The sequence below is a fragment of the Antechinus flavipes genome, chromosome 2, assembly GCF_016432865.1.
Source record: "Antechinus flavipes isolate AdamAnt ecotype Samford, QLD, Australia chromosome 2, AdamAnt_v2, whole genome shotgun sequence".
Classification (NCBI taxonomy): Eukaryota; Metazoa; Chordata; class Mammalia; order Dasyuromorphia; family Dasyuridae; genus Antechinus; species Antechinus flavipes.
The window spans coordinates 519,250,779-519,322,867 of record NC_067399.1 but is presented as its reverse complement, the minus strand read 5'-3'; the positions used below and the strand labels follow the sequence as shown (position 1 = coordinate 519,322,867).

Sequence of the window (72,089 nt, the reverse complement as noted above, 5' to 3'; positions counted from 1 at the left end):
TGCTTCAAACCACATTTAATCTCCATAGTTCTCTCTCTGGATTTGAATTGCTCTTTTCATCCCAAGTCTATTGGAAATTCCTTGAATCACCTCATTGTTGAAAATAGACAAGTTCATAACAGTTGATTGTTACATAATCTTGGTTCTCTTGGTTCTTCCCTCTTTGCTTAACATCAGTTCAGGTAAGTCTGTATAGTTTTTCTGAAATCAGCCTGCTCATCATTTCTTATAGAATATTTAATAGTCCATCATATTCATGATGGGCATCCACTCAGTTTGTAGTTCCTTGTCACTACAAAAAAGGCTGCACATGTGAGTTCTTTTTTTTTTTTTTTAATTATTTGAGATATACAAACCCACTGGAGACACTGCTGAATCAAAGAGCATGCATAGTTTTATAACCTTTTGGGAATAGTTTCAAATTGCTCTCCAGAATGATTGGATCAGTTCACAACTCTACCAACAATGTATTAATGTCCCAGCTTTCCCACATTCCCTCCCAATATTTATCATTATCTTTTCCTGATATCTGAGAACTTTGAAGTGGTAACCTCAGAGTTGCCTTAATTTGCCTTTTATCAGTAATGATATAGAGTATTTTTTCATATGATTAGAAATGGCTTTAATTTCTTCATCTGAAAATTATTCATACCCTTTGATATTTATCATTTGGGGAATGGCTTGTATTCTTATAAATTTGAGTCAATTCTCTATATTTTAGAAATGAGGTCTTTTTTAGAAACATTGAATGTAAATTTTTCCCTGTTTTCTGCTTCCTTTCTAACCTTGGCTGCATTTTAATTTATTATAAACAAAATTATTCACTTTGCATTTTATAATGTTCTCCAATTCTTTTTTGGCCATAAATTCCTTGCTTCTCCACAGATCTGAGAGGTAGACCATCTTTGGTCTTCTAATTTGCTTATAGTATCGCCCTTTATGTATAAATTATGAACCCATTTCGACCTTATCTTGGAATAAGATGTTAGGTATTGGTCAGTGCCTAGTTTTTGCTGTACTGTTTCCCAGTTTTCACAACAATTTTTGTAAAATAATGAGTTCTTATCCCAGAAGCTGGAATCTTTGTGTTTTTCAAACACTAGATTACTATTATCATTCACTATTGAGGCACTTAATATTTAGTGATTTGTTGCTGAAATGAAAATACTAATTAAAAAATCGTCTGCATCTTATGCCTTGACTTCCTCATTTCTCCTCAGTTATCTTGCAGTTTTACTTATTTGCCACTTTTTCAATGAGCAAAATTGCTCTTTGAATTACTTATGAATTACCAAATCCAAAAATCTTTCATATTTTTCAGTTTCCTTGATAATTTTTGTAGAATTTGAGATTGCTAACCTAACTGATACCCCAAGAAATATCCTACCTTCTATCTCCAGAAATATTATACTTTCCTGGCTTCCTTCTCATCTCACAAATTACCCCCTTTTTACCTCTCCAGATTTCACATTCTTTATCTAGCCCTTTAAAATGGTTGTTTTCTGAGATTCTTTTCTTAGTCTCTCTCTATACTAGTTTCCTTGACTTACTTTGATTTCACTTTTACTTCAATGACTTCAGCTAATACAGCTAGGCTGCTGTGATTATACCTTTTGAAATAAATATTCCTTTGCAAAAGCTAATCTGACTGTTTAGTGGCTAAATGGAACTTGGGTCTGGGCAACACTCCCTACAATCAAGGGAACATTATCAGTGAGGGACAGGCTAGTCAATGTTACACATTTACTCAGAAATGAATATGATGTAAAAACAAAAAGCTTCAATTTAAAAAATGATGGGAAAAGCAAGAGCTATATAGAGGTTGATAAAGTTTGGTAATTATAATTTCTGGGATTTAATGGTACCTGGGAGAAAAGACAAAAACTAAGGCTAATATCCTTAAGAAAACTGGGAGGCTTAGAATTTTTTGAAAAGGAATGGGAAGGAAGCAAGAAAAGGAAGAAGAAAGGGGAGGAGAAAAGAAAGAAGAAAAGAAAAAAAGAAAGGAAGAAAGAAAGGGAAAGTAGAGAAAAGGAAAGGAAAGGAAAATAAAGGAAGAAAAAAAGAAAGAAAAAAGGTGAAAAAAGGGAAAAAAAGAAAAAGGAAGAAAAGAGAAAGAAGAGAGTGAATGAAGAAGAGTAGCTATGACTTGCTCTATTGCTCTCCTTGTTTTTAAAGAAGGTGCCAGGTGTGTTGTCCAGCACGAAAACTGATATAATGAAAGATAAATGTGTCATGATTACATACTACACTCACCAGGCTAGTGAAAGCTGTAGCAGGGAAATGGAAATCCCTGCCTTCTTTTAGGACAGGACTTTTAGGACACGGCCGTGTCCTTCAGAATGCCTTTCCTGAGGTCCCTAATTATCACTGCCTTTATTGTTTTCAATCATGTCCTTAACCACTTATGTTTACATGTTGAATCCTCCCAATACAATGTACAGTAGACTTTTTCATTATGTTGCAGTGTCTCTAGGATTCCCATATAAGAGATATTTAATAAAATGCTTATTGGATTGAACCTGAAGGCAGAGTCTAGATTCTAAGCAAAACAAATTTACATTAAGGATGTATAAGAGAGTATTTTCAGATCTCTTTCTAGCAAGTATCTCCACATAACCCTGCATATCAATGCACATCTTAGTAAGAGCATTACCTTTGAGGATCCCAAAACTTTGTCTCTGGCCTTCTCATTTCAAGGAAGAAAAGAAGCTGAGTCGTTGCTGGCCTGTTCATAAGAGACAGTAGCTTTCTCAGCCTGGTCTGCTGCCTGCAATATTGTATTGCTCATTCTGGAGGTCTTCCTGGAATATATATATAAAACACGGAGTGAAAAAAATATATATATAACTCAAGTGCTCAAGTTTTATAAGCATGGAGATGAAAATCCTAGTCCCTTAGATGGCCACATGCAATAAAGTTATTATAATCAACCCATGGCACTGTGATTTTGAAAGGGCAAGAGGTAGGGAAGCCTCCTCAGACAATCCAGGTTGGATCAGATCTCAGGTTTGAAAGGAAGAAGTTTTAGGATAGAAAATTAGTCTCAAGAATACAAAAGAAATAAGCAATCTGGATTTTGAAATTTTTTTTTTTCAGAGCCTTAGGAACAGAGAACCTTAATCCATTTTGGACCATGAGCATTATAAGTCTCCAACATCAGCCTTGTCTTTTTCTTAAATCTGTATGAGATAGAACCCGAACCTCCCCTAATTTTATAAATAACATGCTAAGTAACTCCCAGATCCAAACTAACTCAGCTTAAGAGAATAGATCAAAATTTAATATATCTTCGTGAGAGATAGAGCAGTGCTCAAAGTCAGGGTCATTGGTAGTCTGGCAGTAAAAGGAGAGAATGGAGCTGCATTTTGACCTAAATCATCTTGGTAAAGCCATTGTTGAGATTATATTTTAATCATCTGCCAACTTGTCCCTAAATAATCACTACTAATACCTACTAAGAGAACCAATTCATTTTGGACCCCAATTCTATTCCAATCAATATTAATCAGTTTGAGAGAATCATATCAAAGTTCTGTATAAGACCCCAGTTGTGAGCTGCAGATTCTATATTCACTTGCCTAATTATAAAATGTTAACTAAAGGCCATCCATCCTTGTTTCACCTTGAGATGGTGACCAAGCCCAATTTGGCAGAGGTGACAAATACATGGGAAGCTCCCCAAAATATTTTTATCGCTCCAGACCAATCCTTTGTCCAGTAGGAGTAAATGACCATACTATGACCATTTGGGTCACTGACTGTGATGGCTTGTACCATTTCCTCCTGTCCAAATTAAGGAGAAGCTTGCCTCTGGCAATGTCTATGGGATCCTGGGCAAACTTGTGACTCTGCTGACATATTGCTTATTCATTGGAATTGTTCTATATTTGGTATAGCTGTTCGAGAATGATTGGACTTCTAGCCCTATAAAAATAGGGCCCTGGAAGGAGGTGGCATTTTAGATCCTGAGGAAGATCTGAGGTCCACTACATTAGAGGAGACTCTGGATCTTTTAATAAAGTGCCACTGGCTCAGATCTCTGCCTCAGTCTCTCTTATTGAAGGTGGGATATTTTTAATTTCCCCCCTACATCTAGCAAACTCCCATTACCTATTAGTGTCTTCCTCTCCATGATACTTAATTGCTTTACTATCTATGGGCATAACAAATCCCTTCCTGAACTCAAATTCCTGTTTTCTCTCATGCATTCACACCTTTCTAAGTCCCACTACCCTCACATTCCACTCTATCCCTGCCCACCTCTCCTGTTTTGTCCTGTAGAATTCCTATTTCATAACTAACAAACTCCCCTTCATTTGGGATCTCTTCCTCACCTAGCTCTTTCTGACTCCTATCAAATGTCATCAGTTCCCTGACTATTCTGTCTATTAATAGCTGTATCATCTCTCATAAGTTCCTTATCACCCTCATCATGGAGGGAGAGGAGAAGCTGAAAGATTGCTTGCTTCCCATTACCTTGCCATGAGCACTTCCATTCTTCCATATTTGTGCTGTTTCAAAGACCGAATCTCCCAAATCCACAGCTTCCTCACACTACAAAACCTTCTCCACTTTTTCAGCCACTTTGATGTCTACCTTAGATCAGTGCTTCCTGAGCTTTTTCCACTTGTGGTCCCTTCTTGCCTGAGACCCTCACTTGCATCTGAGCCATGGTGTTTCTGGCAGTGTTTGTGCTTGCACAGTGCAATGTGCACGCAATGTGTGTTCGGAACAAAGGCTGAAATGAAGTTGCACCATACATCTTGAGCAAGCTGCCAGAAACACCTCGGATTCATTATGTGTTTGATTTTGAATTAATTTTTGATGATTGTGTTTAGAAACTTTACTGTTGCCAAGTTTTTCATGATCCCCACAGTCAGTTAAAGAACCTTTGCTCTAGATCCTGCTGTCACAAGTGATTAGAATGTGAGACAAGTTTGAATGAAGAAGGAATAGGCTAATTGTGTTTTGGCTTTTTTCCCCTACAGGGCCTCAGAAATATAAAAGACTGCACCCAATTCCAGATCATCACCATCCAGAATATCAATATGAGTCCTTTTTCTTGTTATTGCTATTGCTGAATTATTTCAGTCATGTCTACCCCTCTGTGAACCTATTTGGGGTTTTCTTGGCAAAGATACTCCAGATCCAGCACTATGTGCACTACACCACCTAACTGTCCCTTCATTGCTGTAAAGTACAGAAGTTAAAGTCAGGTTGTTTCCTATTTTCCTGTTTGTTTTGTGATTACATGTAATTCTATAAATGTGTAAGTATGGTGTATGTGTATGTGTGCATAACACATGTATACATATGTATGTATATGTGTATTTTCAGAGCAACATTTTCAAGATATATTCCATGAAACAAAAGTATTCAGTCAAAAGATATAGCAATTTCCTTATCTTTTACTGTGTTTTGCCACATTGCTCTCTCAAAACATTCAAATTCTACCAACAGTGGATTAGTGTACATATTCCGCCATAATACTGCCATTAGTAAGTTTTGTTGTTACTTATTTTTGTACATTTGGTGGGTTTAAGGTGATACCGCAGGTTTATTTTGATTTTTATTCTTTTGATTATTAGGGAGGTTGAGCATTTTTCAAATAATCATCAATAAATTATATTTTTAAAAAACCTATTCAAATTATTTGACTATTTATCATGGACTATGAATGACCAAAATAGCTTTTTAAATAATTTCTTAAATAGTTTAGATGTCAAGTTTTAATCTATCATGTGTTCTCCTTTGATTTGTAATTGAGATCCTCTTTTCTTCTCTAGGAACAAGAGTCAATCCAGCAGAGGACAAATAGACCAGGATTGCTTATTATATCCATGTCAGGCCCATGATAAGAGTGGCAGTGAAATAGGAAACTGAGCTGAACTTCAGCCAAGTAGGGTTTATCTAAAGGAGCAAAAGGGAAAAACTACCATTGGACCTGCCCCTTGAACAGGATCATCCTCACAGATAAGCAAATCAACACCTAGCTTGCTGTGAAAGTTTGTGAGGAAGTCAAAGAAGATAAACTAACAGCTCTTTAGACCCTCTCAGAAGAATAATAACAATATATATCTAGCATTTTAAAGTATTATCTTCTTTGATTCTTACAACAATCCTGTGAGGTAAGTGATATTTTTATCCCCATTTTATAGAAGAGGAAACTGAGGCTGACAAATTGATTTGCCCAGGATCCCATAGACATTGCCTGAGGCAGAATTTGAATACAATCCTTAGGGCTTCCAGGGCCAGCACTACAGTAACATCTAATTCCCCAGACAGCACAGAACTGAACTGCTTGGTGACAACTCATAGTAGGGTCTACAGCATCTGCCATGTTTTTGTTCTGTTGGGAGTCACATCCAAGCAGCTTTGTGTCTCCTGGATCCTTTAATGGGCAGATGTAGTTGTAATAATCCTATGGTGTCACAGTCTTGAAAGGATTAAAGCCAATAGAATCTCAGCCAGGCAGAGTAACGTTGACCCTCTTACACAACAGTCCTGGTCCTTGGTTTCCTCCCTTCCCTAACACTATAAGCTACCCCAAATCATATAACTGTTGCATCATTGCAAACCTTCGTGACTACTGAGCTCCCAGAAGTCTCAGGATGTGAAATCAGTCTTAAAATGTAAGGAACAATGCTGTATAGTTGCATTTTCTCTCTTTTTAAGGGTTTCTTGAAAAGAGATTTCTTCCCAGCCTCAAATAAAATCCAGAAAACTCATTGCTAGACTTGCTCCAATTCTAATTTTTTATGAAGCAGAATTTCTCCTTAGCCCCAATCTCTTCCAGAGGCAATTCAAAGAAAGGCAAATTTGTCAAGGTTGCATGATACACCCATGTGAGGACCATGAAAAATGCCATAGGGATGTGGGAGACTGAAACTGCATTTCTGCCCTAATTAGAAGGTGTGGGTCACAAAGAACTTTCAGGAGAAAGCCCAATCAAATCTATTCTCAGCAGCAGGGGCCCGACCAAGTACAGGGATGACTTGTCCTGGGAAGCCACAGCAAAAGCAACGGCAAAAGGGAGAGGAGTCTGAAGTTTTTTCATGGAATGAGCTGTGAAACTCTGGAGGAGCCATGCCCCTTCTCTGGGTATCAGTTTCATTTTCTGCAAATTTGGCCTGGAGCTCGGTTAAGGCTTTTGTGGCTCTCAAAATCCACTAGTCTATTCTTTTGGAGATACAAACAACTAAGTCCAAAGTCTGCACACTGTCTTTTTGAGGCACAGAATAAGAATGAGAGTGTTCCTCAAAAATTTCCTGCTGGACCATGTGTTAACTCTCTTAAGGACTGCTCTAGCTCCCTAAGAATGGCAGAACATTTGGTCATCTTGTATTATACTGCTCATAACAAACATTTTCAGAATGATCATCTTGAAAACAATTGAAGGTTGTGCAGTATCTGTTACTGAAAATGTGGATGTAAATAAATTCTATAAATAAAATTGATGAGGTTTAGCATAGGGCAGAGAGTTGTGGGAACCCCTTCTGGTCAGTGCAGAAGTTCTTCATGAAAGAATTAATGAACCCAAAAAGTTAGACTAGCAAAAAGTTTATTGTTGGCCCTGAGAAGTCAGCCTTTACTAGGAAGACTGACTTCCTCAGTGGCAAGGTCCCAACAGAGAGAAAGTTCCTAGCAGAGAATCTTGGCAGAGAGAGATAAACAAGGAGTGTAGAGAAATCCTGGCAGAGAGATAAAGAGGGGTGTTAATACTGAGAAGAGGGAGTCTCTTCTCAGCTGCCAAGGAGAGGTCCCTTGGCCTGGCCTGACTCCTGCTTTTGGCCCTCTTCAAGGTCCTCTTAGGGAAATGGAGGCTGACACTAAGAAGAGAAAGCCTTCTTAGCAGGCAAGGTCCTGGAAGCAGAGCAAGCTACTTTGGACCTTCTGCCAGATCCTGACAGAAAAAGAAGTGAGAGAGATAAAGAGGGGCTAACCCTGAAAAGAAAATGTCTTTTCACTGAAATAGAAATTTCAATTGAATGAGATTACTGCCCTCAGGCCTAGATTTCCAGTAGAACAGGATAGCTTATTGGGAGTGGTTCTGAGCCAATTTTCAGCTCAATAGAGATCTAGATCTGAATCAGTAGAAATGTAGATCTCCAGCTAAATGAGACCACTTAAGTTCAAGCTAAGTAGGAGTGGTCCTGGACTCAACTAGTTCCACCAAGATAAACAGAATGAAACTACTTTATCTTGATTCTCTGGGGTGGGTCTTTCCCAGAGGGAAGAGTTCAAGGAGAATTTCTCAAGAGTTCCCTCCAAAGTCAGAACAGTAACAGGGTTCCTCCATCAAAATCAATATATTCTTTAATAGTCAGTGAATTTATTGAAAAGATGGGGGAAGATGTTAGAAAAAAACATAGCGACATAATTATTCATCACAGTTTTCATTTGCATTGTTCCTATTTATTTGAAAACTTTTTTTTCCCATAGTCATTAATGAGTTACATTTCTTTTAAAAAACAGAGTCTATACTTTGAGCATGAAGTATTAAAGAATGGTTCTTATTCTTAAAAATTTGTGTCAATTCCATATATGTGTTGATTATTAGACCTTATCAGAGATATTTCATTAAAAGAGCTTTTTTTCCATTTTATGGTTTCTCTTCTTGCAGTTACATTGTTTTTGCTTATGCCAATGCTTGTCAATTTTACATAATCAAAATTATCTAGTTTATCTTCTGATAACTTCTCTCTTCTTAGTGTGGTTATAATTTACCCCACAACCATTGATTTTTAAGGTTCCATTTGTCTTTCAGTTAAAAAACCTTATCTTTTATATAACACTCACTTAGACATTCAGAACTTATTGTGATGTGAATTACAGAATGTAGTTGTAAACTTTTCTTTCAAACTATTTTAGTTTTCACAGAAAACTTTTAAATTTTGAATCCTCCAAATTTCACTTACACATTCCAGATTTTTCTATTAAAAAAAAAAATCTCTATGTTTACAATCAACTAGGTGGCACACTGGATCTAGAGTCAAAAAAATTTACCTTCCTAAGTTCAAGTTTAGCCTCAGACATTTATTAGATGTGTGCTTCTGGGCAAGTCATTTACCCCTGTTTGCCTCAGTTCTTCAACTGTAAGTGAGCTGGAGAAGGAAATCATGAACCACTACAGTATCTTTGTCAAGAAAACTTCAAATTGGGTCAACTAAGAATTGAACATGACTGAAATGACTAAACAATGAACATAAAATCATTTCAATAATTATTGTTTTGACATAATTTGGAATTTGATAATTCTAGGTCCCCTTAAATTCCAATGATTTCTATATATATTCTTACCTTTCATTTCATAAAAATTAATTCTGTTCTCTTCCTATTCCTATAAAGTAGTGGTTCCCATTAAGTGATATATAAACCCTTTGGGATTGTTGTGTGAATCAAGTAGATTACACAGAAAGTTATTCAAAACTTTAAAAATGTTATAGGAAAGTCAGCTTCAATGATAATGACTTCTATTTATATAATTATCAAACTGTGTCCTACTGGTTATTGAATCTTAATCTTGTATATTTATACCAGTTCCATTCCATTCTGGAATATCCCTTTGTGCTAAAAACAAAACAAAACCAAACCTCATAATTCCAATATCTTAGAAATTATATTTTTAACAGAGATTTTATAGAAATATTTCCCCATTTGATTAAAATAGTTTAGCTCTTCTTGCTCTTTTTTTTTTTTTTTTTTTTTTTTTTTTTTTAAACAGCATATTCTCTAGCTTCCTCTTTGGTTTGCAATTATGTTCATAAGTTGGGTTGGGTTTCCAGAGGCCAACTGCTACTGAAAATTCTAAGATAGTCTGTAAGTCCTTACTCCAAAAACTAAGTACATGCTATGCTCCAGATACACTACTTAGTGCTGAAAATACAAGAACAAAAGGCAAAACAATCCAGGAGCTTTCTCTAGTAGGCTTTCCATTACAGTTAGCTAATAAACACAATTAGCCCAAAGCAAAGACATTTACAGAGGTGGCATAGCATATATATATATATATATATCCCTCACAAATCTGGGGTGCCCTTTAGTTTAATGTTTGTGGGAAAAACGGGCACCAAGTACCATGGTAGTGAATGTAGAATGTGTAGAAAACACATGCCCAAGGAAATTCATGCCCCTGGTATTGAATAGCCTCCATATTTTTTTTATCCTCATGGAGTCTTCATGCTGCTCCTCCATAGATGTCAGTATTCAGGCTTCCTCTGCAATTTAAAGAAGTAAAACAATAAGTAAAATGGATCCTGGACATAGATATATCTTTAAATGCCTTTCATCATATTCCCCTTATTGTAATTATTTTCTGAGCTCTGGGCGAAAGACCAACTTCACAATAGTTATGTAAAGCCTTTTTAATTTCACACAAGTCAAATTTACTTTTACCTTTTGTGACTTATATTATGTGTTTAATGATGAATGGTATCAGAAATCAAGGACATTGAGGATTTCTCCTCAGAGCCATGATAGAACAGTAAACACTTAGCTGAATTCTTCCAACATTTTCCCCCTAAACTACTTTAAAATAATGACCCAAATCAAATTATGTAACATCAGAGTCAGCAAAAGGTATGAATGAGACATTCTTCTAGATCAAGACAACTAAGAAGACAAGACAAGACAATTTAAAAGAAATTTATAACATGGAGATGGAGAATGGCCCAGAGCCTATGTAAATAAAACACCAGTGGTGTTTCCACTTCCCACCAAGAGAAGCAGCATAAGTATCAGAAACTCTCAAACCAGAGATGGCAATCTAGAAACTGGTCAGAAAAAGATTAGAAGGGATTGGGGATGCCTATATTAATACAGATATAGAATCAGATGCAATTTGGCAACTCAATTAGTTCCTCCTCTGAAACATAAGGGAAGAGAAGAATACTTTTGGTTAAAAGGGAGCAGAAGCCTGTAGAGATAATTTTGGTTTTGGTGATAAGGAATCAGGACTCTGAGAAGAAATACTGATTGTAATCCAAGAGGCCAAGGGCTTTTCCTGGATAAGGACCAGAGTGCAGACCAAGAGAACAAATAACCACACTTCTCCCTACATCCTATAACCCTGGAAGCACCAAAAATTTTCAAATCTCTAGAACTAATTCTGAAAACAATGTGAAAAAGCCTAAATCTTGAGACTGTCCCTCTCACTATATTAGGGACAGTACCATATTAACATAAAATTCAAAATCTAATAGGATAGAAAATAAGTAAAGACACACAAAAAAGAACCTGATTATAAATCATTCAATGGTGATATGAAAGCTAAAGGAACAAATTCAGAAGAGAAAATCAAAACAGCAAAGAGCAAAACCTCAAAACACTGAATTGGACTCAAGTCCAACAAAAATTCCTGAAGAGATAAAAATTGATTTTCAAAATTAAATTGAGTGGTACAGAAAAGTGGTTAAAAAAATGAAAAGATAACTTTTGTCATTCATCAATAGCATGGTGAAAGAGGCACAAAAAATGTTGAAAATACCATAAAAATAGAATTGGCCAAATGGAGAAAGAAGTACAAAGGTTTACTTAAAGAAAGCAATTACTAATTATAATCAGGCATTTGATATCTAATGACTCCATGACATATCACAAAATAAAAACAAAATTCAAAGTATGAAAAAATAGAAGAAACTGTGAAATCATTACAAAAACAACTGAATTGGAAAATAGATTTGAGTAGAAATAATTAGAAGTATTGGATTTCCTGAAAGCCATAATCAAAGAGACTAAAGACATTCAAGATATCAAGGAAAAAGTGCTCTTTCATCCTAAAAAACAGAGCATAAAATAGAAATTAAAAGAATACCAATCATTACCTGAAAGAGATCCCAAAATGAAAGTTTAACAAATATTACAACCACATTTATGGCTTCTATGTCAAAACAAAAATACTTTAAGCAGCCATAAAGAAACCAGTCAAATATCAAATAAAAGAAGACAGTGCTCAGAAGGAAAAAACGATTTTAGAGGAAGGATATGATAAAAAAGATAAACAAGAAAATAGAATGGAAAGAAATGCATGGTGATCATAACTGTGATTGGGAATAAGAGCTTACCTATAAAATGGAAGTGGTTAGCAGTATAAAATAGAAATTAGAATCTAATAATATATTGTTTGCAAAAAAATAAATCTAGTGATTAGCAAGGAAATTAGATATTGCTGAAATGAAGCACAGAAAATGAAAAATATCAATACTAAACACATATGCACCAAATGATATAATATCCAAATTCTTAAAAGTTAAATGAGAAAATAGTAAAAGTATACTAGTGGGGACCTCAACTTTCTCTTTCCAGAGCTAGATAAATCTAACCATAAATAAGAAAAAAGTCAAGGAGATAAACAGAATTTTAGAAAAGATATGATAAGCCCTGGGGAAAATGAATAGAAAAAAGTTTATCTTTTTCTCAACTGTATTTGGCACCTTCATAAAAATCAACCATCTTGTAAGGCATAAAAACCTCACAACCAAATGCCAAAAAGTAGAAATATCAAATGCACTCCTTTTAGACCATAATGCAACAAACATTACCTTTTAAAAGTCAAATTTTCTATTCAGCTCTGGTCTTTTCATCAAGAATCCTTGAAAGTTCTCTATTTGATTAAACATTTTTTCCCTGAAAGATTATACTTAATATTGGTTGGTAGGTGATTTTTGGTTGTAATTCTAGCTCCTTTGCCCTCTGGAATATTATAATACAAGCCTTCCTATCATTTAATAAACTACCAAAGCTTATGCCACTTGAGTGACTCTGTGATATTTGAATTTGTTTGCTCTTTGGCTGCTTGTAATATTTTCTCAACCACAAAGCTCTAGAATTTGACTACAATATTACAGAAATTTTCATTTTGGGATATCAACAATATTTTATGATGATCAACTGTGAATGATTTTGCTATTCTCAGCATTATAAAAATCCATGACAATTTTGAAGGATTTGTGATGAAAAATGCTATCTACCTCCATAGAAAGAAGGGCAGCATTGTATAAGGGTTGGAATCAAGATGAAAAGGCAGAGACTAGCTTTAGTTCTTCCTCAAACTCCTTCAAAAATTTTCAATAATGCCTCAAAACAAATTCTAAAACAGCAGAACCCACAAAATGATGGGGTAAAAGAAGTTAGGAAAATAAGAAAAGCCTGTGTCACTGGTCTTAACAGTAACGTATAGTCCAGCACAAGATGTGCCCTGCTATGAGTTCTGGGGGGACTGAATTAGTGGCAACATTGGCAATTTCAAAATTTCTCAGCTCACAAACATTAAGAGGATCAGACAACTGGTCATAGGTTTATAAGGGTTCCATTGGGACAGTTGGGGCAGAACTCTGTTGCGTTGCCCATATTTGGATCTGGGTAACAGTATAGGGCCACAGTCCTGAGACTAGGCAGACGGATTTACATGTGAATTCTACCAAACATTTAAAGAACAATTAACTCCAATGCTATATGAACTATTTGAAAAAATAGGGAATGAAGGAGTCCTAACAAATTCCTTTTATTACACAGACATGGTACTGATACCTAAACCAGGTAGGTTGAAAACAGAGAAAGAAAATTATAGACCAATCTCCATAATGAATATTGATGCTAAAATCTTAAATAAAATATTATCAAAAAGAATACAGAAAATCATCCCCAGGATAGTATACTATGACCAAGTAGGATTTATACCAGGAATGCAGGTCTGGTTCAATATTAGGAAAACTATTAGCATAATTGACTATATCAATAACCAAATTAACAAAAAACATATGGTCATCTCAATAGATGCAGAAAAAGCATTTGATAAAATCCAACATCCATTCCTATTACAAACACTTGAGAGTATAGGAATAAATAGACTTTTCCCTAAAATAATCAGTAGTATCTATTTAAAACCATCAGTAAGCATCATATATAATGGGGATAAACTGGAACCATTCCCAACAAAATCAGGAGTGAAACAAGGTTCCCCACTCTCACCATTAGTAGTCAATATTGTATTAGAAATGCTAGCTTTGACAATAAAAGTTGAGAAAGAGATTAAAGGAATTAGTAAAGGAATTAGAGTAGATAATGAGGAAAGCAAATTATCACTCTTTGTAGATGATATGATGGTATACTTAGAGAACTCCAGAGATTCTACTAAAAAGCTATTAGAAATAATCCATACCTTTTCAGGATACAAAATAAACCTACATAAGTCATCAGCATTCTTATATAGCACTAACAAAATCCAACAGTTAGAGTTACAAAGAGAAATTCAATTTAAAGTAACTGCTGATAATATAAAATATTTGTGAATCTATCTGCCAAGGGAAAATCAGGAACTATATGAACAAAATTATAAAAACACTTTCCACACAAAGTCAGATCTAATCAATTCGAAAATATTAAGTGCTCTTGGATAGTGTGAGCAAATATAATAAAGATGATAATACTACCAAGTAATCAATTTATTTAGTGCTATACCAATCAGACTCCCCCCAAAATATTTTAATAACCTAGAAAAAAATAACAAAATTCATCTGGAAGAACAAAAGTTCAAGACTTTCAAGGAAAGTAATGAAAAAAAAAATCAAATAAAGGTGGCCTAGCTGTACCTGATCTAAAATTATATTATAAAGCAGTGGTTACCAAAATCATTTGCTATTGGCTAAAAAATAGACTAGTTGATCAGTGGAATAGGTTAGGTTCAAAGGACAAAATAGTCAATAACTTTAATAATCTAGTGTTTAACAAACACAAAGATCCCAGCTTTTGGGATAAGAATTCACTGTTTGACAAAAACTGATGGGAAAAATGGAAATTAGTATAGCAGAAACTAGGCATTGACTCACACTTAACACCATACACCAAGATAAGGTCAAAGTAGGTTCATGATTAAGGCATAAAGAATGAAATTATAAATAAATTAGAAGAACATAGTATAGTTTACCTCTCAGACTTGTGGAGAAGAAAGGAATCTATGACCAAAGAAGAACTAGAGATCATTATTGATCACAAAATAGAAAGTTTTGATTATATCAAATTGAAAAGTTTTTGTCCAAACAAAACTAATACAGACAAGATTAGAAGGAAAGCAATAAACTGGGAAAACATTTTTACAGTCAAAGATTCTGATAAAGGCCTTATTTCCAAAATATATAGAGAATTGACTCTAATTTATCAGAAATCAAGCCATTGTCCAATTGATAAATGGTCAAAAGATATGAACAGACAATTCTCAGACAAAGAAATTGAAACAATTTCTAGCATATGAAAAGATGCTCCAAGTCATTATTAATCAGAGAAATGCAAATTAAGACAACTCTGAGATACCACTACACACCTGTTAGATTGGCTATAATAACAGGGAAAGATAATGCTGAATGTTGGAGGGGATGTGGGAAAACTGGGATATTGATACATTTTTGGTGGAATTGTGAGTACATCCAGCCATTCTGGAGAGCTATTTGGAACTATGCTCAAAAAGTTATCAAACTGTGCATACCCTTTGATCCAGCAATGTTACTACTGGGCTTATATCCCAAAGAGCTCTTAAAGGGAAAGGGTCCTGTATGTGCAAGAATGTTTGTGGCAGCCCTCTTTGTAGTGGCCAGAACTGAGTGGATGCCCATCAATTGGAGAATGGCTGAATAAATTGTGGTATATGAATGTCATGGAATATTATTGTTCTGTAAGAAATGATCAGCAGGATGATTTCAGAAAGTCCTGGAGAGACTTACATGAACTGATGCTGAGTGAAATGAGCAGAACCAGGAGATCATTATATATTTTAACAACAATACTATATAATGATCAATTCTGATGGACGTGGCCCTCTTCAACAATGAGATGAACCAAATCAGTTCCAATTATGCAGTGATGAATAAAACCAGCTACATCGAGCAAAAGAACTCAGGGAAATGAGTGTGAACCACTACATAGCATTCCCAATCCCTCTATTTTTTTCTGCCTGCATTTTTTATTTTTTTCACAGGTAAATTATATACTATTTCAAAGTCTGATTCTTCTTGTGCAGCAAAATAACTGTATGTATATATATAATATTGTATTTAACATATACTTTAATATATTTAAGATGTATTAGTGTACTTGCCATTTGGGGGAAAAATTGGAACAAAAGGTTTTGCAATTGGCAATGCTGAAAAATTACCCATGCATATATCTTGTAAATAAAAAGCTACAATAAAAAAGTAAAAATATGTCAATGTAAACAAAAAGTGACTAACAACAAAAACCCTAATTCAGAAAAAATTAGAGAAAACATGACAGATTATATAAACCTAATTCTCATAACTTTAAATGTGAACAGATTAAACAATGCAATAAAATAAAAGAATGATAGATTTGATAAAAAACAAAACAAAACAAAACCATAATCTATTGCTTAAAGAAGCACACTTAAAAAGAAAGGTCATACATTGAATAAAATAATGGGCTTAAATAAAACTTATTTTGCATCTGATGAAACAAAAATAGCAGGAGTTGTAATCATGTTATGTAGCAAAATAAAAAGAATAGTAATTATAAAACAGCATCAACAGATATAACCAAGGAAACTACATTACTTTGAAAGTAATACTGAACAACAAATCAATATTGTATTAAACTTGTATGGATCAAATCCCTTAGCATCTACAATCATACAAAAATAATTAACTAAATCATAAGTAGATAGATTATAGATAGTAACATAATGACAGCAGGATATTTTAATGTTCCTTTTTTAGTTTTGAATAAATCTATTACAGAGATAAACAGAAAGAAAAATATAAAATCAAACAAATTATTGAAGAAACTAGAGCTAAATGACTTATGGTATTTTCTAAATTGGATGGTTAAAGAACATATACATTTTTGAGTACCACACGGAACATTTCCGAAAACTGATCACAGATTAGGGCACAGAGATACTGGAAATAAATGGATAATGGCAAAAATAGTAAACATGTTCTTTACAATCCACAATGCAACAAAAACAGTAATCAATTCAAAGAGCACAAACAAAAGACACAGACCTAAAAGACAACAATATGCTATTCAATAATAAGTAGATTTTTAAAATCATAGAAATAATAATTATGTGAAAGAAAACAATAATGATGAAATGAAAATAATAATGTTTCTAGAATGCAGCTGAAGTACTTCTCAGGGGAAAATTACATATCTACAAATATATATTAACAAACCAGAGAAAGTATATTAACAAATTAGAAAAGGAGGTTAATAAATGAACAATAAAAAACTGAATATGCATTTAAGAAGTCAACAAATAACCAAGTTCAAAATAACCACAAAACAAGAGGTTAAAAATTAGAGAAATAGATAAATTAGAAACTAAAAGGACTAAAGCAATGAGCAACACAACTATAAGATGTTTATTTGAAAACAAACAAACAAAAAGGACTGATAAATTTTTAGCTCACATGATTAAAAAGAGGACAAAAATTCAAATCAACAAACTAGAAAATAAATATTTCTGTACATTTTTTCTGTTTGTTATATGTTCTAAGAATGTCTATCAATCTTTTCCCTCCTTTTTTGTCAATCTTTTTTTAATTTCCTTAAAGATATTGGTTCTGGGTATCCTTTAATATTGTATAGTTTTTTGGTTAGGCTACCCAAATTTAGTACGATCCATTTTATAGTGTTGAAAGTATGTGTTTTGTAATGTGTAGGTGGAAATTGCTTTCAAGGTGTTCTTCCATTTAAATTCTTATTTCAGGATACCAGTAAGACATTTAATGTATTCATCCACAGTCTTCTTTTTGATATATTTGTGCTTGATGCATCTCCTCCAGAGACCAAAATATTTATAGTCAATTGGGATCAAAGTGACCTCTAGATTCAAGTTCACAGTCTTAAGTCTCTATCTTTCCTTGATACATGTGAAGAATTGTAACTTTTTTGAGTCTAGATAACATTTTTAGATAGGTGAAGAAAGACTATACAAGAGGAAGCTTTAAAATTTGTTTTTCAGTTAAGCTAGATAGCTTGATATCAACTATATATATCAAGGAATTAATAAAGTGTTTTGTTTCTACTTTTTTAAATTTGGAAGCCATACTTAATTGTATCTGAAAGAGACAATAATGGATTTAAGGCTAGATAGCATTATAATAGGATTAAACTATCTTTCTGAAAAAAATGTTCCATTATACACCAATGATTCTGCATGATGCATTTTAAATACAAAACATTTTCCATGGGTACATCAAATATTCAAGTGACATAACTAATTCATGAATCCATGAATATGGAATTTTCAATAACAAAGGCAATATAAAAACCTAGGAATGTTTTTTGGATAGCTTGTTCAATAATTACTGAGTCTATAAATTTATTTTATTCTTCCTGAGATTTTTCTTTTTTTAGTACACACTTTTTGCTCCAAAGTAAATGTTATTTTATTATACGTTTACAAATTTTTAAAGTGATATAAGTGATACATTTTTAAAGTGCTGTAGAAATGCACAGCAACATACAATTGGACTATTTTTGTAGGGATTTCTTATGTTCTCTCTTTCTCTTCTTTTTTTTTTCTTTTAGTAATAAGCAAGCAAAATTTTCTTTTAAAAGGTGGGATCAAATAAGGAGAAAGGGAAACTGGTAAAATATGTTGCAATTCTTGGGCCACTGTATAGCATTTGAACCAATCAAGAGTGTTTTTTTATTTGATCTCAGTACTTTTTAGTTTTACAGAGAAAGTAGTTTTAGTTACTTCCTTTGACAGTCATTCTGTTGTTAATTAAATTAACAATATGCAAACTTTTGTTTCTTTTTTGATGCAACTTGAATTTTTGTTGGACTTCTTGATATTAAAAGAAAATTTTAAATCCTTTTTCTTTGAATGTTTTTCCTCTGATTTCTTTACTACGCAAGCCCTCTTTGTAGAATTTTTGAATGATGTAGGGTTTTTTGTTTGTTTATTTCTTGTGCTGTTATAATTATTTGTATTTGAAAGCCTTGACCTTGGCTTTCAATTCTAATTAAGACAATCTAAAACTTCTGATATTCTTGAGTTGCCTAGAGTTCTTTCTGCATCTGTTAGTTCATGAAAGAAAGCAATCTTCTAATCTATAATTCCAACTATGAGGAGTTATCTTTCTAAGTATTCAGTTGTTGCCCAATTTTTATTATGTGTTGCACTGTCTCCACTGTTTCCTTGCATAACATATATTCATCAATATATATAAAGTTGATCCTTTAGTTTCTGGGGATTATCACTTGGTCCTAAATTGCCATAATGTACAATTCTCTTTTCTTGACTCTTGACTCCATATACATTCGTAATCAAGCAGAGAGACCTAGGAACTGGACACTGGATGGAACACTCTTCTTACCCAAAGCACTATGGCATTTTAACTATGTTTTATGTGTTATCATTTTCTTTTAGAAGATAAGCTCCATGAAAGTAAGGGTCATCTTTCCTTCTGTTCATACTCAGCATAGTACCAGGCACATAGTAAGTGATTAATCAATGCTTGTTGAAGTCTTCAAACAAATCCACATTATTCAGCTATGTATTTCATGTTTTTTTGTTAATATATTATTGATCGAGTTTATGTGAATATACCTTTAAAGGGCTTTTTGATTCTTGGATGTTGTCATTTTGTAGGCTCTATCTTGAGCTGACATGATGGCATTTGACAAATCCAGAGTTCAGTATCTATATTGTTCAGTAAAGTGATTCTTATTCCATAAGTATTTCTGGAAGTTTTCATCACCTTTGTCATGTGCTATAATAATGGATATCAATCTTCTTCCTCCCTTTTTAAAGGAATCATTAATCATCATTTTATTACTGCTTTAAGGTGATGGGTTCTGTGTAACGTTAATATTGTACAGGTTCCACCTTTGGTGTCCACCCTCGCCAAAATATCTGGGTTCAACTATTTGGAGCAATGGCTTCCAAAAGCTGCAGAGTGCACAGAAGCCACACCCTGGTAAACTGTCTCAGCAGATGATCTAAATCAAATTGAGGGTAACCAACAAGTTTCAAAACTGATGATGAGTAAGAGGGATGGCAGAATGGCAGATGAAAACAGCTTGCTCTAGTGGCCAAAAAGGCCACAGACACAGGTACTGTGCAACATTTAGAGCCTGTTCAGACATTAAAAATGCCAAGATCATTCCCTGGATCCCAAGCCATCACCAGCTGTCTCTGGACTTGCAATGCTTCAGGAATAGTGAAGTGGATAATTTTTATATTTCATCCTGGAGGGTATAGATATTTATTAAGTAGGGAAGTGGCATAGGAAGGATCATTTTGGCAGCTGAGAAGAGGACAGGCTAGAGTAAAGAGACAATTCAGAGGTCAATTAGAAAGCTTTTACAATAGTCTAGGTTTGAGGTGACAAGAGCCTGCATGCATATTGTGTTGAGAGGATTATGCAAGAAATGTTTGGAAGATATATTTCTACCATATATAACATATAGTGGACTACTTGCCATCGAAGAGAGGGGATGAAGGGAGGAAATTGGAACACAAAGTTTTGCAAGGGTTAATGTTGAAAAATTATCCATGTATATGTTTTGAAAATAAAAAGCTTTAATAAGAAAGAAAAAGAGAAATAGAGAGAGAGAGAGAGAGAGAGAGAGAGAGAGAGAGAGAGAGAGAGAGATGTTAAGAAGGTAGGATTAAACCTATTCTAATGCAGCTTTGATTCCTGGGGGCCAGGAAGTCTCTTAACAAATATAGCTCCACTTTTCTCTTTGTTATCTGTATTCTAGATGCTTCTTGCCTGGAAAATTCCAATGTATTTATATATATAACCTTCATTTATCATTGGCTCAGTGTTATCTACTCTTTCAAACTCTAAGCCTTTAGTTTTTTTATCTTTCTTTGATTTTAGTTAAGAATTTTACACTTAATGAGTTCAAATGATTTTTTGATATTATTAGGGAAAAATTCCATGAGATGAGGGGGGTTTTTTAATTTGTTTTTTAGTGGAGTCATATAGTCAGATGTCATCTATATACATTAAGTAGTTAATAAGATGTTTTGGTTCAACTCCTTTAATTTGAAAACCATACTTAGTTCTATTTAAGAGAGATGATAATGGATTTAAAGTTAGAACCATAATGTGTTTAAACTGTCTTTGAAAAATTACATATTTTATATCAATTTTTCTTGACAATATTTTGCTGATGGCACAGTTTTAAATAGAGAACAGTTTTCTAAGTGAGCATAAAACTTTGCTGTTCCTTTCCCTCACCCTTCTTTTGACACTATGCATTTGAGAAGTGGGCTTTAAATGATCATTACAGTTATTATTTACTAGATATTCAAGTAAGTATAAATGAGGCAAGTTTGGAATTTCTGTCCAGAGCTCCAAGTAAACTCCAACTGCCACACAGAACATCTCAGAAATGAAAATTAATAAAACAGAGTGAACATGAAATGAAATCCATATATAAGACATGAAATATACAGATCTTAGAGATTCAAAAGGCAATGGCACATTATACATTATTCACTAACCATAAGCAAGTGTCATAGAAAGTAGGATGAACTCTAAAAAAATAGATGAATTAATTTCAGCTATGTATATACAACATTAGCTGATATAGAGATGTCAAGTATTATTGTTGCTGCTGCCGTTGCTGTTTTGTTGTTGCTATTGCTGTTGAATTATGTTTTTTGTTCAGGCATCTAAATGACACAGTGGGTAAAATGCAGACTCAGAGTGGAGAACACCCAAATTATTCTATACAAAGTCAAGGGCTCCAATCTATTGGAAGCAGTCTATTATATGAAAGACATTGGATAAGTCAGTTAATAAGGATGGTGAATGACAGAAAAACTAACAAATGAAATCCCTTAAAGCATTTAAACTAAGGATTCAAATAGCTGAGCCAAAGAACAAATTATCTGGATTATGGAGGAAACAGCAAGGGTGGAATTGTCAATTCTGATGGCAGAGGATATGTATTCACATTCTAGTGAGGAATGGTAAATTTGAATAATCTAATAAGAAGATTAATTTAAAATTTAAAAATGATAATAGTTTGGTGTTAAAATCTTTCATTATTATTGGTTCTCTAATTCACTTTCTACTTAACTTTTTCTTTATGAATTTAATTGTTTTGTCATCAGATGCCTAAGTGGCAGATATTAATAATCTCTATCAGTTTTAAGAATGATATCATTTCTTTGCTTATCACACTGAATTATTTCTCAGTTTTCATTGATAGTGTTGGATTCTAGATTCTCTGCTATGGATTATGATTCATCTGGAGACAACTTGTGGACAACTGGGTTTTTGGCTTATTTTTTTTAAATCCATTTATGCAATGACCGTGTATTTAAAATCAGCCGGAGTCAGGAATTCAGGTTAAGGGAAAAATCTTCAATCTTTATTGAAGTGAAGAGGTGAATAAGGATTGTGATAGCAATATGGGCAGCGACAGGAAGCCAGCTAACAGAGGGGGATCTGAGCTGAAAAGCCCGCGCACTGGCAATGCAAGCAGTCTCTCCTTCCCCTTCCTTTTCCAATCCCCTGACTCCACCCACCAAAATCGTCATTTCCTATACAACACATCAGGACTTGCACAAAGAAGGGCAGGGGCCATTCTTTCTCCAAGCTTATATATTAATAGAGTATGGTCCAATTACTATTTAGCCTCATCATGTGCTTGGGACCTCAGTGCAACAACTCAAGCTTCAGCCCATTACACATTTAAATCCATTTCTTTTTATATATTTTAAAATCCATCTTTTTAAAATAAGGGGATTCAAATTACATACACTTAATATTAAAATTGTTTGATCTTTCTTCTATTGTACTTAGCTAATTTATTAGTGTTCCCAGGAATAAGTACATTCAGTTATTTTCTTAGAGGTCATTCAAGGTCAGTCTTTTGCACACAAATAGGCATCTAGTTAAACATTTATTTACCTATAAACTGCTTTTGACTAAATACATTCCTCTCTTATCTTTGTCTTATTCAATATGAAACATCCATAATTGTGTTTTTGAAAAAGTTCCCTCTTTTTAGTCCTCTATTGGAATCTTTACAAATTGTTAAGTCATTAGAGTTGACAGAGACAATAATTAAATAATTTAGCATGGTTCAGTATCATTGATCTAATCCTACAAGGAGATGTTTTGGGCCAGAACCTGAAACAAGGTACTAAGTAGAACTAATTGATACAATGCTTGTGTTCACACCTTTAGAGAACTCATATAAGCAAGAAGTATGTAAGAACTCATTGGAGTTCACAAGTATGGGAGATTCACAAAGTAAACTTTGTAACTTTGTGAATTCACACCTTCCTTGAAGCTCTTAGGGCCAGAGAGCACTATGGGAGAAAATGCATAAATCCCAGTCAAGAGAGTTCAGCTGAATTAGCTTGGAGAGGAGCATGCTGGGACAGACGAGAGCCAGAAACCCACTCTCAGAGGCAAGAGAGATTCATTCCATTTTCCAACTGGCTGGCTGGAGGCTGAAGGACAAACTTTTGGCTTTGGACACAATAGGAGGGCGCTCTTGAAACCAAGCAGAGAGATAAGCCTCTAAGCTAACCTGGCTATATTGGAGGCAATAAAAAATCTGAACTTTTATCACTTGGCTGCATTTTGAGGTGATTATTACTTTCAACTGCAACTAAGGCTGCCTCCAGAAAACCTCCCCTGAGAAACCAATCTTCTCCCAGAGAAAACCATTATATATATTTTAAAAGAAGAAAATCACCACAGTCCTCCATTTTATTTTTTGATATTTTGTTTTATTGTATTATTATGTATTATTGTTTTATGTATTGACTTTCCCCTTCCTTTTCCCCAAGTCCATCTGTGATCTTTACTTAGTCAAAATTACTGGGTCACTTATTGATCAAGTCATAGATTTTGTTGCCATGTTTTCCTCTATCATTCTAAATGATAACTACTTTTGTGGTTTTTCAATCTCCCACCTGCTGAATAATTGCAAATTGTAACAACCTGCATAGTTTTCTTATCCTTGTATAAAATATAAATGAATTCTCTTCCTCTTGCCTAACCACAAATTCTTAGAAGTCACTGAAAATGAGAACAAGCCTTTCTGTATTTTGCTATGTAATGGTTCTATCAAACCTCCTTCCTGGCTCTGTTTTTCTATTTCTTTAAACATTTTCAAACCATAATATCCCTTCTGTGGCTTTGATAATATTGTATTATTACATTTACATTTTAATTTCATTTTAGTATTTTAGTATCTTAAAGATGGTCTAACTAAAGCTCGCCAAATTAAAGTTCACCATTGGTTTCCTACTCAAAGGCTGGCCTGTTCCCTCTTAGTATTACCTGGAATATTATTCTGGGATGATTCATATAGAAAAAGTCTAATCCAGTTTTTTTTTTTTGTTTGTTTGTTTTCCTACAGAAATGTTCAGAAATGTTATGGAGATTAAAAATTTACATTTTTCTAAATCTATAAACAATATTCTGCATATATTTGGGAAGAATATTCTGTGATGCAATTTTACTTCCTTTGACTTTGGACAAATTGTTTTCTGGATTTTCTGAGAGTAGATTAATAAACCTGTGCAATTTGACATCAACTTCCTTAATAACTAACATATTTTCACTTAGCTGCAGGAAAAAAGAAATCCTTAGTTTATTTATTTATTTTTAATTTTTTATTATAGCTTTTTATTTACAAGATATATGCATGGGTAATTTTTCAGCATTGGCAATTGCAAAACCTTTTGTTCCAACCCCTTTTCATTTTTCAGACTAAAACTTTGATCTTCCTCTTTCCTTTTTCTAATCAAATTAACTAAAGTTTTATCTATTTTGTTGTTTTTTTCCATAAAACCAATTTTTAGTTTTATTTATGAATTCAATAGCTTTTTTTTACTTTCAATTTTATTAATCTCTCCTCTTAATTTTAGAATTTCAAGTTTGATATTTGATTGGGTGTTTTTAATTTGTTCTTTTCCTAGCTTTTTTAGTTGCAAGTTCAATTCATTGATTTTCCCTTTCTCTATTTTATGCAAGTAAGCATCTAGAGATATAAAATTTTATTTTTTTACTTTATTACTACTTTGGCTGCATCCCACAAATTTTGGTATGTTGTCTCATTATTGTCATTCTCTTGGATGAAATTATTAATTGCATCTATGATTTGCTGTTTCACCCATTCATTCTTTAGGAAGAGATTATTTAGTTTCCAATTACTTTTTGGTCTATTTTCTCCTGGCTTTATATATTGAATCTGATTTTTATTGCATCATGATCTGAAAAAAATGCATTTACTATTTCTGTTTTTCTGCATTCGATTTTGAGGTTTTTATGTCCTAACACATGGACAATTTTTATAGAAGTTCCATGAACCACTGAAAAAAAAGTAAACTCCTCCCTCCATTTAATCTTCTCCAAAAATCTATCATACCTAACTTTTCTAACATTTTGTTTACCTCCTTAACTTCTTTCTTATTTTGTAGTTTGATTCACACAGTTCTGAGATCTCCTAGTAGTATAGTTTTGATACCTATTTTTTCTTACATATCTCTTAACTTCTCCCCTAGGAATTTCCATGCTATACCACTTGGTGCATATATGTCTTAGTATTGATATTGCTTCATTATCTATGGTACCCTTTAGTAAGATAGAGTTTCCTTCCTTATCTCTTTGCTTTTCTATCTTTGCTTTTATTGATCTGAGATCAAGATTGCTACCTGTGCTTTCTTTTCTTCACCTGAAGCATAATATATTCTGTTCCAGCCCTTTATCTTCACTCTTTATGTATCACTATGTTTTAAATGTGTTTCTTGTAAACACATATTGTAGGATTCTGGCTTTTAATGCAGTCTTCTATCTGCTTTCATTTTATGGAGGAATTCATCCCATTCACATTCACAGTTAAACTAATTAATTCTATATTTCCTGCCATCTTATTTACCCTAAGTCACACTTTTCTCTTTTCTATCCCCCTTCTCTCCTCCCAATATTTTGCTTTTGATGACCACCTCCCTCAAACAATCTTCACCTCTTAGAACCCCTCTCCCTTCTTTTACACCTTTTCCCTAATTCTTCCATTTTCCCTTTCTTTTCTCCCTTTCTCTCCTACTTCTCTATAAGATAAAACAAGTTTTTTTGTAATACCAAATATGTCTGATATTCTCTATTAGAGTCAAATCTGATGAGAGTAAGATTCACACAATGCTCATCTCCTTCCTTCTTTCCCTCAATTATAATAGGTTTTCTTTGCCTCTTCATGAGATATAATTTCCCCTATTTTACCTCCTTTTTCCTCTTCTTCCAGTATGATCTTCTTTCCACTTCTAGGTTTCTTTTTTATATTATCATAATAAAATCAAATTATACCTGCATTCTTTAAGTACACCCATAACAGAAATATAATTCTCAAGAGTTCTTTCCTTTGTATCTTTTTATGCTTGAGTTCTGTGTTTGGAGATCAATTTTTTTGTTCAGTTCTGGTCTTTTCATTAGAAATAGGTGAAATTCACCTATATCACTGAACATTCATCTTCTTTCCTGAAAGATAATGTTCATTTTAGCTGGATAGTTTATTCTTGGCTGTAATCCCATTTCCTTTGCTTTTTGGAATATCAGATTCCAGGCCCTTTGATCCTTTAAGGTGGAAGTTGCTTGGTGCTGGGTAATCCTAATTGTGGCTCCTTGGTATTTATATTATTTCTTTCTGGCTGCTTGCAATATCTTTTCCTTGGTATGATAGTTCTGAAATTTAGCCATAATATTCCTTGGGATTTAATTTGGGGTCTCTTTCAGGAGGTGATCAGTGGATTCTTTCAATGGCTATTTTATCTTCTGATTCTAAAATATCAAGACAGTTTTCTTTTATGATTTTCTGTAGGATAATATCTAGGTTCTTTTTTTCATCATGGCTTTCAGGAAGCCCAATAATCCTTAGATTGTCTGTCCTAAGTCTATTTTCCAGGTCAATTGTTTTTCCTAGGAGATATTTCATATTCTATTTTTTCATTTTTTTTTTGTTTTTGTTTGTCTGATTCTTGAAGTTTTATTTAGTCATTCACTTCCATTTGTTCAATTATAATTTTGTGTATTATTTTCTTCAGTTACCTTTTTTTAAATTCCTTTTGCAATTGGCCAATTAAATTATTTTGTTCATTGCACTCTTTTCCCATTTTTTCCATTCCTTCTTACAATGATCTGATTTCATTTCCCCATTTTTCTTCTCTCTTTTAACATCTTTTATGTAATCTTTGAAGAAAGCCTTGTGAAATGGGGACCAGCTCATGTCTCTCTTTGGAATTTTTTCTGGAGTTGCTGTGCCTTTAGGAACCTCAGGATTTGAGGTCTGTTCTTTTCTCTCTCCATAAAAGCTGTCTATGGTGAGAGTTCCTTTTGTGTTTTATTCATTTTTTTTTTTAAGGCTTGAGGTCTGTTCAATGCAAAGGAGAGACAACTGTTTTAATTTGCCCTGCAGCACTTCTGCTGATTGATTTCCAGTACTGGATAATGGCTGCTAGGCCCCTTCTTCTGAGGCTCAGTGGTTTACAATTTGCCTTTTACAAAAGGTAAATCTGCCAAACTATCTTTTTTGCAACCAGGACAGAGTGGCCTAAGTGGCTCACAGAAGCCAGGTGTATGCAAGCTACAATGCTCTGACTATCCTCTCTAACTTCTTGCCCCAGTCTCCCTATGCTGTGATCTGGGTTCAGTAGATTGACCCCCTGCCCTATTTAAACAGATCTGTTCCGAAGTTCTTCCAAGGTGTCTTCTTTTAGAAATGTGTTGTACTCCAAATATTTGTGGATTCTTTGACTTGAAAATCAATTTAGAGGCTTAATCTGCTGTTGGTTTGAGAGATGTTTAGAAGAGGTTACAGAGTCTTGTCTGCTCTTCACTATCTTGACTCCACCCACACTGAGGATTTTCTTCTGCTTGTTCACATCTCCTTATTTGGTAGCTGTTTCTTCTTCTTTTTCTTCCTCCTCCTCCTCCTTCTCTTCCTTCTCCTTCTTCTCTTTCTTCTCCTCCTTCTCCTCCTTCTTCTCCTTTTCCTCCTTCTCTTCCTCCTTCTTCTCCTTTTCCTCCTCCTCCTCCTCCTCTTCCTCCTCCTTCTCTTCCTTCTTTCTTCTTCTTTCTCCTTTTTCTTCCTCCTTCCTTCTTCTTTCTTCTTCTTCCTTCTTTCTCCTTTTTTTCCTTCTTTTTCCTTCTTCTTTTTCTTCCTTCTTCTTCCTTATACTTCCTCCTCCTCCTCCTCCTCCTCTTCCTCCTTCTTCTTCTATTTTGGCTGACTTCATTTGTACTTAACCTTTGCCTTTAAATGTATTTTATTTGGGGCTAATTTTAAGCACTGTTCCTATAGGGCATATTGATGAAATGACCTTTTAAAATTGCTTCTAAGTTCTGTTTTACCAGATCTCATTCAGAATTTCAAAAAGAATCAAATATAATGAATTCTTGATTACTGGAATTGGTAATAATTGATGATGACATGTATGTTCTTTGAATGAAACATTAGTTGTTAATGGCCTTCCCTTTTCTTAAAAACAACAACTTTCATTTTTGTTGTTGTTGTTGTTGTTGTTTTTCTTTAATGTCTGAATGTCTAGTTTCATTTGTATAGACTATTTCCAATAAGGAAATTCCTCATTATAAACAATAGTAATCATAATACAAATAGCTACATTTGTTTTGTAATTATTTATGGAAAGGAATTTTAACAAAAAAATGCCTCAATTTTTAATTAAAAAAAAAATCACCATTAGGATTATTTGCTTATTCATTATCATTCACTTTAAAAATTTGATTGTGTTAAATTTTGGTTATGTGGTTACTCTTTTCTTCTGGTTCTATTTTAAAAATATTTTATAAACATCTTTTAATTTTTTTTATTCTGCAAGCATGTTGGCATTAATTACATAACAGAATTATATTACACTAATATATCATATTTCACATCTGATCTCAGATAATTCCTAGTTCTATGATCCTGAGCAAATTACACAACTTCTATTTTTTTATCTCTTTATTTATTTATTCTCCTTTTTGTCTTTTAGTATAGTTTTATATAACCTATGCATCTTAGTTGATAGACATAATAATATTATATTAATTCTGAAGTCATTTTGAGTGGAATTCCTATTTGTGTCATTTCCTCTTTTTGTTTCTTAATATTATATGGAAATTCTGTATTAATAGAAATTAAGTATCAATTATTAAGAGTAATACTTGTAAAATATTATATATGCAAATATATACTTTCAGATATATTTTTTGCTTTGTTGTTGTTCAATCATTTCTGACTTTTCATGATCTCGTAGGGTTTTCTTGGCAGAGATACTGGAGTGCAAGGTGAAGTGATTCACTCAAGATACACAGCTAATATGTATTTGAGGCCAGATTTGAACTCAGGAAGAAGTATCTTCCTGACTCCAAGTCTAGTGCTAATCTAGGCCTCATCCACTGGTCTGTCATGTGTAAGTATATGTAAATGTCAGATATATAACATATAGATACACATATATAATATACATACACACATTTTTTAATCAATGATCTTTAATGAAATACAGTTTCTTGTTTATGCTTCTTAAGATTTTTTAACTTAAACTTATGCTAACGATTTGAGTTCCTGAGTTCAAATCCCATCTCAAACACTTGGTTTGCTAGCTGTGTGAGCCTGAGCAGGTTTTTTAACTTCTATTTGTCTCAACTGTAAAGGGAGGGAAAAATAACACTTTTCTCACAGGGTTGTTGTGGGGATTAGCATTTAGCCTAGTCCCTGAAACACTGCAAATACTATATTAATGCTTATTCCTTTCCCCTCTTTCCTATTCTGCCAAAGGCTCATTTTGCCTTTCTTGATATAGTCATATGGTTTTATTGTTTTTCTCACTCATATGAATCATTATGCTAGTTTCTTAATCTTGACTCATTCCTGCATGCTTGGTACAAATCTAACTTGGACATAGAGAATTGCATTATTACGTTGCTATTGCTTCTGGTGTTGTATGTCTGTAAATTATGGAATACAACATTGTCTCAGGAATTTAAATTGATGACCTCCCAAAGGACATTGTAATGATGCATTGTTAAGCACAAGCAGGCTTTGACACATTAAATAAGTAACAAATTAAGTGTGAGTAGCAGAATAAAGGAAGTCACAAAGAAAGGAGATAGGCTGAATATGTGAAAAATGCAACAGAAAAATTATATATAGATCATGTGTTTCACTGATATCCTTAAAATACCAAGATAAAGTTAACTTGATTTTTAAAAAGAGAAAAAGGGAAAATTAAATTAAGAAATTAAAAGTTAAAAATGAACAAAGTGAACATAAAATGAACAGAAACAACAAGAAATATAAATTCATGGAACATTTGGCAGTCTTATATTTGCAGTCATCAGTTAACTAATATTTAAGTGTTTACCTTGTTTTAGGCACTGTGCTAAGTGCTAGAGATACAAAAGACAACCTCTATTCTCAGGGAGCTCCCAGCCTAATGGACAGAAATTTTTCAGGAATTTATATATATATAATTACATTGCATTAGGACTTAAAATTTAGAGGAAATAGTTATTTATAATAATATAAATATTCAAATTAATGAAAAATAGAGATTATATTTATACAATTTCAGAAAGAAATAGAACAGGCTATATATAAATCGGCTAACAAAGGGGGAAAGTCTCAATTGAAGTAGATTTACAAATGAATTCTATCAAATGTTTAAAGAATAATTAAAAATTATATTACAAAAATGATACTTAATAACTAACAAAAACACTAGCAAATTCCTTTCAAAAGGCCCTATACTTTAATTGAGGAAAAACAAAGATAACTATAGAATCAGTCATATTGAAATTTATATAAAACTGTAAAATAAAATCCCAGCAAAAAGGCTGTAGCAGTACTCAAAATTACTTGTAATTTCAGTGGTTTAATTATTAATTCCAATAATGCAAATTGCAGTCCATCCATGACTGCCAAATCTGAAAGATTCTTTACTATGTTCTCTCACAAAATCAAAACTGGGGAGGCACTCAGTATTTTAGGGTCTTTCTTTCCTTTCTTTACCTCTCTCTTCTCTGCAATATATGTTGCTACATAAGCTACAGTTATTTTCACGGTGATATTTTTCAAGTGTGAAAATATTTTCACACAATCTCAAGTCCCTCTTCTCATTGTATATCTTTCATTTGGTGATGACATCCCATGGTTTCATTGACTGTCTCCTTTAAGAAAAATATCAACTCTACTTGTCTGGCCTTAATTTCTCTTCTGATCAGCCACCAATGGTCTCTTGGATGCCTCGAACTGGATGTCCCACAGACATTTTAAACTCAACAGGTCTAACCTCACTACTGAACTCATCACCATCACACCTCCAAAACAAAACAAAACAAACAAGCCTTCTCTCTTCCGGCATCCTTCCAGGCACACAGGTGCCCTGGGTGCTCCCAGCTGGCGAGCGCTATTAGGGCTATCTTCAGAACCTCTCTCATCTGCGCTCTTTCCTCTGACACTGACCACTCTGACTCAGGGCTTTACCCCTCATGTCTGGACTATGGTGACAGGGCTTGTGCCTGGGTCAAACTTTTTCCCTGGCTGATGCTTCTAAAGCAAAGCTCTGATTATATTGTTCCCATGTTCAATCAAGTCCAGTGACTCCTGATCACCTGGAAGCTCAGCTCTAGAATTCTGCTGGGCTTTTAAAGGCACTTTCCCCCTAGTTAGCCTCAGGTACGCTGAAATGCAATGACACAAAGCATCTCATCTCCTGACTGACCATGTCTGCAAAGCTTTCTCCCCTCTCCTATGGTTTCCCTCATGTCAAAGTCTCAGAGTGTGAAAGAAGTCTTTTCTGGTCCTCCTCGATCTTACTGCCTTCCTTCTCAGACCTTCCCTGCTTCATCTTGGATAAATCCTATCTGTACACAGTTGTTTTTCATGCTATTTCCTTGAGCTCCCTCAGAATAGTGGCATCTTTGTATCTCCAACACTTAGCACAGTGCTAAGCACTTAAGGTAAGCACTTAAATACTAGTTGACTGATGACTGTAATATTGCCAAGTGCCCCATAAATTAATATTTCTTGCTGTTTCTGAATATATCGTAAAAATAGATTCTATTAATGGCTAGAGAAAAACAAACTGCTATAGCCTTTTTGCTGGGATTTTATTTTAGAATTTTATATAAATTTCAACATAAGACTGATCCTATAGTTATCTTTGCTTTTTCCCCAACTAAAGTATATAGGGCCTTTTGAAAGGCCCTAGTATTTTGTCATTTATCTATAGCTTTACAAAGGCAAGAATAAAAAAAAAGATCATAAAAATTAGGTGAACTCATGCATAGTGAAATAAACTGAAGTAGTAAAATTATATGTGTAACAATAATGTAAATCTTAGGAACAACAGAAAAAAATTGAAAGATGAATAATTAAAATAACTAAGTTTAGTTTAAAAAAAAAAGAAATTTCATCTGTCTCTATTCTTTGCAGAGATAGTGAATTATAAGCATGGAAACTTATAAATACTTTTAGACTTTTATTATTTTAGTTGGTTTGGGATAATTGCTTCATATTCTTTTTTTTAATTATTCATTACAAGGAATGGTTTGATAGCTAGAGGAAGGGGAAAGAATATTTGGAAATAAAGGTTTTAGAAGGACAAAAATAGCATTACAAATCAACAATTTTAAAAAGAAATCTTAGAAAAGCAGCTTCTCCATTTACTCAGTTCATTTAGTCATTCATTCATCTTCAGATAAGAATTTCACATTTACTGAGCCAACAGCCTATAATGGTTATATACAATCTAAAAACTGTGATTTTCAGACCCTCTTTTGCCACTGTTAGGAAACCACATGGTGCTGAGGACAATTTTGTATTTTCATTGGTTTCATGAAATTCCAAGACCCCCAGAATCATTAGAAATCAGCCATAGCTTGTTTCCAGAACTACTAGCATATAGAATCTTCAAGAACTTTTAAATATGCTGGCATAGCCTTTCAGAACCCAAAGTTATTTCCAAGTCATAAGAAGGAACTGTAGAGAAAAGGGAAAAAACAGATAAAACTATTTTAAGTACTGGAAAATTAGGACTGAAATGCTGAACAATTTAAGAATCATTCCTGAGTCTATTTACAATGATAGCATTGACTTGTTAGAGCGACAATCAAAATTAATTTAAAACAATTTATACAATAACAACATTGAAAAGAGAACTTCAAAAAACTGAAGAATATTGCGTAATACAATGGCTAAGCACAATTCTAAGGGACTTGGGATGAAGCCTCTTCCCCATTTTCTGACAGAGTATAATGAATTTAAGGAATAAAATAAGATTTTTTTTTGGATATAGCCAATGTGTTGATTTGTTTTGTTGACTATGCTTATTTGTTACATTTTATTTTTTCTTCTTGTATTGGCAGGGGAAATTGAGAGAGAGGGGAACTAGTTATTAGATTGTTTAAAAAAGGAAAAGAGAGATAATAAGCCACTGCAACATTTTTAATAGTGAAGAGAACTGCAGGAAGTTCAGAAGGAAAAATAGACAATCAGATGACTTTGAAAGTAAAAAGACTGCACTTATTACACACTTAAAAAAAAGCAAACTATAGATATTTGAATTTCCAAATATAATCATTGTTATTCTGCTTTCTACATGAAAATGATAAAAAATTTTTGTGCCTGTTAAATTCACACACAATAAAGGAAAAAAAAAATCTAAAAATAGAAGACAGAATCAATATGACAAAAGAATGTGGTATGCAAGTAAGATAATTCCAACCTAACTTACTTAAATGAGCTATGGATGCCTAAAAATAGGAAATGAAAAAAGGAATGAGCATTGGCACACATTATACCCATTTCCTAAAGAAATTTAAACATTGCAAATCAGTTGTCATAATGTTCTGGTTAGTTTTCTGGAGGTCTCAGGACCAGCCTTCCTTTCAACAGAGTAATCACCATGAGAATAGCCAGGTGCTAAAGTCCAAATTCATTATTATCTCCTTCAAAGTCTAGTTTCCTTGTCTGGGGCCCAGCTACCTTTCTCAGTGGCCTTCAGCAGGGCCTTAGTTTGAGTGGAGAAATGCAGGAGGACAGGCCAGCCACTATGAAGTGTTTTACTATTTTCACATTTCTGAAACTGACAGGTTGTACTGTCATGATCATCATAATGTTTTTATTTTTGCTTTGGCAATTTCTGTAAAGGTGCAACACAATGCTGAAAAGCAGGTATATGCATTCAACAATCACCAAATATTTATCATATCTAATATTTATACAAAATATATTATGTACCAGCTACTGTGCTAAGCTCTTTGCAAATATTATCTCATTTGATCCTTACAATAACTTGAGAGTAAGGCACTAGTATTATCCCAATTTTACAAATGAGGGAATTGAGGCATATAGAAATTAAATTATTTACTCAGGGTCATCCAACTAGTATCTGTGGTTAGATTTGAACTTGGGGCTTCTTGACTCTACTTTCAGTGTTTTATCCACTGTAATCCCTGTATTTTGTGGATGTTCCCTAACATTCCATACAGATAGTTTGTCTAAATCTGAAAGGGGGACAATAAAATCACTTGTTTGGGGAATAATTTAGTTTTGGTATCTTTAAGTACAATACAATGTTTTGCTTGTCTCTTTTTTTCATATCTGTTTTAATTTAAATTTAATTGGAATCCCTCATTTTAACTCCCTAAAATTTTGTGTTTTAAATATCCTTTATAATCCATTCATTCACCTTCTTCATTTTTTCACAATGACCATTAAGATCATTGTTTGTTTTTACCTTTGAGATCTTGTTAACAATTCTCTTTTCCCCATTTTTGAAAAACAAGTCATTATTAGGGTTCTGCTATTTGCTCCCCCCATCTTCCTATAGCATAGGTTCAAATAACTGGTTTTCTATCTTTTCCTTTTTATTTTTTTTTAATTTTATTTTGCTTGAGACAGTCCCTTCTTATACCAAATCTTCATATTAAATAGGATTCTTTTTTTTTCTCCCCATGGGATCAACTCTATCACCTTTTTGAGTTTATTTCTGTGATTTCTTTTTTACTGATCTGTATAAAGATAAAGCTTATGAAATCCTCTTTTCCTCATCCTCTCTGTGTTTGAATGATCTTTACCTGTTTTTTTCCCCCAATTTCAAGAAATTAGTTACTTCTTCCTTCTTTAAGCAATTTCTTTTTGAACACCATCTCTCTTTGTTTTCTCAGTGACCTTAGAAAGAGCATGACTCCCTGTGGAGATCAATCTTTTCTCCCTTTTTGATTATATAAGCAATAGATCCTCACATAACCTTTTTGACGGATTTAAAGTTGTTTGCTTTTCTTAGCTCTCTTTTATCTAATATCCTATTTCAAAGGTCTAATTCTGGTTTTCCAAAGTAATACTTAGAATTCATTAAAATGCATTCTGGTTTACTATTGTACAGAAATGCTGATGATTTGTAAAAAGGGAGCAGGTGGGGGAGATTTATTTTCTATTTTGCTACTCTGCTGAACCTAATCATTTCAATTAGTTTTTGGAAAAATGATATAGTTTCTTTCCTAGGACTTTATTTAAAATTTTCTGTTTATATTCATTAATGAAATGAAATGAAATAATTCTTTCCCTCTATTTTATCCTTCCCTGAATTGTGTTGCAAGATCATATTTCTTTCATAAAAAGATCTTATGTTTTTTCTTTGTTATTGAGAACAGTTTTCATAGGCATTAATTTTATTCTTTCACAAGGTCAGCTCCCATTGTCTTTGGTAGATTATTGCTTTTTCAATTTCTCTTTCTGAAATTAATTTTTTAAAAACACATCTATATTTTATTTTATTTATGAATTTTATATGTTTTTAAAACTAATAATCAATTTCCTTTCAATTCTCAGGTTTCAGGCATTTTATTGTATATTATAATTTCTGATAATTTTCTTTGTGCCTTGACTGTGCTCCCTTTTCATTTTAAAAATTAATTTCCTCCCTGAAATTGTTCAAAGCATAAGTTTTGTTCCAACATTTGTTTATGCTTTATATATGTTTTTATGCTTTAAAAGGGAAGGGGGAAGAGCAGTATAATGAAAAGATGTGTGTAGCAAGTTATTGGTATTTTATTTTCTTATCTAATCTTTTATTCTCTTTTATTGAGGAGTTCAATAAATTCACAGTTAGGCATATAATCGTTTCCTGTGTTTAATTCCTATTAAATTAAATTCTTTTAAAAATTCTTTTAGAATAGTGTAGTTTTATGCTGTTAAACCCTTTTGGGACATATTGTATATGTATGTACCAAACTGGATGACATGAAAATTACTAATGGAAATTCTAGTTGAATTAAAAAAGGCATTAAAAGTAACATACCAATAATGATTTTCAATATTCCTTAAACACAATTGAATACATCCACCAAAAAAGGTGAACATCATGAAAAATAGAGATCTAAATAGATTTCTTTCAAAAATTATACTTGCAAGGTTGATAGTCTATGTTGAATGGAAAGGTCAAGAAATATATATATTTCTCAGTTTCATATGGAATCGTTCCACAAATTGATCATGTTCTGGGGTATAAAGAAAATATAACATTAAAAAAACAATAAATGAAGGTCCTTTACAGGCTACAATGCAATAAAAATAATAATAAAAAGCAACCCTCAAAGCAGAAAAAAAATCTGAAAATATTTTCAAAAAAGGATGATTAATAAGCTAAATATGCACTTTAAAATATGAAAATACTTAAACAAGTAAGGGAATTATATAACTTGTTCTTTAGGAACATTATTAACCATTAGAATTCATCTGAGTTCAGCTATCCTTTAGTCTGTTTTCAACTTTATTTTAATAATGAATAGGAACCCAGGAACTTTTTTCTTTTTTTGTCCTTGCATCTTAGGTGACTAATACATTGCATGGCACATAGTAAGTGTTGAATAAATATTTGTTGAATTAACATTGTTCTGGTTTCCCATCATTTGTTCTAAATCCTGAAACAAGTACATTGTATTTATTTTTTGTCTTTATATTCTAAATATGTAGCACACAATAAGTGTTTAATAAATGATTGTTATATTCATTGTTCTGATTTTCTATAATTCTTATTTTTTTATTTGCTTTTCTCTTATCAAAGTATTCTTTAAGAATTCTAGTTTCAATCCTAATTTCCTTCATTATTTCTACTTTTATTTGTTATATTGATCTTAAGAGTTAGATTAGATGGTCTTCAAGGTCCCTTTTAGTTACAAATCAGTTTCTGTTTTTCTGTGCTTTACAGATGCTTGATTTCTGTGGATCTTATAGCATTTATTTCTACACTATACGCTTTCCTCCCTCTTCCAGAAATTAGGTTTCTCTACCCTCCCTGCCCCCTTGGGGTACCCGTTGCTTATAGATTTTCTTCCCTCTCCTTGACCAGATCACTTTTTTATTCACAAGGATATATCATTTGAATAAATGAAATATATGAAACTGAAATATATGATGATTCTGATGATTTAGATACCTCATTGAGATCAAAAATATTTATTAAGCATGCACTATGTGCCAAGCATTGCACTAAATCCTTGGGATACAAAAAAAGGCAAAAAGAGGCACACAAATCCCTGCTATCAAGGAATTTACAATCTAATGAATCAGATTAAGATTAGACTATTCTTGCACTATTACTGACTGCTACACTAAATCAAGAAGGGTTCTGATGAATTCATCCTCATAGAAAAATAGTTTGTGGTTATCCAACTGCAATCCAACCCTCTCTCCTTGTCTCTCACCACCCTGGGGAACTTCTTAGGTGTGGTGAAGTGTGATGATGTCAGTGGATGTAAAGGAATCTGAGAAGGTTTATGAGACCTTGGCTCTACCAATAACTAGCCGTGTGATCATGGGCAAGTCACGTAGCCATTGTGGGCTCTGATTTATTCATCTGTTGAGGAGAGGAGTGGGCCAGATAACATCTAAGGTTCATCCAGCTGGAATTGTTTATGAGCTTTAATTCCTTTCCTTTGGGCAAGACTTTGTGAGAGCTAGCATCAGTCGATGCAGGCCATCTGAAATCTGTTCATTTCAATGTTGAAGTACAGCATGAACGTGCCTGACATGCTACCAGGGCACGAGCCTCTCTGAGGAAATGCTGCATCTCCCCAGCCTGGGATGCAAGGATCCCACTGTTGCTATGTTTGACTTTAACTTGGGTACCATAGAATTTGTGCCATGTCACTGATGAGGTCATAGACTGTGCAGAGGCCTCTCTGACCATTCTGACCATAACTGCTGCCTTTGGCTGTTGTGGCTTTGAATATTTCTGTTTGGAGATATTAATGATCTGGTTTTTGTGTGTGTGAAAACCAGGGAGAAAGTGAGGTCATCTGACCAGTCAAGAAGTTCAGATGTCAACCTCACCTGGGATAAGGACACTAGAAACTTTTTAGCGTCCTTACTCCCATATTCTCCTTCATCTTTGAAGGAAGAAGCAACGCTGTGAACATCCAATGAAGGAACCACAAGAGAAAAGGGCTACCGCGAAAACTTCAGGTTCGGTTACTAGAGGGAGGTCTGTTCTAAGGATTATAGCTTAGCAGAGAGCAGGTCTGATTCAGTTAAAATGGCAGCAGGTGAAGGAATGGCAACACACTGGATTCAGAATCAGGAAACCTAATTGAAATTCTGAATCTGCCACTTAGTCGTTGTGTGAACTGCAGTAAGCTCTCCCATCCTCTGAATTTATTTTCTTATGTATAAAATGGGAAAGGATATGGAGGTGAAATTAGATTATCTCTAAGGTTTATTTTACCCCTAAGCTCTGATAAATGCCAATGAATTCAGATGTTATGATTAATGGCTTTGGGGAGTTAGTTTTCTGTGGTACCTATTTGATGCCATTTTTACTGAAAGCTTTGAGCTTCCTAAAAGCATCAACAGATGCTTCCAAGGGATTGGCTCATTACTGAAGGCTGTGTTCAATGAAAACTTTAACAATGTTTTACTATGCTGACCTTTGGAAAAGATAACTCAAATTGATGCTGGACTTAAAACTTTGGAATTTCAAAAACTTTTTTGTAGTGGTTCTAATGTTGCCTCTGTTGCTCACTATGTAAGCTCTGTGAGGGCAAAAAACTATCTTTGTATTGACAATACCTAGAACAGTGACTGGCACACAATAGGCACTTAATAAATGCTTATGATTAACTATACCTCAGTTTACTCATCTGTAAAATGGATCGAATGAAGTAGATGATTGTTTTGGCTTTGGCTTCCTCTCTATCACTATGATTCTATGATCTCTTAGTCTTCCTCTTTCTCTTCTACATTGTAAGAGAATAAATGGTAAAGTGATAGGAGGTAAGAATTTGAAAGGCAGCAAAAAGAAAGATAATTTCAATTCTAAGCAAGAGATAAATTTTTGTTATGGTTATTATAGTGAGAAACTTAGGTGAAATGATGAGTATGGAAAGTAGAAAGTGATGAAGAAATTAATATAGGGAGGAATGAGACCCATAATTCACTAGATGTGATAATGTCTTAGTGCAAACTGAACACAGTTGAGAATGACTTTATTAGCTCTGACTTCTTGTTTCCTCCACAGTACCAAAAGTAGAAATTTCTGGGAGAATAAATCTTATCAGCAGGATCTCTGCCCTTTGGAATACCAAGTTGATTATATGATCCCTAAAGCTGAAGTAAAGTGGTAGGAAAAGATTTTGAAAACCATTATTGTCAAAAGAATTTGGAGACATCCACTAACAGTCACACTCAGATAGAGAAATAAACCTCACTGATTTTTGGAACACCATTGGTCCAGATGGGAGTGTTCCACAAGGAAAAAAAGTATAGTTAAAACATGAAAAAGATTAGTGCAGAAACTCATTGTGGTAGAGGGTAAAGAAGAATGGATTGGGCCAAAGAACCTGGAAGATGACAAAAGTGCTAGGTCATTCCTGAAGAAATGGAAAGTTTCTCTGTGGGACCAAAAACTAATTGAGTTCTTTGAGAAGTGAAAGTTTTTAAGGTATGCATATTGGGGAAGAGTGAATGGAAGAAAGTAGATTCCAAAATTCTTGATGAATCTTGAAAATGGGGCTTTAATAGAGGCAGAAAATATGACTCTCTCATTCATGGACCATTCCATTGCTCTCTTTTTTTCCCCTTTTTCCTTTGCTTTGAGAACTCTTCTTCCTCAGTCCCTTATCAAGACAAGTCTTTTCTCTCTATCTCTTTTCACTGCCTTTTTCTCTCTGTCAAGCTTTACTTATTTCCCTTCCTAACATTTTCCAAACTTTCACTCCACTACTTTTTTGCACTACCTTTTGTTTTCCTAATTCTTTTCACTCACCCTCATCCTATCAAAGATTCTCCCTCTCCTCTTTTTCCCTTTCATTAATTTGCTTACATAGGACTGCCAGTCAACATGAATTAATGAAAACACCAATCAAATTGTTTCCAGAAAAGTGTTTTGAAAATTATTTTCAAATACTAATGGGACAGAATTTGATAGGAGAATTGGCAGGGGAAGGGAGAGAACTGGATTATTTATAAAGAGAATCTTGTAAGATCTTAAAAAATGAATAGCACCAACATTTGATTAGTGCATGTATAGATTATTTTTGAAGCATTTATTAAAGTTTTTCATATTTCAATGGGCAATAATAATTATTCAATAATTCCTTGTTAAGATGATCAATTTTCTTAGAGAAGTCCACTTTATTTGAAACAAGTAAAATCCTCTTCTAAGTGTATTGTATAACAGTGGTTTCTGTGTCTCTCTGGAATAAAAATAAAGTATTCTTTTTTTTTCCTGCCTAATATGCAGAAAGAAACTATGGAGTTTTGTAGTATTTGCATTGTATTTCAGGAAGGAGGGAGAAGTGAGCCAAAATTTATATGTTTCTTAATTTATAATTATTTTATATCTCTATAGTCCATGACAAACATATGTCCCTAAATAAAACACAAAAAATGCAAGGCATTATAGTTGGGAAAGTGGATTACTTCTTCCTACCTGCAGTTCAATTTTTTTTTACTAATTCAATAGAGACTGGACTGGGGTAGAGTGCCTATAATTTCTTGGTCTTAACATATATCTACATACATACATATATGTGTGTGTATGCATAAATATATGCTTACCTGTAATTTTTTTGAGGGTGGGCAGAGTGGAAAGAAGAAAAAAATAAAATAAAAAGTACACAGCAGAGAACCAAAAAACTACAAGGAAGCAAAGAAAATATATATAATACTCAATATACTGTCTTCTATTATTATATAAGTTTTCTTGAAGTAGAAATTTATTATTACATATTTTGAATCCTCCCTGATGTTCTGTTGAGCACATGATTTTTTCCTGCTTTATTTTGTTTTTTCATATTTTGCACTTAATTTTTAAATATTAAAAAAAGTAAATCAATTCAAAGAGAAATAAGAAAATTAAAAGAAAAAATTCACAATTAGGATTGAAATAAAAACTTCCAAATAATAAATCATTGAAACAAAAATATAGATAGTAGTTTAAAACACATATTAAAATGAATGGAATGAACTATCCTATAAAACAAAAGAGGATAACAAAGTTGATTAGAAAGCTGAATACATAAATGCATGTGTATAATATTGAATTTAAGATGGGAAGAAGTAATCCACTTTCACAACTATAATTCTTTGCTTTTTTGGTACCATCCACATACATATATCTATATACAGAAATACATACACCTACATACATATATACATAAACACATACATAGACAAGCATCTAAAGTAGTATTACTATGGCTGACAGAAAATGTATAATTTCTCTCTTGAGTGAATCTTTGTTTGAATTTGTCTGAGATCATTTATTACGACCCCTATTTTTTCCTAATAAATTCTATTCCTGATCATTGTTATTGTGTTTGTGTATATCTCTTTTATTTCCTATCTCTGCCAAATCTTCTACTTCTCTACTTTCCTTGCTATTATTTAATCTCCCCATGAATTCCTCCCTTATCTTGTCTTCCTAACTTTTCCCTCCCTCTTCATCCCATTCCCATCAATTTATATTTCTTGTCCCACACCCTTCTATATCCCATCTCATCCTGTTCCCTCCCCTCTTCGCAAATTTTATATATATAGTGTGTGTGCATATTTCTCTATTTGACTCATTCCTGATATGAATAGATTTTCAGAACTACCAACCCTTCTTCCCCATCTAATTCCTCTTTATATTCTATAGGTCCTTGCTCTCATACCTCATTTATATATAGCATAATTACTATTTTTGCTTTTGTTTGCTTTTTAGAATCACAACATACTCATTTCTGCCACAATCTTTCTTTTTGACTACCCAAGTACTAGTGTCAATATTAGCCATATAGTTTACCTTTCCACACAAAAAACATAAAAGTTTGTCCTTATTGAGGTCCCTTGAATTTAGTCTTTGATGTTTGCTCTTATATGGTACATTTTCTATTGAGTTCAGATTTGTTTGAGACAAAACCCTGAAAATATGAGAATTCATTGATTATCCATTTTCTTTATTCAATATTACACTTAATTTTGCTGAATATAATATTTTTCAGTCACAATCCTTGTTATTTGTGGAAAAATGTATTCCAGGAACTGTGACTTTTTATTGTAACTGCTAATCTTGTAGAATACTAATTGTATGTAGCTCCAGCATAACTGATTTTTTTTTTTTATCTTGTAAAATTTTCTCTTTGATCTGGGGGTTTCAAAATTTAGCAATAATATTTCTCTTTGTTTCCCCCTATAGGATCAATGTTGTTGTTTTTTTTTTTTTCCTATTACTACTTTCCCCTCTTTTTCTGTCACTTCTGGACAATTTTATTTGATTATTATATTATTGTGTCAAGGTTCTTTTTTTTGGTTATAGCTATAAGGTAATCAAATTGTTATGTTTTCTCCAGAATCTGCTATTATGTTTCAACCTCTCCTATTTTTTCATTCTATATATTTTATTTTGTTTTTTCTCAGTCTCTAATAGCTTCACTACCTTACCCTTGCCAAATTCTAATTTTCTTTTTTACTTAATATTTATATTGTCCCCAGTTACATATGATTTTTACATACAAAGTTCATAAAATTTTGAGTTCCAGATTCTCTCCTTTTCTCCTCATCTTTAAAAAGGCACATGTGAAGTTATGGAAAATATTTCTATAAGTCATGTTGTAAAAGAAAACAAAGATCTCTCCTCACCCCCCTTCCACCAAAAGAAAAATAAAGTAAAAAAGAGTATGCTTCAATCTTTATTCAGACAAAATCAGGTTTTTTTCTTCTGGGTAAGGATATATGGATAACATTTTTCATAAGTCCTTCAGGTTAGTCATACATCATTGTATTGCTGAGAATAGCAAATTCATTCACAACTGATTATTCCACAACATTATTATTACTTTGTAAATGGTATGTTCCACTTTGCTTGAGTTAATGGAGGATTTCCCAGGTTTTTCTGAGAGCATTGTGCTCATCACTTCCCAAAGAACCATAATATTACATCAAAATCACATACCACAATTTAACCATTCACAACTGATGAGCATTCCCTCAATTTCCAACTTTTTGCCCTTATGTTTCTCCTGAATCCTGTATTTGAAAATCAAATTATGTATTCAACTATGGTCTTTTCATCATGAATGCTCGAAAGTCTTCTATTTCATGGACATTTCCCCTGAAGAATTATACTCAGTTTTGCTGGGTAAGTGATTCTTAGTTGTAATTCTATCTCCATTGCTCTCCAAAATATCATATTCCAAGCCTTCAGATTCTTTAATGTAGAAGCTGCTAAATCTTGGGTTATGCTTACTGTGGCTCAACTCTACTTGAATTGTTTGTTTCTGGATGCTTGCAATATTTTCTCCTTGACCTGGGAGTTCTAGAATTTGACTATAATCCCAGCAGTTTTGAGCTTGAGATATCTTTTAGGAAGTGATTGGTGGATTTTTTTCAATTTCCATTTTATCCTCTCATTCTAGAATATCAGGACAATTTTTCTTGATAATTTCTTGAAAGATGAATGCATAATTTCTTGAAAGATGAATGCCTATCTAGGTTCTTTATTTGATCATGGTTTTCAGGTAGATCAATTGTGTCTATTTTTCAGATCAGTTATTGAGTTTTTTTTTTCATTCTTTTGGTTCTATTTTTTATTGTATCTTGACATCTCATTAAGTCATTGGTTTCCATTTGTTCAATTCTAATTTTTAAGGAATTATTTTCCTCAGTGAGCTTTTGTATCTCCTTTCCCATTTGGCCAATTTTGCTTTTTAAGGCAGTTTTCTCATCTTTTTTATATTTCCTTTAACATCACTAATTTCTCTTCCCATTTTTTCCTCTCTCCCTCTAATTTGATTTTCAAAATCCCTTTTTCAAAACCAATCTTCAATGACCTGAGACCAATTCTTATTCTTCATGGAGGCTTTGAATATAGAGTTTTGACTTTTTGTCTTATTCTGAGTGTTTTGATCTTCCTTGTCACCATAGTAACTTTCTATGATCCTTTTTCTGTTGTTTACTCATTTTACCAGCCTATTACTTGCTTTTAACTCTTTGCTAAAATAGGACTCTGTTTCCAGGGTGGAAGGTGTACTATCCCAAACTTTAGGGGTTTTGTGCAGCAGTTTTCAGAGATCCTTATAGGGATCTGACTATTCTTTTCTATTCTAGAATTGTAAGGAAGGTCCCTGCTCTACTGTGGCTGTAAGTGCTAGTGTGCTAAAATAACACAAACCTTCCTCAGTGCTAGTAAAGAGATCTCCTGCAGGCTGAAGGCCCCAGAAGCTGTTACATCCACCCACTCGTGGTTTGCTAGTTTCCCAAGGCATTCTCTCCCTAGCTTAGACAAACCTTTCTGGCTGACTTTCCAAGTCATATTTGGTGTCTCTGGGATGAGAGGTCTGGAAACCACCGGTGGTGTTGCAGATTCAGAGTCCCCCAAGACCCATTCCTGCTTTGCTGGGCTGGGGTGGTCTGTTCCAGAACTGTGGACTTTCTTGCTGACCTTCTATGTTATCTTTGGCTGGAAAATTATTCCATTCTGTCTTTTTTTTTTTTATTATGACCCTCTAAAATTTATTTAGAGTCATTATTTAAAGGATTTGGAGTGGTTGGGGTACAGCATGAACAGTCTCTGCCCTTCCTTCATCATCTTGGCTCTGCCTCTCTCAATTCTAATCATTTTCTTTTATAAGACTCTGCATTGCCTATTCTAGTTAATTGGCTTTCATTTCATAATCTTGTTTTCCATGGATGTTTTTTTGTTTCTGTTTTTCCTCAATATCTTTCATTTGATTTTCTGAGTTCTTCTATAAATTCTTTTTGGGTATGTAATGTTACCCTTTAGAGTAGGAGAGGCTTTTTTTTTTCTTCAGTGTCCTCCTCTGTAGATGAATTCCAGTCTTCCCTATTACCATAGTAACTTTTTTTTTTGTTTGGTTTTTTTCTCCTTTGCTTGTTCAATTATCATTATTTTTAAATAAATTAACAATTTAATCATCTAATCCTGGGACTTAGGGGATGGCTTTACTTCAGTTCTTCCCTATGGCCTGAAACCCCAAACCAAGAAGTCCCCCTCCTATAAGTTCCTATACCATTTCTGGTGCACTCAACTAGATGTACTGGTTCTTTCTCTCCAGTCTCTGCAGCACAGCTGGGCCTGGTATCCCTCATCAGCAAAGGTTCCCTCGGTCTTCCTGGACTCAGACCCTCTAATACCCCATGCTCTCCTAGAAGTAAAAGCTCCTGTGCTTAGGGCTGAATCTACCTATAACCCAACCAGCTCCAGAGCATTCAGCTTGCTATTTCAATTAAGCTAGCTTGGAGGTGTTCACATTTCCCACTCAGGTCAGTCTTCTGAGTCATCTCAGAAGGACCCCAGTTCTGCCCCAGTCTTACTTGAGGGGCAATTTTGTTTTGCTTGTGGGGTAAATCTGGAGAGTTTGGAAATTACTGATTTGCTGCACCATCTTCCCAGAATCCTCTTCCAACGGATTTGTTTTTTTACTGAGTTTTGTGTTATTTTTCTAATAGCACATTTCTTAATGTGTTGTGATATTTATTTGTTTTGTACTTATTTTCCTTTTTTAAAAAAATTTCTTTGTTTTTATTTTTCAGAATTTAACCAATAACCACTAAGTATTATTAAGCTTCTAATTGTGTGTTAGCCACTGTGACAAATTAAGATTAAAAGGGAAGAGAGGTTAAATCTCTCAAGGAGTTGACAAGCTTTTTTAAATTGGATTTCTTGTTCCTTCCCTTCTAATAAGTTACCATTTGAGATATCAATTCTTTTTGGCCTTCAGTCACTGACTTAGCCCAGACCAGGGCTTGGTTATTTCAGAGCCCTCTTTTAAGCTGAGAAATGGAAATATTTGTTCAGATCCTTCTTTTGTGGATCTCTCAAGGAATAACAGAACCTTAATTTGTTTGCTCTTTTCCCCTGACACAGAACATCTTTTCTGCATTGATAGGTTTCTTTCCATATTTTTCACAATCCTTTTCACCTTATTAAGGAATGGTGTGAGAGGCTATATTGTCATTGTCAAAAGGAAGCATTAAAAATTATGCCAAGTTAAAATTCAAAATAAAAGTTTTATGTGATGAGTTATACAAAATATGACATAGGTTGGACTGTAGTCCATAGTGAGGGTTAATAGTTTCAAGATACAATTTCAGCAACTTTTACATTGATTTGAAATTGTTCCCATCATCTTCTATTCTTGGTGAGATAACAATTAGCATATACCAGTACATATTACATGTTAACTGAAGGAGGTAGGATTTGAGAGCCATGTACTATACTATCTTCCATTATATATTTTCCAAGTCTTTTTCATATTTTTCTTTAGAAAATTGTTCATATCCTTTTATATGACTTATATTATCTTATTACTTTGGATAACATAATTTTTAGGAGATGCAAATTATTTTGTCATATATATGCCATGTCATATATATGTCAAATAAGAGCTTCTCTTTTTAATTAGTTACATAAATTTTACACAGGCAGTCTCAGAACTAGAACAAGCTTCAAAGGAACTACAAAAAGAAAAAGACAAAATCTCATGGTTCTGATGGATTTAATTCTATTTAACTTTTTATGGAAAAATTTACAAAATACAACAAAAATTGTTCTTTAAAATTGATACAAGTCTTCTGCCAGTTTACCTTGTGAGATAAATGTAGTCTTAAAATTGACACCAGGAAAGAATAAAGCCACTAGATAACTATAGATCAATATTCTTTAAAATACTGATTCAGAGTTGTAAAATACTAGATAAGAGAGACTAAAAAAGTCCCCAAATCATTCATTAATAATCAAGTTTTTACTAGATGGCTCAGCCTTAGGAAAATAATCCACATAATTACTCTGATTAAAACCAGAAAGATCCAAAAATATCTGATTATCTTAGTAGATATATAAAAAAACTTTGATAAAGAACAATATTAAATTATGCTAAAAGTTTAAAAATTGTAAACATGGATCTTTTAATATGAAAAGCCTCTAAATTCAAAATCAAATATCATATGCAATAGTCACACACTAAAACTTTATCAAGTAAAAATGGGAGTGAAACAAGGATGTCTACTCTCACTATTATTTAAGATAATCTGTAGATATTAGCAATAGCAATAAGACACAAGAAAGAAATGTATAAAGATAAGCAAAAACAGAAATAAAACTAACCCTATTTATTGATGATATAATAGTGTATTTGGAAAATCCTAGGGAGCATCAAAGTTACTGATAACTAATGGCTTCAGCAAAATTGCAGACTACAAAATAAACCTTCACAACATTTCTATATAATCATATAATTTAACAAAATACAAAAAGTAAATAAAAAGCAAATTCCATTCAAAATATAAAATACATTAGATCAATCTACTGAAGCACAGAAAATGACAGTTAATTAAAAATTGGGAAGCATGGAAGGAAATGTTGTGAACTGATGCAAAGTATAACAATGTATATGAAAAGAATAAAAACATGATATGATAAACATTAAGTACCCACTATATGCAGACACATTATTTTATGTGCTGGGGATATAAATAAGAAAAGAAAAAATAGTTCCGTCCTCTAGGAGTTTACAATTTCAGAGGGGAAGATTATAGACAAAAGGAAGCTAAAAAAAGGTGGCTGTGGGAAGAGTAGTACCACAGAGTATCTAACTCAGGGGCCTGTTGCCAAGGGGGAGTTGAAACCAAGCAGACCTGATGAGAAAAAAGAGAGATGGCTGCGATTTTGAATTTTCTATAAAGCAAGGATGGAGTTTTTATTTTTACACTAACCCTGCAGTTTTTCAATTAAAGAAGCAGAAGCACCTAAGGTACTGATTAGGTGTAAGCAATCTCCGTGCCGATAAATTTTCAGGTGGTAAATTTATCATGACTTGAGCATAATGAAGATGGTGAAACTGAAACCAAGCAGAGAATTTGGTGGCAAAGAGATAGCTGGGATTTTTAAGCCTTCTATAATGGGAGGCAAGAGGAAGCTTCAAATAACTAGGTGGTGCAGTGAATAGAGCACTGGACTGGGTTAAATCCAGCCACTTAAGGGACCCTAGGCAAGTCACTTAATACAGTTTGCCTCAGTTTCCTAATCTGTAAAATGAACTGAAGAAGGAAATGGCATACTAGTCTAGTATCATTGCCATGAAGTTCTGGATGGGACTAAAATATGCCCACAGAATAAAATGGGAAGAGAAATTTCCTAAAAAAAGGAACATTGCAAAATTATAGAGAAGTACAGTTTGAGAGATGAGATATAAGAAATTCCTACACTACCCCTTTGCAGAGGCGAGAGGGTTACACATAGCATATATTTTCAGGTTTTTTCAAAGTTTTGTTTAGTTACACTGATTCTCCTATTTTTTTTTTTTTGTCTTTAAAAGTTTTAATTATTTGAGACAGCCCTCTAAAAGAGTAGAGGAAGAGATATTGAAGAAAACTATGATATTTTTTAAAAGACCAATACAAACGTATTCAAAATATTTTTAAAATTATATTGGTAGCCATTTTAAAATTTTATACAATTGAAAACATGGGAAAGCATTGTACTCACTCATACCCAAGACTACAGAGTTTGACAAAAGAGGAGGCTCAACAATATCAAATTCATCATCTTTGCTTAATAAATGCTTCTTGATTTGACTCTCTTTGGGCTGGCTTAAAAATATTTCCCTAATTGTAGCTGTGAAATAACTGGCTGTCCCTTCTTATCCAAATTTTTTTTTAATGATGTGACCCTTTACCCTGAGATCACTTAATAAATTCATTGTATTTTATTGGTTTCCAGGAATCTCAGAAGCAGAACAGCCTTCACCCCAACCTGGACCATCAGCATCAAGAAGCCTAGCCCCAACCCCTGCCTTTAATGAGGAAGAAGTGGAAAAAAGAGAGGATTCTTCCTCATCTTCTCCCTATTTTGTGTATGAGAAGCCACATACTACCTCCACTCGTAAAGTCAACTCGGCAGAAGACTCTTGTTACAGTTGTGCTTATTATGCCCGAGTTAGGACTGTAAAAGGGGTAGCTGTTAAATGGCACACCTCAGCTGGGTTCCGGGCCGTGGGCAAAAAGCCCCGGATGTATGAAGCAGAGGTGTCAGGGGAAACCACAATTGGGTCTCCTCCCACCAGTAGTGTTACCACAATGCGCCAGGATATTGAAACTCACTCTTCCGTGGAAGATCCTTGTGAGATCAAAATGGAAGAAATAACTTTCCAGGTCTCCCAAAATGTGGAGGAAGAGCCTTTTGAAGACCCTAGTGAGGATGAAAAACCTGGGCCCTCTCATAGGGAAGAGGAGGAGAGACCAAGGGTGGCCACCCCAGACTGGCTGGTCACTACCGACAAAGGCTTCCGCTGCCTGGCCTGCTGCCGGGTATTTCTGACCCTGGAGGCCCTCATGGAGCATGCCCGTTACGGGGTAAAGGAGGGTTTCAGCTGCAGAGTCTTTAACGAGGCCATGCTGGAAATGAGATGTAATCAGGAGAAAAAGCGTGAGATTCGCTGGCGGCAAGCCGAAGTCCGGCGGCATCAGCTGGAGACCTGGCAACGTCACGTGCACAACTGGCGGCACGGCTTGGAGGCTGGGCATCATCAGGAGACCCCATTTAATCAAGCACAGGTCCGGCGGCGTCACCTCGAGACCTGGCATCGACAAGCGCAGGCCCGACGGCGACGAATACAGACCCATTTTAATCAGCTTCGAGGGGAGCATCGCCACCAGGAATCCCAGCATCAGCAAGAGACTCAGTTTAATCAGCTTCGAGCTCAGTATCGTCAACAAGAATCCCAGCATCATCAAGGGCAAAACCGACATCGCCTGGAGGTCTTACATCATCGCCGAGAAAGTCAGATTCAGCAAGGCCTCAACAGGTGCCATCAACTAGACACGTGGAACAACCAGACCCAGGCCTGGCGCCACAGACTGGAGGCCGTGCATCGTCACCGAGAGAGCCAACTGCAGCAAGCCGAGGCTCGTCATCATCGCCTGGAAACGTGGTGCCATCAGGCTCGGGCCCGGCGTCTGAGGCTGGAGGCCCAGCGTCACCAGCGAGAAGCGCGCCACCTAGCCGAGGCCCAGCACCGCCACCGAGAGACCCCGCACCATCGGGCCCGAACTGGCTACCATCAGCTGGAGACCGTCCACCATCAGCAGGAGGGGCAGCTGAACCCAGAGCAGGCCCAGTATTGTCAGTTTGAGACGGTGCATCACCAACGAGAGGCCCAGCTTTATCCGAGTGGTGTCTGGCATCATCAGCTTGAACTCCGGCGTCCACATCAGACTCAAGCTCAGCGCCACAGACTAGAGACTATGCGGGACCAGCGAGAAGCCCAACTCCATCAAGCTGCAGAGGAACAGCACCGGGCGAGGGAAACCCATCGCCACCAAGCTAGGGCGCAGCACCGTAGAACTGTGATACGGCATCATCAAGCCCACGCCCAGCGTCGCTGACCAGAAGCCAGGAGCGCCTTCAGAGAGCCTGCTGTCTAATCCCTAGCCCAGAGGGGCCAGGGCACCAGCAAGGACCCGTGCAGGATCACTCCCCAAAGGGGAGCAAGTCTGGATGTTGAGAAGCCCCAGCGAGCCCAAGGAGAGATTCAACTCTTTCAGGATCACAGCTATCCCTAATCATCCATCTCCCCAACTTTAACATCTACCAAAGGTGATGAGATGCAACTGGACTCAGTAGCTGCTGTGACATGAAGGATGAAGAAGATGACAACACAAGTTGAGTCCAGCAGCAAGGAAGTCGGCAAGAGCTCTAAGCAATATCACTTACTAGAAGGAGTGTAGAGTGTCGTGAGGACGAGGAGACCCAGAGAGCAACCTTCAAGGGAAAAGGAATTTGTCTTTCTAGGAAAATAGGTGAGTTCAAGTCCCTTAACCACTTTTAATAGTGCTACTTTGGACAATTGAATCTAGTTCAAAAAATATTTGTTCCTTAGGATAAGCAATTTTTATTTCTTATACTTAGTCTCTCATCTCTAAAAAGGGATTGTTTTAGGTTAGAAATTATAAGTTAAGATCCACTCTAAAAGTACACACATAGATACATATGTATGTATATATTTCTGTGTGTATATTTTAATAATTTGAAAGTCTAAAGACAAATACCAAGAATCAGCAGCCTTGAATTCTAAGGCACAGAGAGAGAAGTGACCAGATAGATCCTAAAACTTTTTTTTTTTTCCTTGCCCCTCTACTATCTCAATAAACATTGCTCTGAGTCCCAGGTCTATAGGGAGAACAAGAAGTTGAACTTCTCATTTTTCCAGTCAAAGACCAATCCACAGAGCAAGACGGACGGTGGAATTAATGAAAAGGAAGTCAAAGAGGAAAAGAGGACAGGTATGGATCCTTGCAATAGGGATAAAGCAGTGTAGTAAGAATGGTTAGAGAACTGCCTTGAGATCAAGCCTGGGTTCAAATTCTGCCTCAGGAACTCAATATTATGTCACTAGTTAAGTCCTTTTACTCTTCTGGCCTCAGTTTCACCATCTCTGAAGAGGGGGTTGAATTTGATAGCCTTGTAGTAGCTCCCTTCCATGTCTAAATAATTAAATTTTATGACTTCTAGAGATAGTATGATCTATAGAGGGGAAAACTAAGATCACTGAATAGAACTGGTGGATAGGCAAGTTTCAGTTCAATGTAAGTTCCTGCTTCCTAAAATTTAATAGCAGAAGTGGAATAGAGTGCTTCTGTAGACAGTAGGATATACCTCGTTAGAGGTCTACAAGAGAAGAATGAAAGATCACTTTTCCTGGATTTGTATAGGGGGTTACTATACAGTTATATCAAGACTTTAATGGGCTCTTATGAGATTTGGTGAGTGTGCTATCCAATCCCAATGAATCTTTGCAGTTGTCTAAGTGGTACAAGTTGGAAAGAACTTTAGGAAACTAACATAGGTGATTGTACACCTTGATTATTCTGATATACAACCAATACCCAGATAAGAGAAATGTCCTTTATTGCTCAGAAATGAAAGGATAGAGGAGAGGAGGGGAGGGAAGAGGCTGTAATCAATAAGCTGTAAGTGCCTACTGTGTACCAGGCACTGTGCTAAAGCAATAAGAGGAGAAAGTAATCCCTGCCCTCAAGGAGCTTATAATCTAATAGGAAGGACAACATCTAAACATATATAAGCAAGACATACACATGAAAAATTGGTGATAATCAATAGAAGGAAGTCATTAGAATCAAGAGGGATCAGTTAAGTTTTCTTGGGGAAGATGAAATTTGAACTAGGACCAGAAAGAAGCCAGGAACTCAGGAAGTAGAGATGACAAGGGAGAGCATTCTGTGTATGAGAACAGCCAATGAAAATGCTCAGAATTTGGGGATGGAGTATTTTCATCAAAATCAACTTTGACGTCTCTCTCACTCCCTAAACCAAACAGTTTCCAAGGTCTGTTTAATCTTTTTTCATACTGTCTCATATGCTACCCTTCCTTGACAATTCCAAAGACAGGGCTTCAGATCAGGATCTTATTACAAAAATCTCAAACTATTATCCTCCTCATTTTTATTGGTGATGGTGGTGATGATGATGATGCTTGCAGTTTTTTCTTATTTCCTCAGTTACACATGGAAACATTTTTTGGTTACACATGTACATGTATATATATATATATATATATATATATATATATATATATATATATATCTGTATATATATATATACACACACATATATATATTATATATATATATTCCTTTATGAATCATGTTGAGAAAAATCAGAACAAAAGGAAAAATCACAAAAAGAAAAAGAAAGTGAATATAACATATGTTGATTTATTTTCAGTCGCCATAGTTCTCTCTCTGGATGCAGAAGGTGTTTTCCATCCAAAATTTATTGGAATTGGCTTGAATCACTGAACATCTAAAACCAAGTCAGTCATAGTTCATCATACAATCTTGATGTTACTGAGAACAATGTTTTCCTAGTTCTGCTTATTTTACTTAGCATCAGTTCATATAAATCTTTCCAGGCCATTTTAAAATCAGCCTGTTCATCACTTCTTATAAAACAATAATATTACATTATTTTCATATACCATAACTTATTCAGCCATTCCCCAATTGATGGACATCTACTAATTTTCCAATTCTTTACTACTAAAATATATATATATTTGCCCATGTGGGATCTTGGGATATAGACCCAGGAGTGGGTACTGCTGGATCAAAGTATATGCAAAGTTTATGGTCATTTGGGCATAGTTCCAAGTTACTCTCCAGAATAGCTTAATCAATTCACAACTCCTTCAACAATGCATTAGTGTCCCAGTTTTCCCATATCCCCTCCCAACATTTATCATTATCTTTTCCTGTCATTTAGCCAATTTGAGAGGTGTGAGATAGTACCTCAGTTATTTTAAATTGCATTTCTATAATCACTAGTGACTTAGATTATTTTTATATGAATATAGATGGATTTAATTTATCTAAAAATTCTGTTCATATCCTTTGACCATTTATCAATTGGGGATTGATTTATATTCTTATAAATTAGATTCAGTTCTTTATGTATTGTAGAAATGAGGCCTTTATCAGAAACACTGATTGTAAAAAATTTTTTTCCCAGTTTTCTACTTCCTTTTTAATTCTTCCCTCCTTCAAAAATCTAATAGGTAAATTATACCTTGCTCTCCTAATTTACTTATAGTATCACCCTTTATGCCTAAATTATGTACTAATTTTTGTTATGGGCCAGAACTTGAAACAAGGTGCTAGGTCACTGGAATTGATAGAAACAATGCTTATGTACTTGGTTCACACCTTTGTAGTTCACACCTTTGGGAGAGTTCACATATTAGAGTTCACACTTTTCACATCTTTAGAATTCACACCTTTAAGAGATCATATATAAGGAGCTCCCATAAGTCAACTAGGGACTTTGGGAGATTCAGAGCCAGGATTCAGTTGGGAGATTCACAAGTCGCGAAGATGTCACAAATCCAGGAGATCCATGAGTTAGGGAGATTCACAAGTCAGAAATCCACAAGCCCACTCTCTGGGAGGCAGAGTCAGATTCATTCCATATTCCACCTTTCTGCTGGCTGGAGGCTTTGGATTCAGAAGAAGAGAGGCTGAAGCTGAAAGAGGCAAAGGACTAGCAACAGGAGCTCTTGGAACCAAGGAGACAGACAGGCCTTTAAGAAAGCTAACCAGGCTATTTTGAAAGAGACAATAAAGAATCTGAATTTTTAGCTCCTGGCTGAATTTGAGAGAAGAGAACATTACAAATTTTGACCTTATTTTAATATGAGGTATAAGATGTAGGTTTATGCCAAGTTTCTGACATATTCCAGTTTTCCCAGCAAATTTTGTGAAATAATTCTTATCAAAGAAGCTGGAGTTTTGGGATTTATCAAATACTATAGATTACTATAGTCATTGATTATTATATCATGTGTATCTAACCTATTGCACTAATACATCATTCATTTCTTAGCCAGTTTTAGGTACTGCTATTCATCATCCTTTGTGTTTTTTTCTCATTTATTCCCTTGGTACTCTTGACATTTTCTTTCAGATAATTTTATTATGTTTTCCTAGCTTTATAAAATACTTTTTTTTTTTGGCAGTTTGATTGGTATGGTATAAGTAGACTAATGTAGGTATAATTGTCATTTTTATTAAATTAGTTTGGCCTACCCTTGAGCATTTCCAATTACTTAGTTTTGACTTTGTGTAAAAAGAATTTTGTAATTGTGTTCATATAATTTCTGGGTTTTTCTTGGCAGGGAGATGCCCAAGTATTTTGACTACAGTTATTTTAAATGGGATTTCTCTTCATATCTTGCGGCTGATCTTTGTAGGTAACAATAGAAATGCCAGTAATTTGTGTGAGTTTATTGTATGTTCTGCAACTTTGCTAAAACTGTTGGGTCAAGTGATTTTTGGATGATTCTCTAGGATTCACTTTAAGTATACCATCATATCATCTGCAAAGAATGATAGTTTTATCTCCTCATTGCCAATTCTAATTCCTTTAATTTCTTTTTCTTATTGCTAAAGTCAACATTTCTAGTACAAGAATGAATAATAGTGGGGATAATGGGCATCCTTGTTTTACCCCTGATGTTATTGGAAATGTATCTAGCTTCTCCCCATTACAAAAAATGCTATTTATCATGTTAAGAAAAACTCCATTTATTCCTATGAGTGCTATATTTTGTTAAAAAAATTTTCTGCATCTATTGCTTATATTGAGATTAAGAGATGATTTTTGCTAGTTTTGTTATTGATATGATCAATTATGCCAGTAGTTTTTTAATATTGAACCAGCCCTGCATTCCTGGTATAAATCCCACTTGGTCATAGTATATTATCTTGCTGATAAGTGTAATCTCTTTGCTGATATTTTTTTGAAAATTTTTGCATTAATATTTATTAGAGAGATCTGTAATTTTCTTTCTCTGTTTTAGCTCTTCCTAGTTTAGGTATCAGCATCATATTTGTTTTTTTTTTTTTAATTTTTATTTAATAATTATTTTATATTGACACTCGTTTCTGTTCCAATTTTTTTTCCCTCCCTCCCTCCACCCCCTCCCCTAGATGGCAAGCAGTCCTTTATATGTTGGATATGTTGCAGTATATCCTAGATACAATATATGTTTGCAGAACCGAACAGTTCTCTTGTTGCATAGGGAGAATTGGATTCAGAAGGTATAAATAACCCGGGAAGAAAAACAAAAATGCAGATAGTTCACATTCGTTTCCCAGTGTTCTTTCTTTGGGTGTAGCTGCTTTTGTCCGTCATTTATCAATTGAAACTCAGATCTCTTTGTCAAAGAAATCCCCTTCCATCAAAATATGTCCTCATACAATATCGTTGTCGAAGTGTATAATGATCTCCTGGTTCTGCTCATTTCACTTAGCATCAGTTCATGTAAGTCTCGCCAGTCCTCTCTGTATTCATCCTGCTGGTCATTTCTTACAGAACAATAATATTCCATAACATTCATATACCATAATTTACCCAGCCATTCTCCAATTGATGGGCATCCATTCATTTTCCAGTTTCTAGCCACTACAAACAGGGCTGCTACAAACATTTTGGCACATACAGGTCCCTTTCCCTTCTTTAGTATTTCTTTGGGATATAAGCCCAATAGAAACACTGCTGGATCAAAGGGTATGCACAATTTGATAATTTTTTGGGCATAATTCCAGATTGCTCTCCAGAATGGTTGGATTCGTTCACAACTCCACCAACAATGCAATAGTGTCCCAATTTTCCCGCATCCCCTCCAACATTCATCATTATTTTTTCCTGTCATCTTAGCCAATCTGACAGGTGTGTAGTGGTATCTCAGAGTTGTCTTAATTTGCATTTCTCTGATCAATAATGATTTGGAACACTCTTTCATATGAGTGGTAACATCATATTTGTTAAAAGAATTTGGCAGAACTCTTGCTTATTTTTCCAAATAGTTTACATAATATTGGAATTAATTGTTCTTTAACTGTTAGGTAGATCTAATTCACTTCTAAATCCATCTGGCCCTGGAAATTTTTCTTAGAGAGTTCATTGATGGCTTGTTCAATTTCTTTTTTTCTAAAATAAGGTTATTTAAGTAATTTGTTTTCCCCTCTGTTAATTTGGGTAACATATTTCTGTAAATATTCATCCATTTCAATTAGATGGTCAGATTTGTTGGCATATAGTTGGATAAAATGGCTCCATATTGCTGCTTTAATTTTCTCTTAATTGGTGGGCAAGGTCAACTTTTTCATTTTTGATAATGGTAATTTGATTTTTTCTTTCCTTTTTTGAATCAAATTAACTAAAGATTTATCTATTTTGTTACTGCTTTTTTTTCATAAAATCAACTCATTTTATTAATTAGCTCAACAGTTTTTTTGCTTTCAATTTTATTCAATCTCCTTTGATTTTCAGAATTTCTAATCTGGTATTTTAATGAGGGGTTAATTCATTCTTTTTCTATTTTTTTAGTTGTGCATCCAATTCATTGATCTCTTCTTTTTCTATTATATTCATGTAACTAATTTAAAGATGTAAAATTTCTCTTTAAGAACTGCCTAGAAGAAACTAGACACTGACCCACACTTAATAACCTATACTAAGATAAGATCAAAATGGATTCTTAATTTAAACATAAAAAGTGATATTATAAGCAAATTAGAAAAGCTAAGTATAGTTTACCTCTCAGATCTGTGGAGAAGGAAGGAATTTGTGGCCAAAGAAGAACAGGAGTATATTATTGACTGCAAAATGGATAATTTTTTATTATGTTAAGTTAAATAGTTTTGTGGGTTTTTTTTTTTTTTTTTTTTACAAATAGAACCAATGCAGACAAAATTAGAAGGGAAGCAATAAACTGGGGAAAAATATTTACATTCAGGAGTTCTGATAAAGGCCTCATTTCTAAAATATATAAAGAATTGACTCGAATTTATAAGAATTCAAGCCATTCTCCAATTGATAAATGGTCATAAAGTATATTAACAGGCAATTTTCAGATGGAGAAACTGAAACCATTTCTAGTCATATGAAAAGTTGCTCTAAATCATTATTGATCAGAAAAATGTGAATTAAGACAACTCTGAGGTAGCACTACACACTTCTCAGATGGGCTAAAATAATAGGAAAAGATGACAAATGTTGGAGGGGATGTGGGAAAACTGGGACACTAATACATTGTTGGTGGAGTTGTGAACTGATTTGATGATTCTGGAGAACAATTTGGAACTATGTTCAAAAAGTTATCAAACTTTTACCAGCAGTGTCTCTATTGAGCTTATATCCTAAAGAGATAAAAGAGGGAAAGGAATGTTTGCACAACATGTGCAAAAATGTTTGTGACAGCCTTTTTCATAGCGGCAAGAAACTGGAAACTGAGTGGATGTCCATCAACTGGAGAAGGGCTGAATATCATGGTATATGAATTTTATGGAATATTACTGTTCTATAAGAAAAAATCAGCAGGATGATTTCAGAGAGGCCTGGAGAGACTTGCATGACAGAAGCTAAATGAACTGAGCAGAACCAGGAGATCATTATACACAACAACAATAAGATTATACAATATTCAATTCTAATGGACATGGCTCTAGTCAACAATGAATGATTCAGGCCTGTTCCAATGGTCTTGTGATGAAGAAAGCCATCTGTACCCAGAGAGGACAGTGGGAACTGACTGTGGACCACAACATAGTATTTTCACTCTTTGTTGTTGTGTGCTTGCATTTTGTTTTCTTTTTCTTTTTTTTTTTTTTCCTTTTTGATCTGATTTTTCTTGTACATGATATTTGGGGAAATATGTATAGAGGAATTGAACATGTTTAACACATATTGGATCACTTGCCCACTGGGGAAGAAGATGAGGAGAAAGGAGGGAAAAAAATTAGAACACAACATTTTGTAAGGGTGAATGTCAAAAATTATCCATGTAGATATTTTGAAAATAAAAAGCTTTAATTAAAAATAAAATTAAAATAAGGGAAAAAAAAATAACTGCCTTGGGTGCATCCCATAGGTTTTGGTATGCTGTCTCATTATTGTTATATGTTGTCATTCTCTTGGATGAAATTATTGTTTCTATGGTTTGTTGTTTGAACAACTCATTCTTTAGAATTAAATTAATTTTCAATAAGTTTTTTAGTCAATCTTTCCCTGGCTCTTTAATGAATGTAATTTTTATTGCATTATGAGCTGAAAAAACTGTATTTACTAAATACAGTTCTGCCTTTCTGCATTTGATTGTGAGGTTTGTGTAAGTGCCATGTATTGCTAAGAAAAAGATTTTTTCCTTTCTATCCCTATTCAGTTTTCTCCAGAGGTTTATCATATCTAAGTTTCCTAAGATTCTATTAACCTTTCTAGTTTCTATCTTGTTTGTGGTTAGATTTATCTATTTCTGAGGGGGAGACTGAGGTCCCTCACTAGTATAGTTTTGCTGTCTCTTTCTTCCTATAACTGACTTCTCTAAGAATGTGGATGCTCTACCACTTGGTGCATATACATTTATTATTGATCCACTTCATTGTCCATTAACATGATATAGTTTCCTTCCATATGTTTTTTAATCAGATCTAATTTTGCTTTAGCTTTATCTGAGATTAGAATTGCTACCTATGCTATTATTATTATTATTATTATTTTTGGCTTCAGATGAAACATGAATAAATTGTGCTCCAGTCTTTTCACCCTTACTCTGTATATGTTCTTTCTGTTTCAAATGTGTTTCTTATAAGCATACTCTAGGATTCTGGTTTTTATTCCTCTTAGCCATCTGCTTCAGTTTTATGGGGGAGTTCATTCCATTCACATTTACAGTTATGATTACCAGTTATGTATCTGCCCTATTTTTTCCTCTGTATATACTTGTTCTTTCCAATCTGTCCCTCCTTAATAAGGTGTTTCTGAACCCATGCCTTCAACCTACCCTCCCTCCTATAAGTACCTACTTAATGTGATTGATGAGATGATTCTCTAGTTAAGCACATATTTAGTGTAATGGTGATATAATGGCTATAGTTGGCATGTGCTGAGTGTGCTGTAGTGAAGTAATCATACTGAAGTATTAAGGGCTGGAAGGACTCAGAAGCAACCTCTTGGCCACAGACACAGAAGACTCTCAGCCGTAGAGATGGAGAAGACTTGACCAGCCTCATGGTGGCTCTCCTGCCTTCATCACTCCTCCACTAAGACCAAGGATTCGGGCTGGTCCCTAGAGAACTAGTCTGGACATTACACCTCTTTGAGCTAAAATTGATGAGATTAAGTTTCAGACTATGCTCATTTCCCTCTCTTCTTTTTCTTGATTCTAAAAGGTCTTTTGTGCCTCTTCCTATAATTTAATTTGTCCCATTTTACCTCCTTTTCCCTCTTTTCCCAGTACCATCCTTGTCTCACCCTTTAATGTCTTTTTATTTGATATCATCACATCAGAATCACATCATATCCATACCCTTCATCCATGTAGGCCTCTTCTATTGCCCCAATAACAAATACAGTTCTCAAGATTTTACAAGCATCATTTTCTCATCTAGGAATATTAAGAGTTTAAGCTTTAAATATTTTTTTCTTTTTTTATCTTTTTACACTTCTCTTTAGTCCTATGTTTGAAGATCAAATTGTCTGTTTAGTTCTGGTTTTTTTCAATAAAAATTATTGAAAGTTCTTTACTTCATTGAAGAACCATCTCCTCCCCTGAAAGATGATGTTCAGTCTCACTGGGTAGTTAAATCTTGGTTGTAATCCAGGGTTCTTTGTCTTCCACAATATGGTATTTCAGGTCCTCTGATCCTTTATTGTAGAAGTTGTCAGATCCTGAGTAATTCTGACTGTTGCTTCTCAATACCTAAGTGGGTTGTTTTTCAATTTTGTGTACTTTTTTTCTGGCAGCTTGCAATATTTTTTCCTTGAGATTATATTCTGGAGTTTTAAATAATGTTTCTTGAGGTTTTCCTTGTGGAATCTCTTTCCAGAAGTGACTGATGGTTTCTTTCAATGACTGTTTTCCCCTCTGCTTTCTAGTATTTCAGGGCAGTTTTCTTTGATGATCTCTTGAATATTATCTAGCCTTTTTTTTTTTTTTTTTTTTTTTGGACACAGCCTTCAAGTAGACCAATAATTTTTTAATAGTCTCTCCTGGATCTATTTTCCAGGTTGGATGATTTTCCAGTGAGATATTTTATATTTTTTTCCATATTTTTCATTCTTTTTATTTGCTTGATTGGTTCTTGATGTCTCAGAGTCATTAGCTTCCATTTGTCCTACTTTAGTTTTTAATGTATGTTTTTCTTCAGCTAGCTTTGGTATCTTTTCCCATTTGATGAGTTATACTTTTCAATGTGTTATTTTCTTGATTTTTTTTTTTTTTTTTTGCATTTGGCCAATTGTATTTTTTAAGGGATTGTTTTCTAAAGTCAATGTTTGTCTATTCTTTTCCATGCTATTCTCTGCTGCACACCTCTTGTTTCTTTTCCATGCTATTGATTCTCTGCTGCACGCCTCTTGTTTCTTTACCCAATTTTTCTTCTACCTTGCTTACTTATCTTTTCAAATCTTTTATGAACGTTTCCAAGAAGCCTCTTTGGGCTTGAAATCAATTTATATCACTCTTTGAATTTCCCTCGTGGGCAATTTGTCCTCTTCTGAGTTGGTAGTTTGGTCTTCCCTGTCACCATATTAGCTTTCCATGGTTAAGGTTCTTTTCTGATTCTTGCTCATTTTCTTTCTTTTTTCTATTTTGTGACTTTTAAGATTGAGCTGTGACCCTGGGGTTCAGGAAGTGCTGTCCCAAGCTTCTTGTGAAGCCTTGTGTTTGATGTCTTACTCACAGCAGCATGTAAGCCTATCTGCGCGCACTCTCTCTCTCTCTCTCTGTCTCCTCTCTCTCTCTCTCTCTCTCTCTCTCTCTCTCTCTCTTTCTCTCTTTTTCTCTCTCTCTCTCTCCAGGAAACTGCCTGATTTCTTAAGATGGCAATTTGCTTTTTGTGCTGGCCCTGGAGGTTGCCCTTCTGGTCTGCCCTGCTACTGGACCAGGATTGAGGGTCTCATTTGCTGATCTGCTGTGATTAAGACCCACTCACTGGCTTTCCTGGACATCAACTGAGCTGGGTTGAACTCCTCTTTCATCCCAGTGAAGTCCTTCCAATCTGTCTTGAATTGATGAGTAGTTTCATGGCTTCAGACTCTATTCAGAGGCTTGATTTCATATTGTTTTTTGAGGGAAAGTGAGAAAGTTTGAGCAGCTTCTTGGCTTCCACTTTTCCATCTTGGCTCTGTTCCCAAACTGCGACTACTTGTATTTGTAGTTCCTTATTTTCAAGTAAATTTATTCTTTTGATGTTCACAATATCCTTATGAAAAAAGTATGCCATTTCTTATGATCTTTACTCAACAGATAAGGAAACCACATTGAAACATCAGTTGAATTTCTTGAGTCTTTATCTCATGTTTTGGTTTTTCATTATTTGTCACTGACTTTCTTTGATTACCGTTCCATTTATTTAATTTTTACAATGCCTTTTTCTGTTTTTCAGATGGCTCCAGGCCTATGACTTGCTGGGTAGGTCAGATGTTTCATTCTCAAGACTCCATTAGGGAAACCTACACTGGTATGTACAGATTTTCAAATCCCAGTTCCACATGAGACAGGGAAATAATGTCTGAAGGACAGTCATACTTAGGTTGTCTTTCTGGGAAGAAACTTGAAGATTTCTAACAGCAATTGTTTCCTTATTGGTGTTTCTACCTCCCAGTCGATTTTACATATAACTGCCAAAATATTCTTAAAAGATTGCTTTGTGCATATCATCCATTGTTTAAATGAATCTCCATACTGCCAAAATAGGAAAAAGCCCCACATTTTTAGGCTACTAAGTCAATTTATCTCTAAGTCTCCTAAACTCATACTTTACATGAGCTATTCTATTGCTTATGTAAGGCAATGTATATATAGTCTTACTTCCAATCTTTACTTCTTTGCTTGGACTGCTCTTATCTCTCTAGGTATATAAATGCCACTAATGCTTTAATGGAGATCCAACTCCAATTATGTATCCAGTATGATCTCTTAAGACTGTGAAGACCTATAGCAGTGGCAGCAGCAATGGTGGTGGCAACAGCAGCAGCAAGCATTTATAAAGCACTTTAAGGTTTGTAAAGATCTTTAGATATATTTTATTTTATCTTCACAAAAATCCTGGGAATTGGGTGCTATTTTTATACCCATCTAATAGAAGAGGTTTGGTGATTTGTATAAGGTCACACCATTAGGAAATGTAGGAGTTCATACTTGATCTTGTTTTCCTTATTCCAGGACCAGTATTCCATTCACTGCACCATCACTTGGATCTGTAACATTTGTTGTCTATATTAGTTGTTAAAATAAATCTTCCCTCATAAAACATCATCTTGAACACGTGTGATCTCCAATACCTGTAAAATGAGTGGATCATGTTAGTGATGTCTCTTACTCCCTACTAAATTCTAGATCCTGTGCCATATGATAACATTATACAACTTTACATCTTGTTTTTCCAATTGGACTGAAATCTCCTTGAAATCTTGTCCTACATTTCATAATATCTTGCATCTTTGAGAGCAGAATGGAGTTAGACAGAAATATAAGGGGATTTCACAAGGATTATTAAGGATTTATTAAGACATAAATACAAGACACAGGACTATTCTGAATGTGCAAATGATTGATAAGGTTTTTCTATTAACATCAAATGTCTGGAATCAGAGTAGACTAACCACTGCTGAGAAATCAGGGGACATAAGAAGAGGGCAGAGTGCTCAGAGCCCCAGAATACAGCAACATAAAGCAGAGAGTTTGTGGAGGGGCTGACTCATCATGAGTGAAGATCCTCACAAGATGAGGAATAACCTTCCTAGACGTCAGCTATGCTCCCTCCAGTTACGTTCTGACTCCTCTGTCAGAATAGATTGGAGAGTCTTCCTCAGTATCTGCCATTTCCCCTCCTCTTTCAGTGCCTTTGTATATGGTGTCTTCCTTCATTAAAATATGAGTTCCTTGTGGGCAGGAGTTATATTTGTTTGTTGTTTGGTTGTTTCAGTTGTGTTAAGCTCTTTGGGACCCCATTTGGCTTTTTCTTGGCAAAGAAAGCAGTAGCTTCTCGGGTTCATTTTACAGATGAGTAAATCGAGGCAAATAAGGTTAAATGGCTAGTGCATGGCTGAGGCCGGATTTGAGCTCAGCAAATGAGTGTATAGTACTCTATGCACTATGGCGCCATTTAACTGCCCTGTATTTAATGTATATTTGTATTCTTAAGAGTACAATATGATGTTTGCCAACAGTTGTGTTTATTGCCTCCCTAATGCCCTCAGAACCTGAGATGACTGATTCCTCATGTGAGGAATTACAGAAAGAAAGAGGATATTATTTGGAGATGATAGAGGGAAAGACCCAAAAGTTTCACCCACTGATTGTGGTTTTATCCTAATCCAAGACAGGATATAAATTATTTCCATTCTAGTGGCAACCAGATATCACTTGGCTGGTTGTGAGACTTCTCTACAAAGAGTTCCTAACACCTTCCTGGAGAAGCAAGGATCACATTTAATCCTTGTATCTCTGTTAACAAAGAGTATGGGGGAAAAAAATAGAACCTACTTCTCTCCTAGAACAAAAGATCTAAGATAGGCCTACCATGGGTAGGCTAATGTCACTGTTACTTCAAGTCTAAGTAGGTGATTACCATGAAATAGCTCTCAGTATCAAAGGAAAAAGCTTTTTTTTTTTTTTTTTTTTTTTTTTTGGTGATTTAGGGCCTAACTAGTAAATGGAACATGGTCAATTTTTTTCTTTTCTTTCGACTTCCTGTATGGAATCTGAGAACTATAATTAGGGAAAGAGAGTAGTCTAGTAATGCTCAAAAGGAAAAGACAGGTGGGGCCTTGGGGAAAAGGGAAAGTTAATAGGAATAGAGTGAGGTCTACTGATGATCCATGTGGCAAAGAGAAGGTCCTATTATAGCTTCAGCCTTGAATTGGAGGTCATAGGATTATAGACATTGAGCTAAAAGGGACCTTAGAAAGCATCAAATCTATTCCCCTTATTTTAGAGAAAAACAGGCACAAACAATTTCAGTGAATCACCTATGATCTTATGTCTGTAAGTGTCTGAGGTGGGATTTGACTTATGTCTTTGTGGCTAAGTGCACCATAATCTGGGAGCAGTTGTATGTATTCATTCACATAAGTGTAGAAGTCATACAGCAGGAAGTATATGAAAAGAATGTAGATTTGTTGGGGGAGGTAAAGGAGAAAAGGCAAGAAGCTTCTATGAATGGGACAGCTACATGCATAGTGGAATATATACATGTCTCTGTGTGTGTATATACACACATACATATATGTATATGTATAATTTGTATGCATTGTTTTTCAATGTCTATGACATTCTGCACATCATTTCAAACACTGCAGAGGGCAAATGGAATTAGGAAGTTAGAAGTTTTAATCTCTGATCTACATTGGCTAGAGGTACAGACAAAAGGAATCAGAAAATGAAGATTTGCTTGGATGTGTGTGTGACACACACTGAAGAAGCAAATATTCCAATACTCAACATTTTCATTAGGAAATTTCTTTACAATGCAGATGACCAATCCTACATGTACTTTTGGAGACTGACTTCAACCATTGTTGGCCATACTTTTTAAGATAATCATTAATGAGGTCATCTTGCCTGACAACAGAGGAGATGAAGTAGAGGGGATTTCTGTTTATTTGCAGTTTGGACAGAATGACTCCTAAAGCCCCTTAGAGTTTAAAAATTGTAGAATAAGTGAATGAATTAAGAGTCATGATGATTGTTTTTCATCTTTTTCAGGTTTGAAGATCAGATGAAATGATCTTGTGGTGTTCATCTATCTGGCAGTATCTGTGGTGTCAGATGCAAGCTAGATTTGAAAATATCTTCCATTTTTTTTTGTCCCATCATTCCCTAATCTTGTACAATAAATCATTGTCAAATGGCTGGTGTTTTGATTTCTTTAAACTGTTTCCTCATAAATAAAATGAGCATCATAATACCTAATGTGCATAACTCACAACCCATTGTGAGGAACTTTTAGTGGGATAATGTTATGTGAAAGACCTTGAAAACCCTCCCATTATAAAAAAAGTTAGATGAGTCTGTGATGAGAGGCTTAGGTGACAACTCAAAACTGTGCTGCTTTCTTCCTGTGGCTAGAGTGTGCCTTCTGGCCTGACCTCTAGATCTCTGGAGAGAACATGTTTTTGTGATTCCAATTCACAAAAGGTAAATTAAAATATATTTTTGGCAAGAGAGACTCATTGTATCTTCACCTGTTGAGTATACTCAGGAGACTGAACTAGAAAAAATCAGGTTCTTTCACAAGCATATATGTAGGACAAGCAGACCCTGCCTTTGTGATGCTGCACTCTCCAGCTTCTCTTCCCCTATCTCTGAGCCACCTTTGCTCAGCCATCATGCATATGCCTCCCTTTTGCATGGATGACTTCTTATTACTTTTTCTACTCTGGAGTTTGGTCCTGTTCCCTCTAGAATTTCCCATCATGATCTCATCTGCTTTATTAATTTCTGTTATCTTCCATGAGTTATCTCCATGGCAATTATTCCAAAATTTACCAACACAGGCATCTCTCTCTCTGCTGAGCTCCAATTCAATATGGCCAAGTACCTATTAGACTTTTTCATCTATTGGATATTTCATAGTTATCCCAAATTTATTATATTCAAAATGGAATTACTTAAATCTGAAAAATATAATCCCTTTTCCTAACTTCTCTTATGGAGTATACCACCATCTTTCAGGTTCAGGACCTTGGCATTATCCTCAATTTTTCTTCACACATTCACTTCTCTCTCCTTAAACCATCAACTGCCAAATTTGTTTTTTGAGCTCTTTAATTTTTTTTTTTTTTTTACATCTGTACCTTCTATACACACAAGGCCACCACTCTAATTCGTCAGTATTCTAGGTTGTGTTTGATGTATGGCATCTCATATTTTCTTACAGTTTTTCCATCTTAATTTTGTTGTACTATTCCTGTTTTGTAAAATTGTGCTTGGTGCATTATAATTCCCTTAAGTTAGTTACTTGGTTAAGGTTTTACACCTTTGGAACAAATGTTAATTTTTCTTCCAAAACACTCATTTCCCCCCAAATCTTTCCCCTATAACTTTCATTTGCATTTACAAAATTTTTACTTAAAAACAAATTCTTCATTCTGTCTAGGAATTCTAATTGACCTTTAAGCTGCATTTATTTTTTTGCTGAGGCAATCAGGGTTAAGTGACTTGCCCAGGGTCACATAGCTAGGAAGAGTTAAGTGTCTGAGGCCAAATTTGAACTCAGGTCCTTCTTCAAGGTTGTTGTGTGTGGCCCCCGTCCCCCTCTCCCTCCCCCCGCCCCAAGCTGCATTTCTTTGAAAATTTGTGTATAGGTATTTTGAACTCATTTTCTTTTGTGGGTTATTTTTCCAGTTTTATTTGCAAAATGGAAACTTTGTTTTAGGAAGAAGTAGAAGGGAATAAAAGAGCGAAGAGAATACACATTTATAAAGTAACTAATAAGAGCCAGACACTATGTTAAGTTCTATGCAAATATCTAATTTGCTACAACCTTTTGAAGTAGGTGTTATTATCCCCATGCTTTTGCTGAAGAAACAGGCAAACATAAGTGACATACCCAGAGTCACTAGTAAACATCTGAGGTCTTTCTGACTCCACGCTCATCACTGCATCCCATTAACCACATAGCTGCCTTAAGGTCAGACTGTTCACTTCAGAAAGCAATGTTTGGGCCTAGTTTGATCCTAATACATTATCCTGCTTTCTCTGGATATTGAACTCTGAGTTCTTCAATCATCTCAGAGAAGCTCAAGTCAGAGACCTGCAAACTTTCAGCATGTCTTAAGCCAATGGTGCAAAACTCAAATGGGGAGGTCACTAAAACATAAGAATACCTATGAACTGCATATTGACCTATAAAACTATATATTAAAACAATCAGTGTTCTATTGTAGTTATTCTGTTAAATATTTCCCAATTATGATTTAATCTGGTTCACTACACTTAGGAACATTGCCTCCCTACTCCACCCTGGACGCCTCTGTCCTGAGCAGTCTAACCAAGACCTCTTCTTGGCTTTGCGAGCTCCTGACCCTAGTAGCAGCCCTAAGTGACACAGCTGTAGGTTCATCCCCAGTAGTAGAGCTAGTAGATTGCTGATGACTTTAGGCTTGGTTATCTAGGTAAAAATCTCTTCAGGCTAAAAGGTCAGGACCCTTACTCTGGTCACCCAGCTGCAGACCTCAGATCATCCTGGGAAGGAAACGTGCAATTTAACTTCTGGAGTCGAGGTCAAGCAGCTGCTACTCACTTTTGTTCTTTGCCCAGAACATGCTCAAGTAGATCCAAGCTGAATTTGTGGGCTGGGTCACCATTTTTTGCTCTGGAAACACAGCCACAGGTCAACACAGGTGCCCTCCTAAATCCACATGGCTCCACAAGTCAACTTTGGGCTCAAAGCCTATAACTGGAGGCTGGCTCCTATTACTGACCTACACTCACAAGCCCCAATCTCTGCTGGGTCTGGAGCTGCCCTGCCTCACACTTAGATCTGGCCTTTTCCAAAGTCTGTATTAAATCTACAGTCAAGCTCTGGGGTGACAGACATTGCTGGGAACTGGCTTATCCCCATTCCCATTGGAAGAATGAATTTCATTATTCAGTCTGGCATGCTTAGATCTGTTGGGAGTAACTGCTGGAAGATCTGGGTCATATTGCTTCTTCCTGCTCTCAACATCTAATAGATCTTAGTTTGATACTTGATATTGATGCCTCCCTGTTACAATTCTGGGACACATCCTACTAGGAACAATTTTTGTATAAGCAATTTCCTAAGGTGGGTTTGTGCTGGTGAATTTAACCTATTTTATATTAACTTCTGTTACCTTTCCTTGTTCATATAGTTACATTTTACAATGATCCCAAACTGTGATAGCATCCCTTGTTTTGTTCTATAATGTTCTATATATTGACTACATAAAATATTATTATAACTCTTAAGCACTCTTCACCCTAACCCTAAATGCGCGCTTATACAAAAATTGACAGCCCAAATTCACATATCAATCTGACTCCATTTTGTTTTAAGTTTTTCATTAGTTTTAGTTAAACCATGACTAGAAAACTCTCCTTTTGCAGTTGTGAGTGATTGGATACAAAATAACTTAGGATTCCAAGGGTTGATAAAAATGAAAGATGTGCAGATAGAGAATGTCATCTTCCAAGACCAAGATGGTGGGAATTCTGGAGAGCACTTAGAAATATACATTTGGATTCTTTTAGTGCACAGTTGATTCCAGAAATATGCTTTGCCTTTGGATTTTCTTTCTCTTTCTCATATGACCAAAGTCAAGTTTCTCAAAGATAGATACATACCATTTAAATTGATTTAAATAAAGGGAGAATTTTACATTGTTGGGCTAATAATCCTTGGGGTCAAATGCCTTCTATCATTGTATCTTTTATTACACTGAATTTTAAAAAGGAAAATTTCGATAATATTGTGGAACTGAGGATTCTGAGGATTCAACAGCTTCTTGGATTGTTTTTGGCTACATATTGACTCCTGGTTCTCTTAAGTCCTCACTGATCACAGTATTGTGGTTTTGAGAGGTGTCAGATTTGCAAAGGAATAAGGGCATAATAGAAAGAACATAAAACATTAGAATGTAATGGGCTGAGGCTTGAGTTGATGCACTGAGGTCCCAAGCACATGAGGCTAAATAATAATTGGACCATACTCTATTAATATATATGCTTGGAGAAAGAATGGCCCCCGCACACTCTTTGTGCAAGTCCTGATGTGTTGTATGGGAAATGACAATTTTGGTAGGTGGAGGCAGGAGAGTGAAAAGGGAAGTGGAAAGAGAGGCTGCTGGCTGGTTTCTTGACACAGTTACTCGCATTGCTATCGCGACCCCCTTTCACCTGCAATCCCCTTTTCACCTACGATCCCCTTTTCACCTCCGATCCCCTTTTCACCTCCGATCCCCCTTCACCTCTGCTGACTGGCTTCCTGTTGCAGCTGCCCATATTGCTATCACAATCCTTCTTCACCTCTACTGAGAATAAAGATTGAAGATTTTTCCCTTAACCTGAATTCCTGACTCTGGCTGATTTTAAATATGCGGTCATCACATTAGAAGAACTCTAACACCGTCTCCAACTCAGAAACATGATGGTCCTATGTGAATTCTGGTACAGTCTTCTTATGGTCAATGTTTTCACTGATGGACTACCTAGAATTGTTAACATATGCCTGTCAAGGTTTCTGGCATTTGTTTTTGGGTAATGTATTAGAAGTTGAATATTTCATGAAAATAATTTATGTAAAGGATACCACAAATTTATACTGAACTTAGATGTCTCTTTTGATTGTAGGATGTTTATTTTTAATATGCATTGCTTTATAAATCATCTTGGGAGAGAAAAACCAGAGTAAAAGGGAAAAACCATGAGAGAGATTTAAAAAACAGAAAAAAGAAGTGAACATAGCATGTGTTGATTTACATTCAGTCTCCTTAGATCTTTTTCTAGATGCAGATAACATTCTTGGTACAAAGTCTGTTGGGATTACTTTAGATCACTGAATTTCTGAGAAGAACCAAGCTTTTCATAACTGATCATTGCACAATTTTGCTGTCCTTATGTACAATGTATTCCTGGTTCTGTTTGTGCCTCTCAGCATCAATTCATGTAGATATTTCCAGGCCTTTCTATAATCAGCTTGTTCATTTTTATATAACAATAATATTTCATTATCTTCATATATCACAGCTTGCTCAGCCATTCCCCAATCGATGGACAGCCACACCGTTTCCAATTCTTTGCTAGCACAAAAAGATCTGCTACAAACATTTTTGCACATATGGGTCCTTTTCCCTCCTTTATGATTTCCTTGGGATACAGGCCCAGTATGAGAGACTACTGGATCAAAGGGTATGCACAGTTTGATAGCTCTTTGGGCATAATTTCAAATTGCTCCCCAGAATGGTTGGATTCATTCACAATTCTACCAACAATGCATCAGTGTCCCAGTTTTCCTATATCCCCTCCAACGTTTGTCATTATCTTTTCCTGTCATTCTTGCCTATCTGAGAGGTGTGAGGTGATACCACAGAATTGTTGTAATTTGCAATAATAGTGATTTTTGAACTTAGATGTCTTAACTTGTAAATATTTCTATAGTATAAATCATAGTGAGGTAGGAGATAGAAAACCAGTCTATGTCTTAGCTCTGCCTCCTTCTATTTGGATATGTTACCTATTCTTGAGTCTGAGTTTCTCATGAGTAAAATGAGCACTATGAATTTGCTGTATGTCTAAAGGGAACTCTAATTCTAGGATTCTATGATTTTTATAACATAGTTTCTGCTCCAAATGGTGGAGCAGTGAGAAAGATCTTTTGGAATATAGGAACATGGAAGGAATATAGGAATAAGATAGGAAGAAAGACAGATGAGGTACTGAGAGATGACTCCCTCAATATATGGTATCTGGATAGGAGGAAACCTGACTAAGTGATAGTCATTAAAGAAGATAAATAGGGAGGAATGAGACCTGTAGTTTACTGAGAGAAAGTAAAGGTACTGGCAGGGAATGATTTTTGTTGCTGCTGTTATACCTATCATGTACAGAGTAAAGTGCTTGGTGATTTGTCCTAATCATAAGAGTCACATACCCAGGAAATATCAAGTCTTGTCTTTTACCTCGTGGCTCAATAGGGAAAAGTTGGTAACCTGAACATTAAGAATGCACTGAAAAAAGAGAACTGAAAACCAATGTTTTAAAAAGGTGAGATCCTAAAATTCTACTAATTGATATTCCAAAAGAAGAAATGACTTCCCGTAATAACTCATTGGATAAGAGGATAAGAGGATAAGAGATCTTGGTTATTGTGATCTTTGAGCTCAGTGAAGCTGTAAGAAATATGAAGTGCAAAGTCATTCCAAAAGGAAACAGAAACCTGACTGAGATTAAAAGCAAATGAAGCCCCAAATGGAGTCGCATAGCCACCACCAAGATGATGGATGAGAAATTTTCTCCTGCCCCCAGTAAATCTTAACACCCTCC

At 34.7% G+C, this 72,089-nt stretch overlaps 1 protein-coding gene across 2 annotated transcripts; it reads left to right on the top strand.

Annotated features, from left to right (window-relative positions):
* The first annotated feature begins 38,324 nt into the window (after positions 1–38,324).
* LOC127547114 (protein FAM170B-like) lies at positions 38,325–63,076 on the top strand. Of its 2 annotated transcripts, XM_051973946.1 has the most exons (4): positions 38,325–38,469; positions 49,226–51,303; positions 62,467–62,541; positions 62,936–63,076. In XM_051973946.1, the coding sequence occupies exons 1-2, from the start codon at positions 38,427–38,429 to the stop codon at positions 50,887–50,889; spliced, it is 1,707 nt and encodes a 568-aa protein (XP_051829906.1). In that variant the 5' UTR covers positions 38,325–38,426; the 3' UTR covers positions 50,890–51,303; positions 62,467–62,541; positions 62,936–63,076. The 2 variants fall into 2 exon arrangements, with proteins under 2 accessions (XP_051829906.1, XP_051829905.1); XM_051973945.1 differs by having other exon boundaries at positions 62,467–63,076.
* The last annotated feature ends 9,013 nt before the right edge of the window (positions 63,077–72,089 follow it).

Excerpts from the sequence above, each read along its gene's own strand:
- LOC127547114 (XM_051973946.1), top strand. The coding sequence starts at position 38,427 with ATGAAGGAACCACAAGAGAAAAGGGCTACCGCGAAAACTTCAG. Across the intron at positions 38,470-49,225 it reads GGCTACCGCGAAAACTTCAG|GAATCTCAGAAGCAGAACAG; the intron begins GTTCGGTTACTA and ends ATTGGTTTCCAG.